Source organism: Alternaria infectoria (assembly GCF_024043175.1).
Source record: "Alternaria infectoria strain BMP 0036 chromosome Unknown scaffold_3, whole genome shotgun sequence".
Classification (NCBI taxonomy): domain Eukaryota; kingdom Fungi; phylum Ascomycota; class Dothideomycetes; order Pleosporales; family Pleosporaceae; genus Alternaria; species Alternaria infectoria.
The window spans coordinates 677,766-747,935 of record NW_026250692.1 but is presented as its reverse complement, the minus strand read 5'-3'; the positions used below and the strand labels follow the sequence as shown (position 1 = coordinate 747,935).

Sequence of the window (70,170 nt, the reverse complement as noted above, 5' to 3'; positions counted from 1 at the left end):
TTCTCTATAGACTTCTTTAGCCTAGACTTAAGTTTCTTTACTATTCTCTATTCTTTATCTACTAATATATTATTCTTAGATATACTTTTAATTTCTAGAAGATATTAGTAGAATACTTAGATTACGCTATAAAGTTACTACGCAGAAAATCTATACTAATTCTATATCTATATATAATTCTTTACTTCTACCTTTTTCTAAAACTTAGACTTTACGTATAATAACTTCTTTTATATTATTACGTTAGAAGCTTTAGAATTCTATTAATAGATAGCTTACTTCTTAGTCTTCTCTTTTCTACACTACTCTTCTTTAATATAGTTATAGACTACTTTCTACTTAGAAGAATTTATAACCTTTTTAATATATACGTTAATCTTCTTTTAGATAGTTAAGAACTAATTTAAGTAAGCTATACTTATATTCTAATAGTCTAGCTCTCTCTACTAGAATCTTACTATTAGATATAGACCTTACTAGATCTTTTAAATTTATTCTAGATATATAGAAAGTAGCACTTTAGTCTTATAAGCTTCTCTATAGTTTTAAGCTCTTTTATCTAAAAGCTTTATATAGTTCTATTAGTTAGCTATATATTCTTTATTATTAATTTTAGAATTAGTAGATTTAACTCTATTAGTTTCTAGTTATTTATTTACTTTAGGTATACTAGTATTATCTATAGTATCTATATCTAAGACTTTTATCTTTCTCTTGCTAGTAGCTACACTTACACTAGTATTATTTACTTTAGAAGTACTAGTATTATCTATAGTATCTATATTTAAAGCTTTTATCTTTCTCTTATCTATAGCTACCTTAGCTTTCTTTATTTTTATAGTATTCTTTATTACACCTACACTACCTCTATAGATAGATAGAAGAAGACTAACTTCTAATATAATATAAAAGCGTATAGTCTAATTATATTTATAATAGTAGATATTAAAGTCTACTTAATATTATATATTATTATAATAATTCTTACTATAATACTAGCTAGTATATAAATAAGTCTTATAGAGTCTTAATTTTAAATAGTTTATAGTAGTATAGTATTTAGAAATAGAAGCTAGTTTCTAAACTACACTATTAGAGAATATAGATATAAGAAAACTATACTATAGTGCTTCTAGACGTAGAATTCTAAACTCTATTTTCTATACGTCTACATTTAGATTACTACTATATACTACTTAATAATAGGTAGGTTTAGACTAGCTACTATATATACAAGAACTATAGCTAGCTTCTATTATTTTATATTATACTTTAGCGCTATTGTACTAGCTTCTATAATATATATTACTCTACCTTTCTTATAATTAATACTAAAGTAGAAGTAGATTTTAAACTTCTCTATACTATAGCTAACGCTATTAGCTAGTTCTTTTATACTACTATATATACTATAAACTACTTTACTCTAGAGTTAGAACGCTATATATATTTTATAATTAACTAGCACTATAATAGCTAGGTTATAGCCTATAACTACTATTACTATTAGTAAATTAGAGAAGCTAGTCTTCTCTCTATTATTACTAAACACTTCTATTAGCTTAGTAATTACTTTTAATTTCTTAGATCTTAACTATACATTAACTAAGAGTAATCTTTAGAACTTATACTATAGTAGCTAGAAATTTAACACTAGATTCTAATAGTTTAACCTAACTAACGTAAGTAGAAGGTTTATTATTAAGATTAAAGTTACTAGCTAGAATATAAAATAGTTCTTCTACGCGTAGATAGTAAAGTAATCTTATTACTAGATAGAGATAGTATTTAGTCTTAACTCTTATAGAGCACACGCGTAGTTTCTTTATAACACTTTAGTAAGTATTAGTATTATCTAAACTTTAACTATTAGTGTATATAAGCTACTTTTAGTATACTTAATAATAAGTAAAGTAAGTATATATATAACTACTACTAGTATATTATCTATAAACTCTAGCGTTAGCTTAGTAGCTATAGCTCTATCTATTTTTAATTCTATAAATATAATAAAGAGAGTTAGTGTATAGTTCTTAGTTACTTTTCTACTTCTATAGATAGATAATAATATAATTAAATTAGTATACTATATTATATTATATCTAAGCTTTTTGCGTAAGAAGAAAAGCAAGAGTAGTAATACTTAGTATAATAAGAATAAGTATTATAGAAAGTAGCGTACTCTAGTGTATAAATAAAGTAGTAGGCGCTAGTAAGAAATAAGATTAGAGAATATATAATATATAAGCGTAAAACGTAGCTACTACTAATAACTTAAGTTTAGGCTTTACTTCTAATTCTACTACTTTTTAATACTTTTTAGGCCTAATTTATAGTTTTTAAATCTCTACGCGCTTTTTATCTAATATTTTAAAGCTACCTATAATATATTTATTACTAATCTCTACTTTTAGAGAAGTTAGAAGCTTTACCTTTACTTTTATCTTTACTATTACTTTACTATTATATTACTCTACTTTAAGAAGTACTAAGCTTAGCCTAGTTCTTAAAGAACTATAAATCTATTCTCTTATATCTATGTCTAATCTTTCTACTCTCTACTACTATTACTATTTTATAATAATAATAAAGATAATAATAAAGTCTTAATTATAAGATACCTAGAAGAATTATAGCACCTTTAGAGAGTTACTAAGAAGCTTACTAGTTATATCTAATAAGTCTATAAGTACTTACTTCTTTTTTTATATTACTATAGAACTTACTAACTTTATAAAGCCTTAGTAGCTAAGGCTACTACTAATACTAGAAAGCTATTAAAATTCTTAGTTAGTAAGTTATACGCGTTCTTATAGCTACGTAATAATTATAGTAATAAAGATAAGTTTTATAGTAAAACTTAATGTTATAGCTAATAGTTAGTTAGTTAAGAATGCGCGCAATCTATTAACTAAGAAGAATATACCTCTTACTATAAAGTATTACTTAAAGCATATAATAAAGCTTACTAAGTAATTCTTTAATAGATCTAATAGTTAACTATAGCTAATAGTATAATTCTATAACTAATTAGTAAGTTTAATTCTTATATTAATACTACTAAAGCTTTTAAGTTGTACTAATATCTTTAAGTATTAACTATATTATTTAAGCCTAATCTCTCTTAACGTTAGTTTTAACACTATATTAATATACTAACGTTATAACTCTCTATCTTAAATATTAAACGCCTTAAGTATTAAATATATACTTTAAGAAAGATATTAGTAGAAGTTATTAAGTAATAGCTAAGGCTATATTATAGTCGCTAACTAATATCTACCTAAGCCTAACCTTCTAGGTAAAGATATACGTTGCTATAGTAGTTACGTATATTAGAGCTTCTTAGGTATAATACTAACGTAATAACTTTATATATAGTAGAATAAATTAGCTATAATAGCGTAAGATAGTATATATATAAGCCTATATACTTATAAGAGACCTAGTAGTTATTATAGTATTTAGAAGTATAATCTATAAGGTAGATTCTCTATATTTAATAGTATTAGTATTTAAGTAGTACTCTATATAAGTATCTTTTGCTTATACTACTAGTGTTATAATCTAACTTATTACTTTCTACTCTTTATTCTTCTTTATATTAGTATATTATACTAGTTATACTTTATTAATATACCTTGTACTAATTATTTAAGAGTGCTACTATACGCTAATAAATAATCTTCTTAGGCACTTTAGAAATCTTCTTATACTTTAACTCTATATTAACTTAGTCTATAATCTAGCGTTATATTTCTTCTAAAGTTTACTACTAACTTTATAGTATATATATAATTTACTACTAAGTAAATAACTATAATAATAAGTTAGTCTATAAAAGCAAGGTTTTTAAAGAAGCGCTAACTAAGAACTACTACTATTTCTACTAATAGTAGCAAGAAGCTACTTAAGCCTAAATCTTAGTCTCTATTTAGTAAAGAGTATTATAGTAGAAAAAGATTAGACTAGAGTAGTAAGTACTATAATAGTAGCTTACTTAGATATTACAAGAGAGCTTTATATAATAAATACTTAGATATTAGTTATTATAGTATAACTATGCTTATCTTTCTAGTTAACCTTCTAGACTAAATAAATAGAATATAAACAAGTCTATACTTTATAATTATAGATTATATATATAAGGCGCTTAAAGTATAGTAGTATATATAAATTCTTATTAATTAATACACTTACGTATATATAATATTAGTATATAATTAGCTTATAGCGTTTACGCGATATTAAACTATAATATATACTATCTTATAGTCTTCTATAAATTACTCTAAATTCTCTAAACTACTAGTAATAACTATAAGATCTATAGCTACGCTATTAGCGCTAGAGTATTACCTATTTAAGTAAGTTCTAGTAGCGCTACTAAATATATTTAGTTCTAGTTAACGTACTATTTAAGTATAGTAGGCCTATTAGGTATACTCTCTAGTATCTAAAGGTTTACTATCTAGTTACCTAAATAATCTATTAGATTTATAAGTGCAGCTAGTAGTAGAAAAGTATTATTAGAGAAACTTAATATTATCTAGTATAATAAGTTTTAAAAGTTACTAAGCCTATACTATAGTAAGCTATATATATAAAAGCTGCTAATATAGTATAAAGTATACTAGTAGTAAAGGTTCTCTCTAGCTTTTATTTAAACTACTAGACTTATAAGTATTAGTAGCGTTTAGTTAAATAGAATAATCTAAGCTAAGTATAGGCTAAGAAAGAACTAAGTAGCTTTTAGTATACTAAATAATATAGAGCCTAATAATAAAGATAGATAAAGAATATATAAGTTCTAGAGAGAATACCTAGATAAAAGTTATAGAAACTACTTCTACTAGCGTATTTTATATTAATTCTAGTTCTTTATAAGCTTAAAGGTCTACTATACTATACTTATAAGTTTTATTTCTTATAATATATTATAGTGTAGTGTAGTCTAGTGTCTAGCTCTAGATTCTAGTTCTAGAATTAGTTTTATATTAGTTTATATTATACGTACACGTATATATATAAATCTAAAGAACGTACTACTTAAAGGTTTACTATAGCTAGCGCTTACTCTAGTTATCTAGCGTTTATATAAAATACTAATCTTTCTATATATTTTATAGTCTCTAATTAAAATATAGTAAAAATTATTCTCTAATATTATAAAGATAAAGACAACCTATAGCTTAGAGCTACTAGTAATATTCTTTATCTCTAAATCTAAGAGCTTATATACTTTATATCTAGATATTATATTTAGCTTATAACTATAAAGACTAGTAAATATAAAGTTACTCTATTTCTTCTCTCTCTACTATATCTACTACCTTAGTTAATACTAATAAAGTTATTTTCTTATCTAAAAAGATCTAAGAGATATACGTATTAGTTAGAAATAATTAATAAAGATCTAGAGAAAGATTTATCTAAGAATAAGTAGATTATACTATATAAGTATATACTAGTTAATTTAAAAAGACGCGTAGTATACGTAGAGTTAGGTAAATTAATATAATTATATATATAGTAGTAAATCTAGTAGTTTTAAGTATCTATTAGACTATATATAGCTATTATAAGAGTTAATATTCTACTCTACGTCTATTCTAAGTATATAAGCTATTACGTTACTATAAGCTATTATATTACTATAATCTAGATTATATTAGAATATATAAGAAGCGTAATTCTGCGTTATAAGAAGAATAGTAATAGAATATATATTATATAAGTACTAGTGCAGATTACTTAGATAGCTACCTAGATAGAGAAGTAGTATAACTAAGTAGATTAGTGTACTATAGCCTCTATCTAGATAGCTTTAATAGTAACTATAATACTATATATAGCCTCTACTAAGTTACCTATATATCTATTACTTATATGTTCTAATATCTTAGCCTAATATCTCTATTCTTATCTAATATTTCTATATTATTATTAGACTAGTTAAACTCTAGTCTATACTTAACTTTGTTGCGCTATATATTAGGTCTAAGATATACACTTCTCTATAACCTATAGACTATATATATATAATCTAGTAGTATATAGAATATCTATAAAGATTTATATATTATTTACTTCTCTAGTTTCTAATACTAACTTTAGTACTCTATTACTACGCGAAGAATCTAGAAAGTAAAAATAAAGATTAAGAAACTATTATACCTAGATTATAGTCTTAGTATATTCTTCTCTACTATATAGAAAGTTATTACTACTACTAATTACTATAAGTACTCTAATTAGACTCTTTCTAGAGTAGTAGAAAGTATTAAAGCTTCTACGTATAGCTAATAGACCTAGTTACCTTTAGCTATAATTAATACTATATACTCTTCTCTAACTAGTATTATATATTCTTTCTTAGCTACTATTATACACTCTTCTCTAACTAATAACTTAGTAACTATATAGAATAGTAACTACCTTTAGTGCCTATTCTATTACTCTAGAGACATAAAAAAATAGATTTTTAAAGAGAAATATATAAGAATCTTACTAATATAGTACTAGAGATTATATTATAAGAATCTATATCTAAGATTCTATCTAGAAGCTAAGAAACTACTTAAGAATTAGAAAAAGCTACTACTAAAAAAAATTATATTTAGCTTATCTACTACTAAAGTCTACGCTATATTAGGTTTTAATTAATTATAGTAGAAAAAATTTAAAGTAAGCTTCTTTTTTTATCTTATCTAATATATATTAACTCTTTTATTTAGAAGAGTGCTTTAAAAGCTTTTAAGAAAACTAAACCTATAAAAAAGTAGTAGTTATAGCTATTAGATATATATAAGAAGAGGTATAAAACTCTTCTATACGTAGAATGTATAGAGGTAGAACTATCTAGAATATAAGATAATGTATTTTACTAGCGTATAAGAAGAGCTTTTATTAATTATATAGATAAAGAAAAGGTATATATTTTAAAAAAAAGAGCACGTAGAGAATTTTTACTCTTACTAGTATAATAGAGTTCTATACCTATATACTTACTATTATTATAGTATTAATATAGTTTATTTCTTTACTAGTTAATGTATTATAGCTAATTATATATTTACTTAATAAAGAATAATTCTATAGACTATATTAAAATAGTCTTATAAGTTACTTTTACTAAAGTTACTTCTTATATAAAAGTAATAGAGATATTTTCTACAACCTTTATTAAACTGCTTATTTACGTAATTATCTATATACTTAGTATAGTAACCTATATTCTCTATCTATATAAAACAGCCTTATATTATATAATATAGACACTAATAAAGCGCTATAATAATACCTTTAGTAGTAATAGAACTATAGATAATGTTTAGACTTTTAACGTGCTATTTAATATACTTATTCTATTCTAGATTACTAGATAGCTATACTATACACTTAATATAGAATCTAGCGTATATTAGTATTATTATCTAGGTAAAGATATTATACTAAATAAGTAGGTATATATAAAGGTTAGTTAAGCTACTTACTATATAGTTATAGGCGCTCTATTAGTAATAAAGATTATTAGCTATAATATAGTTACTTATATAGCTTACTATCTTTTCTATACTATTAATATTATTATAACTAGTGTATAAGGCCTATAAATACCTTTAAGATCTTTTCTATAAATATTTAGTAAGCTTAAGCTTTATAGTAATATTTTTATTCTTTTAAGAATACTTAAGTAAATATATCTTTATTAGAATTCTAAATATTATTAGCTTTATTACAAACACTTTTATAAGCTAGCTTACTATTTTAGCTTAGTATTATACTATAGATAACCTCTAGAAGTATTAGATACTGTGTTTATGTAATATAGCTTATATATAATAGGCTTAGTAGCTCTAATAAAAGAGTATAAAATATTAGAAATTACGTAAAATATAGTATATAAGCTATAAAGATAAGATATAATAATAGACTATATAATATTATATCTTAACTAAATATCTATAATATATAGTAAAGAATAAGGTAACTTAAGAGTTATAGACTTATAAAATATATTTATTATTTAGAGTATAACTTATTTAGCTAGTATTATAAATAATTTTACTTAACTATGTCTAATTAGAATTATTTTAGCGTTAAGGTATTTAGTTATAGTTTTCTATTACTTCTCTTGCTAGGTTATATTTCTAATATCTTAAAGTATAGTTATAAAAGTCTTTCTATAACTTACTTAAACTAAAAGAGCCTATATTATTATATAAAGCACTAATAGTTTTATACTATAGAATAATATTACCTAAGTTCTATTACTAGTTCTTTATAGTACTAGTAACTGCAACTTATCTTACTTATAAATAAGAGGTAGCTACCTAGAGTATTAGTAACTAGGTATTAGTAATACTATATTATTACTATAATTAACGCCTTTAATAACACTATCTATAATAGCTATAGAGAGAAATAAGGTAATAGAGTATATATAGCGTTTTTTAGGCTTATTAGTTAATACTATAGTTTTTCTTAATATAATATTAGCCTTATTAAAATAAATAAACTAGAACTTTATAATTACCTGCTCTACTTCTACGTAGTCTACTTATTAGTATTCTAGCTATCTAGGCATATAATAAGTATAGCTTAAGTAATATTTTTAGACTTAATAAGAAAGAGCTTAGTATTACTATAGTGTAGACCTTCTTTTAGAGTAATATATAGATATAGCTCTAAATAGAATACTAATAGAAGACTAAAAGTAACCTATAGATAATAATAGAGATAATTAAAATTATATATATTATAAGCCTAGATAAAAGTAAATAGGTTATGTAAGTTACTTTTAAGTAGCTTAGGTTTTTATAGCTAGAACTTATAGGTATAGTAAGATACTAGAATATAGAATAGAGATACTAGGTTATTAATAGTATATATTACGTTATAGTAATATATAATCTACTTCTTTTAAAGAGTATATATAGTCTTACACTACGCTATAGTTATATAGTAATATAGTATCTAGTATACTATATATTAACTTAATTTCTAACTTTAGTAATAGTTTTTAGAAGTAAGGCTATAAAACCTAGTCTTTGTATTTTATTATAGTACCTAAATTATAAAGGTATATATAGCTATTACTTATATAATATAAAGATAATAATTATTAAGCTTATCTATTATTAGTTTTATAAAGATTACTAGCTTTTCTAATAATAATATTACGTATAAAAGCGTATTTATATTAATATAGTTAGTTACTATAACGCTAGAGGCTATAATAGAGCCTAAAGAAGTAAGAGTATATAATTAGTTTACGTTAGATTTAAAAGAAAGCTATAAAGATAAAGTAATATATATAATAATACACTATCTAAGAATCTAAATAATCTATACAGTCTTTATAATATATATAAGTCTAGGCCTAAACCTAGTAAATAAGTAAGTTAAGATCTAGAGAGACTAAGAAAACTATACCTCTTTATCTTAATAGTAATTATATATAAGTATCTTCTCTTCTCTTTATACTATAATATAAACTTAAGTTTAAGAAGAAATTATATAATACTTAAAAGCTTATAAGTCTTCTTTACTAAAGAGTATAGACTAATAGATTCTATTCTAGAGGTAGAAGCCTATATAATAGAACTATAGTATATTAATAATAGCTTTAGCTAGTTACATATTAACGTATATAGTAAAAAATAGTATCTATATACTAAATAATTTCTAGAAATCTAAATAGTAGCTTAAATGTCTTTCTCTTACTACTATACTCTATACTTTAGTAATAGTATCTATATATATAGAAGGCTAGTAGCTATAGTTTAGTAGGTACTTTAGTCTACTTAATAATAGAAATAATAGTATTCTATAGTAAGCTTTTAGTATATAGAGAAAAGTAGTCTATATTAAATAGTAGGTTTGTATTAGATTCTACTATAAATATTTCTAGAAAGTTTAGTGCTATAGAATAATTAAACTCTATAGTAGATAGTGTCTATAGAATTAAAACGTATAGTACTTCTACTTAGCTACTATTAAGTAATAGCTTAGAGAATTTAGTAGTAATTACACTAGGCGCGTAGGCTATATACTCTTAGATTAATAATATATACTAAGATATTAATAAAAAAACTATAAACTATAATACTATTTACCTATAGTTTAATTATAGTTAAGTTATAGATCTATATATTATCTAGTGTTTTAATTTCTATATACACGCTAGCTCTAGATAAGCGTAAATATTAACTTAAGAGAAGAAAGAGAACATTTTTTTTATTTAATAGCTAGATAGAGTTAAAAATACTCTAGTATTTATATATAAGCTACTTAATACTACTAAAAGCTTAGCTTAACTATATATTAATAATATAGTCTAAACTATCTATAGGTAAGCTAGCTTACTAGTTATTATTAGCTACTTTTCTTACGCTCTATTATTATAAGAGCTTATAGAACTATACTTAAGAAATAAGTTTTTTATATACTTTACGTAAGCCTAATAATTCTCTACGCTTAGTAGACTATTTATTATAAAGAAAAAGCTATATTTTATATTTTTAATTTTCTACTAGAGGTAGAGCAGCGCACTTTCTACTATATAAGTAGAAGATATAACTTAAGAGTAGAATAGGTTTATTACTTACTAAAGTTATATAGAAAAGATAATAGAGAGTGTATAAAAGTATAGTGTAGCGTAATTTAAGTAATTTATAAACTATACTACTCTATAGTAGCTCTTAGTAAAAGTAATAATTATATATACACTTTACTCTAAAGTTTACTAAAAGGCGCTTTCTACTAATAACGCTTATACTATAAGCGTATTTTCTATTTACTAAAGCCTATATACTAGTATAGAGAATAGTTTTAGAGCTTAAGTTTTAAGTTTTTATATCTAATCTAGAGTTTTTACGCTGTAGCTATATAGGCGCGCTTATAACACTAGAGCTAGTACTTATAATATAAAGTCTTCTTCTACCTTTTAGCTTAGCGCTATAGTCTACTTTCTATAACTCTTAATTCTATCTATAATTACTTAGTTTACTCTATCTATTAAATCTACGTTTAAAGCTATACTAACTAAGGTATTTCTTTACTAGTAGTAGCTAGAAGAAGTATACGTAGCTAGCTACTAGTAAGTAAGCTAATAAGCTTATAATACAATATACTTATTACTACTACTAAGGTATATTCTACCTATAAAGTAGAAATTAAAATATAGTTAACTTAATAATACTAATATAGTATATAGTAGACCTATAAGTATTATTCTAGAAGAAATTCTCTTATATAATATTTAGGTCTTTATAATTATTAAGATATCTATCTATTTAGTATAGCGCTAACTAATCTAAGAAACTATATCTATATATAAAAAGCTTTCTTATAGAATCTTTACGCCTAGTATAAAGTAGAACTATAATAGTGTAGTAAGTGTTAATTTATAGAACTATTAAAGTATAATACTAAGACTAGTTAATAAATTGCAGGCTAATAATAGAATTAATATTAGTGTTTAGATATATAGTAGTAATCTTACTACTATATCTCTTTATCTACTATACTACTTTTATTTCTCTACTTTATATTCTAGAACGCTACTTATAATTACTATATTAATAACTTTCTTTTAAATCTATATTACGTTAGCGTATATATATAATAGAGTAAGAAGTAGTAGATATTAGATTCTAGTACTATTTAGAAAGTTAGATTAACTAAATTATATATATAAAATTACCTATTAATATAAATTACTATATATATCTTAGCTTTAGCTATCTAGTAGAGTTAGCTTACCTTATAAAGTAGAGTTTTAAAATAGCTCTAATAGTGCGTAGCTAGAAGATATATATATAGAACTCTTCTATTCTATAGAGATAGTTAGCTTAATTAGAATACTTAGAAAAAAAAATATAAGTACACTATCTTAAGTATAACTCTATATATATCTTTTATAGTCTAAGTGCTATCTATTATAGCTTTATTATTATCTATTATTACTCTATCTAGTATAGATACTACGTCTTAGTGTTAAGAATATAGATATAGCCTAGATAGAAGTATATCTAATAACTAAATAATACTACGCGCTTATAATTTAAGATACTATTAAAAGAAAGTATTCTAAGAAATAGTATAGTTTAGTTACTTAAGAATACTATATAATTAAAATTCTAGGCGTTAATACTAGGCATCTCTAATAAGAAGCTATTTAGATAACTTAGATATATCTAAGAGCTTATATAGAGAAGAATATTATAAGCTTAAGATTAAATAGGTAGATACCTATTACTTAGTATCTAGTAGAGCTAGAAGAGTTAAGAGTAATAGAGAGCGTAATAGTATAAAAAGTAATAGAGAAGCTAATAGAATTATTAAGAGGCTCTAGAAGGCTTACTTCTAGAGTTTAGTATAGTAATGCGTAGACCTCTTATTAGGTAGAGATATACTTATAGAAGTAAGAAGTAGAGTAATTAGAGTTTATATATTTAGCTAATTTATTAGATATCTTTAATATAGAATAAGCTATCTCTTAATTTTCTATTCTTATTACTAAGGCGCCTATAACTTAATTCTTATTTTTATCTCTATCTAGGCGTTATAATACTACTAACTTTAAGCGCTAGATAAGCTATTCTACTTTATATATTATAACCTACTATACTTATACAAAGTATATTATTAATATTAGTATTAGATAAGTCTTGTAAACTATTAGCTATATTAACTATACTATCTTTAGAATTCTCTAGGCCTTTAGCTACTTTACACTTTTCTATTAACTATTAAGAGCTAAATAGTAGTATACTATATATAGTTTCTACGTAGCTCTAGAAATTAGTTTTAGACTCTAATATACTTTTATAGTATAGATATAAATAAATAGATAGAAGAGCCTCTAGTTATATAAGATACTTTTATATATATATATATAGGTTGTTTACACTATTAAACTATAAGAAGTAATTAAGTAAAGGTATATAACTATTATCTAAGTATAAGAGGTAATGCGCTACTACTATAACTATACTATTAGTTTAGATTAGTCTATAGAAATTACTAAGCTCTAGAAGATACTAAAGTTTAAAATATTAAACCTACTACTAATTAGAGCAGCACTATTTATTATATTTATAATAGTAGTGTATTCTTATTAGCATAGTCTATTTATTAGAGACTTAGTACTAATTAGAGATATAATAAGTAAGCATTTTATAGCTAGTAAAAATAGAATAATAAGTATTCTATAGACACTAGTAAGTGCGTATCTCTTATAGATATTTTATTACGTAAAAAGAGCTTACTCTATAAGTTTTTCTATAAAAGCTATACTTATAATTATTCTAAGTATAATAGTAGACTATAGAGAACTACTCTTCTATATATTACTATATATTCTATATATATTATCTATAGATATAATTTAGTAAATACTTATTTATATAGTCTAGTTTTAATCTATTTTTATTAGTAGTTAAAGGTAATACTTTATACTTTATACGCACCTCTTCTTATTATTATAAAAGTATTTACTATATACGCTATAACTTATATTCTTAGTAGATAAAGTAAAGGTATAATAGTATTATTTCTTATCTACTATAGAAAGATTTACTATTAGCTTAAGTATATTATAGAGTAAGACCTTAGTAGTCTTAGCTACAACATCTAAGTTATTAGTTATTAAGTTATAATTAAAGTATATTAGTCTTATAATAGCCTTACGTTTAGACTTAAATTTCTATAGAGCTTATAGATATTATAATAGAAATTATATAAACTACTAGCTTATACTATATATAGGCGTTAATACTATTATAGAAAAGGTAATATAGTCTTTATTAAAAAAAGCCTTATAGTATTTATAATATATAACTAGTTATAATTAATATTAGATTATAAATTACTAGCTTAGAGTAAGATCTAATAGCGTAACTACTAGAGTAGCTTTATTAGTATCTATAGCTTTTAAAATACTAGTATAATTAGTAAGCTAAGATCTAGAAGATATTAGTGTAAGAAGGTTTTGCTTTAATATTATAGAAGTATTCTTATTAATAAGTTCTATTCTTTAATCTTATCTATAAACTATTAATTAATATTAGAGCTAGAGACAATTAATAATTAGAGATAATTAAGTATATTATAATTAATCTACTACTAAAGAAAATTAGAATAAAATCTCTAGCTATATATCTAAGAGCTAAGTAATTATGTGTCTATAATTAAGTAATTATAACTACTCTCTAACTTTAACATACCCTCTAAAGTAGTAAGAGTATTAATCTACTCTACTAAAACTAATTCTATTAAATCTACTATAATTAGTATACTCTAGTAGAGTCTAGGCTTAAGAATCTAGAGCGTAGTAGTAGATCGCAGCCTAACTAAGCGTTTAATTATACTTAACACTAATAGTAGTAAGCTCTTACTTATTTAAATAAGGCCTAATAGCTTAGAAATTAACTCTATTAGTTTAGAAATTATCTTATAATAGTCTAGAATATAGCTAATAGCTATAGAAATCTAGGTATCTAACTAGTAAGAGATAATTCTAATAGTAAGATCTAGGCTTCTAATCTCTTTTAGGTAAAGTTTATAGCGTAATTAATAGCTTAATAAGCTGCGCTAGCTTTCTATATAGATACGCGCTTAGGCTAGAATTAGAGACTTTATAATAATAAGTTTTCTAATTCTTCTTTTCTCTACTATAATTATCTACTTCTATATTATTAAGACGCTTAAGCTAATAAGCTACCTATCTAATTAACTTATCTACTTAAGATTCTTAGCTCTTAAGCCTTAGCGCTCTTAAGCTCTACGCTTAATTCTCTACTCTACTTAATATACTACTCTACTTACTTCTCTATTCTCTCTATTATTATAGTAAGTACTTACTTTTATACTTAAATTAATAGCTAACTATTATAATTTAGTCTAATAACTTAACTTCTAACTCTAACTCTAGCTATAAGCGCTAGCGCTCTAGCTTCTACTATAATAGCGTTCTACGCTCTAATTATAATACCTCTAGTAGTAGTAATTATAATACGTAAGCTAGTACTTAGTATAATAGCGCTTAGTATAATAGTGCTCTACTTAATAGTACTCTATAGTTAAGCACTTAATCTTTCTACTATACTTAACTTAAAGACGCTGCTACTTAAATTCTATTTTTCTCTTCTAGAATAATAGTAGCTAATAGTCTATTCTCTAGTAGCTTTACCTAAGGTAATTAAGCTTTTAATACTTAACTATCTTAGAGCTTTATAAATTCTAACACTTAACTAGATTAGAGCTTTAAGGTAACTAGTAGCTTTAGTAATAACAACCTCTATAAGAATTATAAGTAATTAGAGTTATACGCTAAGTGTACTTACTTAGGTTATAAGGCCTTTTAGTTTAATAATTTTAATAACTAAGATGTCTAAAAGACTATTAAGCCTATTTTTAAGAGTAGTATCTTTATTACTAATAATACTTTCTAGACTTAGAATTTAGGCCTTTAGTAATCTAACTATATTAAGAACTAAAGCGCTTAAGATTAAGAGAAGTAAGTATCTCTAAGTAATAGTTATAGTTATAGTTACTTTTATAAGAAGTTTAAGAGTAAGGCTTCTACGTCTAAGACTCTTCTAGATTATTTATACCTAACGTATACTAGTTATTAGTATAAGTAAGTTAGAGTATTACCTAACTATAACGCTTTTTAACTTTCTAAGTATAAGTATTATATTTATTAGTAGCTTCTTAATAATATTTAGAAAGCTAATTATTTTAAGTAACTTTATTAAGTTACGTATTATTTATTCTATAACTTTTATAACTACTATACTACTAATTAAAATCTATATAATTACTTTATAAGCTTAGTAGATTACTATAGTTCTAAAGTAAGTTTATAATTCTCTTCTCTTTAGTTCTTTTAATCTTTTACTAACTTAATAATAGCGCTAGAGTACTAAGAACGCTATTAAGTATTATAAGTAGCTCTACTAAGATCTCTACGCTTATAAGAAGTAGAAGAAAGAAGCTAAGAGTAGTTCTAAGACTCTAGCTAAATTATTAAGTAAGACTTCTAAGTTCTTAGATAAGAAGAGCTTAAAGAGTACTACGCCTATAACTCTCTAAGACTCTAATTAATATAGTGCCTATAGTAAGTCTATAATACTAAGTAAAAGAATAAGAAGAATTAATATAAGTAGTAGCTAGATAGCTCTATCTACGCTTTCTACTTAGAGTTATTTACCTATAGCCTTTAATCTAATACTATAATACTTAGAATACTATTATTAGAGCTTATTCTAGTAGCTACTACTACTAACTTTTTAGCTATAAGTTTCTTAATTTAGAAATTAGCTACTATAGAATTAGTAGTAGAATTAGTATAGTTATTATTAGTCTTAGTAGCGTAACTACTAGTCTTAGTAGTGTAATTATTAGTCTTAGCTACATAATAATTATTCTTAGTATTATAATTCTTAGCTACGTAGTTATAGGTCTAATAGCTTTATATCTAGTATTATAAGTAATAGATTCTATTACTATACTTAGCGTTAGCTAGCTAAGGCTAAGCACGTAAAGGCGCTACTGCGTACTAAGTATAATTAGATATAGCTTAAGATTTATATATAGACTTAAGCTACTAAGACTACTTATCTATAAGCTTAGATTAAGAACTTTAAGAATAGCTAGAATAGTAAGCTAGCCTTTAATAAGAATAACTATAAGAGTTATAATTAAAGAGATTAGCGCTATAGTAGTTAGTAAGTAAGTAGCTATATAGATTAGTTTAGTAGAAAAGTTTAGTAATTTATCTACTTTATATTTACGTTAATTCTTAGTAATTACTTTTCTATAACTAGGCGCTAGTTAGAGTAACTAAGATCTAGCTTAGGTATAATTAATCTTTATAGTAGTAGTCTAAATAAAGATCTCTCTACTCTATCTACTTCTTAAAAATTAAATATTATAAATCTTATAAGTAGAGTAGCTATTTAAACTTCTTAAACTATTATTAGGTAAGTAATTTTATTAATCTATCTATAGGTATAATTATAGTTTCTAAATACTTAACCTTAAATAATTCTTTAGTATATTTTTACTATAGCTATATATTCTAGATATTAATATACCTAAGCTAAGTGTTAATACACTTATTCTTTTTAATAACTAGCCTAATTATCTACTAATTATTATACTAAATAGTCTAAAGTTCTCTAAGATTAAGCGCTAGCTTCTTAAAAAAGCGCCTAAGCGCTATAGCTTTCTTAGTAGTATACTTAAGAGTAAGCAGCTCTACTTCTATAGTAGATATAGTAACTATACTTTACTTTATAGCTTTCTAGAAAATTACGCCTTTATATAATATAGTAATATATCTATAAAATAATTAGTAGGTCTCTAGGTTATTAGTAAAGAATACGTTTCTAGTAATTATTAGATTAGGCCTATTATAGTTACTATACTAGATTATATTAAAGTAGGTATAGTAAAGATATATAATTACTTACTTTACAGCCTTCTTATACTTATTACTTAGGTTTATAAAAAAGTATAAGAGCTTTAAGGTAGTATACGCTATATCTAGTTAGAGTATAATTACTATATAAAGTATAGAGCTAACTATTTTCTAGTATCTCTTAATTTTAGGCTTAGTTACTTCTCTAGTATTCTTAATTAGCTTCTCTAACAGTAAAGATGTTAGAGAAAAAGATCTATTTCTAAGCTTAAACTTCTTAAGTATTTTATCTATATATATATTATAAATAAGTATAATTATCTTTAGATATTAGTTTCTAATTATATAAATACTTAAAAACTACTCTATGTTTCTCTAATCTTAGATTTTATACTTACTAGAAATCTTAGCTTATATAGCTATTACTTATTACTTTATATTCTTATAATAGAGTAATAGAATATTATTAATATAGAAGAGAATAAGAATCTTATATTTTTAATTAAAGAAGAGACAGAGCTCTTCTTAAGAAGCTATTATACTAATAGCTCTTAGCGTTCTTAAGAACTTCTTATACTATAATAGTAGAAAGTCTTATAATCTATAGAGCGCGTAGTTAAGCTATATATATAATTCTAGCTTTCTAAAGCTATCTAGTATCTTATAGATTACTAAGTTCTCTACTATAATCTTTATGTTAAGAAACGCTTCTATAATATTAAACTATTTAATCTCTAAATTACTCTAGATAGTAATTACTATTATAGTATAAAAGAACTTTATAGTAAGTATTACTATATAAGTTATATTAATTAAGTTCTTCTTCTAGAGATTACTATAAACTATAATTTAAGCTTTATATTTAAGAAGATAGCTATTCTAATTATACTTATAAGTTTATATCTATTTTAATAGAAGTAGCTAATCTTAGGCTTTTAACCTATAGATTTCTATTTAAGTTCTTTTCTTACTTAGCTAATTAATCTCTCTCTTAGAGGTATCTTTAAAAAGCGTACGCATTAGATACTAGATTAGTTATTTTTATAATCTAGGTAGCTTTTAGAGATTATTATAGTATTAGTAAGTAGCTTTTAGCTTATACTTACTAAGCGTAGTAGCTATAATAATAGAGTTTATAGTCTTATAGCTAGCTTAATTATTCTAGTCTTCTTAAAGACTAGAAAGGTAGGTTTTATAAAAGTTAATCTAAGCTTACTTATTAACTAAGCTTATAATTACTATATTTACACTACTTACGCTATTACTCTCTAGTTAATTACTAAGATAAGTAAGCTATTTACTCTTATCTTTTAGGTATCTTAATAGTTAATAGATATTTATAGAAAGAGAGTACTTAGACTTTTTACTTATAACTCTTCTACTATAGCGCGTTCTAGAGAATTTAGCTATTAGCTAATTCTATAGCTACGTTAATTATTAAAAGAAGGCTACTAATTTAGATAGTCTACCTCTTAGTTTCTTTAGCGCTTACTCTAGTTAAGCTAGTCTTTTATTTATTTTTATAGAACTAGAGTCTATTATAATAAGCTTAATAAATAGAGTTAGATCTTCTAATCTATATATAGAAAGTTCTTTACCTTTAGGCTCTAATAGGTTAGCTCTCTTAAGCGTGTATACTACTCTTTAACTATTAGAAACTCTATAATTACTTTAATTACCTATCTCTAAAATCTTACACTTAGGCGTAAGTTCTAGAGTAGTAAGCCTAGTAAAAAGATACTAATTATTAGAAATTTCTAATAGAATACTAGCCTTATGTTCTATTTCTATTAAATTAATAGAGCTTTAATTATATTTAATAGATAGGCTAACCTTATTACTCTAATTATAGTCTACGTTACTTCTAAAATCTTACTTAGTAGTTAATAGCTCTACTATACTTACTATTTAATTAATAAGAAGAATATCTAACTTCTTTATAGAATTAATAAGCTTGCTATTATTAAGTATTTTAACCTACTTAAGTGCTTAATCTCTAGTTAGCTTCTCTTTACGCTTACCTTAATAGAACTTCTACTTATTAAAAGTAATGTTATAAGTTATAATTACCTAATTAATTACTAGTACTTATATATAATATATATTAGAAGCTTAATAGCTAATAAGATATTCTATATAGCTATAAGGCTTAACTTTAAAGTCTTAATAGTGCTTTCTAGCTATATAATTACTATTAAGTAGATACGCTTAATAGCTATAAGTATAGATTCTACTCTAATCTAGGTAAAGATTAGTAGCCTAGTACCTAATCTTAGGTAGCTAATAATATTAGAAATACTTTCTAAACTATTTATATAATATTTAATCTAGAGATTAATAGCTATAAAGCTATAATAAACTTATTTTATAGAGTTAAGCTGCTATATTTATAATTACTAGCTAGAGCCTAGCTAGAAGATTAGCGCTTATATATATCTTAATTAACTTAGTAATAAGCTCTTAGCTAGCTCTCTCTACTAAGCTATTAGACTTATAAGTATATAGTAGAGGCGTTATAATTATAATCTTCTTCTCTTTAGCCTACTTCTTATATCTTAAGTACTTTCTCTAAGGTAATATTATAGTATTATTATTTTAATAGATTTCTATAATCTTTTACTAATAGCAGCGCTTAACTATAGCTATAAAGCTTATAATAACTTCTATTATAGAGTCTAGCGTCTTATTCTTTAGATTATAATTATATAGCTTACTTAAATAATTCTTCTTAATAATTAGAGCCTATTTATTAAGCGCGTAGCTTATAGAGAAGTTAAATAGATTTTATAATACTCTAAAGAAGAGACGTAGTAATAGCTTATAAAGCTAATAAGAGATTCTTTAAAATATATAGATAGCTACGTAATTATTACATTTACTATACTATATACCTATAATCTTTATATTCTAGATAGCTTTAATAAGAGCCTTAAGAGCTTACTTACCTAAGTAGCTAGATCTTTAGTACTAAAGATTAGCGTTACTAGTACGTAATTATAGAACTTATAAGTAGGTAATAGTATTTATAATAATAGAATTAGAAGAATAGATAGAAGAGTTATATTTAATAAATAAGAGGTTAAATCTATACTTAAGAGTTATAAGAATAATAAACACCTCTAGCGTACCTATTCTAATTATATAATTATAGTCTATATACTATATACTACTATTTCTAAGAAGCTTTTCTAAGATAATATTAGTGTAGAAACTAAAGATAATCTTAATACTAGTAAGTATAAGATTAGCCTTTCTAGGTTCTTTAGAAGTGCTAAGAATAAAATAAAGTACGTAATTACTAATGCTAATTACTAAAAGAATCTAGCTACCTACTTTAACTATTTCTTTATTAGTCTTAATAAAGAAATTAGACTTAATTAAAGCTTTATTATTAACTAAGTAGACTATAGCTCTACTATTAAGAATTATACTAGATAAGAGCGTATAAGGCTTAAAGCCTATACTAAAGATAGAAGGCCTAAACTTAGTAATTAGCTTCTTAGAGTAAATAATTATTAAGACTATATTACTAGAGTACTTTCTAGCTAGAGCGCTTATCTTCTAGCTAGATTACTTAACCTTCTTATATAAGCTACTTTACTTCTCTTTATAATAGCGCTTCTAGATTTTTTACTTATCTTAAGCTAAGAGTTCTATTAGTAAAATATCTAGTAGCTTAGATCTAGTAATTATAGTCTATAATTAGAAATATAAAATAAACTTCTACTTATACTTTATATTAAGTTTATAAAGGTAAGGCTTAGATAGTAAGCTTAACTACTTCTTACCTAACTTAGTAGAAGTAGAGAGTTAACTTATAACTATATTAAAGATTATATTAGCTTTTCTCTTTCTAGTAGTAATTAATATCTTCTAAAGAATAACGCTAAATACTTTACTAAGATTACTAAGGCTTAATATATTTTTTTTAAGAGCTATAGCAAATAATTAATTATATTACTACTAGTAGGCCTACTTAAAGTTAAACTTCTTAACTATAGTAAGAAAGTTAGTAATTATAAAAGGTTTTTTAACCTTTAAGAGCTTAAAGATCTTTACCTTTTAGTAGAGTATTAACTAGTTATTAAACTACTTCTTAGTAGTTTCTTTCTAAATCTTCTTAAGATAAGTATAATACTTTGTATAAACTATATATTACGTAGTCTAATTAGTAAAAGTAAGTATAGTCTTAAGAGTCTTTATAAGAGACTAGACTATTCTTCTATTATTACTTATAGTTATAAGTAATAAGTAATCTAGTATAATAGTATATATAATCTAGGTTTTAACATTATTAATCTTCTTACTCTTTCTTAACTACTACTTAGACTTATAGTTCTAGTAGGCTATAAGCGTAGTACTATTCTTAGTCTTATAATTATAATCTTATAAGAAAGTATTATACTTATAGATAGCTTTATTATACTTATTCTTTTAATTCTTAGTTAGCTTTATAGAGAGAGAAGCTAGAGCTATAGACTTTAGAACTAAAAGGTTAGAGAACTTAGGCTTCTAAGTATCTATATATTTAATATCTAGAAGGTTAGAATTAATTTCTTTCTAAATACTCTTCTTATTATAGTGTTACTTAAGAAGCGTAAACTAGGTGTTTTAGTTAGATTACTTCTTAAGAAGTACACTTATAGCTATAATAGCTATATTATAATTACTTATATCTATAGAGTTAGAGTATAGAATTAATATAAAGATATAAAGAGGTAGATAGTAAGTAAGTAATTACGTAGAAAAAGTTCTAATTACAGAATATTTAGAGAGAGTAGAGTAAAAATAAGATTAACTAATCTTATCTTCTAGTAAGCTTTAATATATAGTAGAAATTAGTTTTATAATTAAGTAGCTAGACTTATAACTATTAGAGCTAGAAATAATTAATAATTAGAGATAATTAAGTATATTATAATTAATCTACTACTAAAGAAAATTAGAATAAAATCTCTAGCTATATATCTAAGAGCTAAGTAATTACGTATCTATAATTAAGCAATTATAACTACTCTCTAACTTTAATAATTAACTATTAATTCTAACTATTCTAGAGATATAGTATAAGAATATATTATTATTAGAATAGTCTATTAGTAATCTTCTCTAAGCTAGCGTTGTAGTTTCTACTAACGTATTAGCTATAAGTAGAGAATTATAGCATATTTTACACTACTTACTTTTAACTACTTTAGTATATACCTAATAAAAGTAATATACACTTAGCCTATCTTTATATCTAGTCTATTATCTAATTTTCTTAAGTATATTATTAAAATAGTTATAGAAGAGAATATTAGTTTTAGAAACTAAGCTAGTATTAGAAATACTTTAAAAAATAAGCCTTTCTTTTATATTAGACTTATAGTAATATTTATAAAATAAACTACCTAGTTATAGCTTTATATTCTTAATATCTTAAAAGATATTATAGTCTTTAAATACTCTATCTACTAGAGCTAGTGCAATAAAATATATAACTAGATATATAGATTATATAGTAGTTTTCTTATATAGAAGTATAATAAGTCTAGTTATTTTAGTAATTAGATTTATAACTTTATAGATACTTTACTTATAAATATTTTTTATTATTATAGTATTCTTTCTAGTTATATAACTATAAGTATAGAAGATAGCCTATGTATATACTATTATAATAATATATAAGATTAATATTACTATATAGTAGTTTTTTATTACTATCTTTTTAAGTAGCTAATTTAATAAACTTACTTAGGTAGCTACTTATAAAAGTTATAAGTATAATAGAGAAGGCTAGCTATAGGCGTACACGTAAGTATAGAAACTAATATTTATTATATAACTATAGAAATTATATTAGATTCTTAGCTACTAGTAATAGAGTAATAGGCTTAGTATAAGTATTAGTTATAATACTTTTACTTAGAATAAGATCTTTTATAACACTCTCTAACTTCTTATTCTCTATTAAGTTATACTAATAACTAGTATATAACTTAATTATCTACTTAATTAATAATAGGTAATTTTATATAGTTATATCTATAATATTCTTATTAAGCTAGCTAGTTCTACTACTTATAAGCTAGTAAAAAAACACCTAAATATAGTATATACTTAGTGCTAGCCTAAATATAGAGTATATAAGTTTCTAGAGAATAGTCTTAGAAAATCTAGTATATTAGCTAAAAATCTTTATTATAGACTAGCTTTAAGCTTACTTTTTCTAGAGCTTAATAAAGTACTTATAGTTCTTAAAGCTTAAAAGAATTAATATCTTCTTAATATCTTTCTTTATAAGTAGAGCTAGTACTTTTTTAAGCTAAATAAAAGAGCGTAAGTATATAATATTAGCTTTATTCTTCTTTTTAGATAGTATAGTAATAAGTCTAAAGAGAGAGCTAAAGAGACTATAGAATATATAACTAAGTAATACGTAACTAGGTAATACACAACTAGATAATATATAACTAAGTAATATATAATAAAGTAATATATAATAAGGTAATATATAAGAGATATATAACATAACTATATAAGAGAGAGAAAAGTAATAAAGAGAGCTTTATAAGCGCTATTTTTATTAAAATACTTAGAATAGTAAGTATATTAAATAAATATAAAATATTATAAGTCTATTAATTATTATTAGTAAAGTTAATATTATAGATATAGTAATAGAGTTGTAAAACTTAATTACTAGATATAGAAAAATTAATAAAGTAGGTACCTACTGCGTAAAAGATAATTAAGCTTTCTATCTACTTAGCTATATATAAGTATTATACTAGTAGATTAGTAGTTAGGTAGGTAACTACTAGCAAATCCCTGCTGTTGTATGTTTTTGCTAGTGTGTAAAGATAACTTTTTTTTGCTTGAACGACGTCTTCAGGTTGAGGACACGCCTGTAACCAAGGAAGGCAAGGATGATGCGTGCGTACAACGACGGAAGCGAGGGCCAGTTGCACGGCATACTAGCGAAACGGTCCGACAAGGGGATATAGGTCGCCTGCATCATTTCGATCTCTCTTTTTGGCACTAGAAGTGGCAGTGCGAAGCTTACGAATCTTGTTCCTGTGATTGATTGCACCCATCGTTCTATCCCTACTATCTGTGCCCAGGAAGCTCGTAGAGCGGTGGCGCGCCCTGCAACTCGGAAGGCGGTGCAAAGACCTCATGCGCTGCATGATAACCAGACTGCTTTTGAGCAGGGGCATTATCGACGCAAGACACGGCGGGCGCTGGCCCAGGTGTTGAAGCAGTCTTATCTTTCCGGCGTTTTCGAAGGCAGAACACCACTCCCACAATGACGAGGATACCCGCGACCACGAGCCCAACCGTCAGTCCGATTAGAGTGTTCTTGCCGATGCCCTTGTCTTCCGTGTCTTTTACTCCATCTGAGGCCACTGTTGCCAGGATATCTGTTGCTGATGTGGTCGACGAGGGACTTGTTGACGATGTTGTTGGTGGCGAAGAAATCGGGTCTAGCATGACTGACGAAGTTGACAATGACAAAGACGAAGACGAAGACGAAGACGAAGTCGAAGACGAAAATGCTTCCGATTCGCTTGCGACACCAGTCCGTTTGATGTACCAGCTAGTGCTCCAAAAGCCGTCTATCCTTTGCTCCTCATCGGTGCCCTGGGCATTGACGACTCTAAAGACGAAGGGGTTGGTCAGGTTGGTCTCTTCCGCGCGTACCTCCCATTGGTACCATTGACTTGCTAGATTGACTAAAGTCTCATTAGTACTTTATGTGATAATGAAGAAGCATGAACCCTTACCAGCGAGCTGCACCGAATTCGCGACCTTGCCTCTTTGGTAGAAGTATAAATTGATGTTTTCGTACGTGGTCGACCATGATATATTGATGCTGGAGCCTTCGCGGAAATCGGTCGGGTACGTTACTGGGAAGATGAATCCGCCGTCGCTCGAGTCCTGGGGTTCTGTCCATATTTTTCCTTCTTCTTCTTCCTGTCTCGGCGAGACATGAGAGGCGAGTAACGTCGAGCTCATGACCCACAGCCTGACGATGAGTCTCCACATAGTTATCTGATACTATGGCAAAAGGGCTGATGGTATGAAATCAGAAACAAGGGGACACTTAGCGGAAGAGTGCTATGCACATACCCCTTTGGTTACACCGAAAGCTTGGAGGCGTGAGCCTTCGCCATGCCGCGCCGGTTAAATGCGCATATCTCTTAGTTTAGATGTTGAATCCCGTGGAGCGGGTGAGCAGTTGGCTGAGATGCATTGTTTGAAGCAAGACGATAATGGTGCAGGTCCCTGTCTGCTTTCGCCTACTCGGTTCCCACCAATCATCATTCTGCCCAAACGCCACTGTCTCTGCTGTGCCACTCACTGCTTACTCTTAATTTCGCAACTTCCTTTTCGTCTGGAAAGCTATTCGGATCGAATGATTTTGGGGGAAGAAAGGCAGCGGTTACTCGTCCGTTGAAACAACGCCAGCATAGTTGTTCTTCTTTGAGAAGGGCACCGGAGATGTGTGTGGGTTGGCTTTCGAGTCTGACGCAGCGGTTGATTACATCGGAATGGAGGACCAGAAGCAGACAAGGATTATCAGCGCTAAGCGCCAGGCGGCAAGCTCATACTGACACGCAGAGCTGCGGATTGAAGGGGTAAACCCCCAATAAAGTCGACTGAGCTTGTTCCTTTCAACCAGCCCCGATTTACTTGAGTTGAGTGAATGACAATGGCTGCAGGTAGGTCCTGGGGCAACTTCCGACGCAGATATCGAACTGCTATTGCCGCCTTACTCATCTGTGGCTTCTTCATACACTCATATCGAAGATCGACACCCAGCGCCAGTATATTAAGCCAGCATCAGACCTCACTGTACTGTCCTCAGAGTCCCATCGCGAAGGAAGTATTGGTCGTCCTTCGCACAGGTGCCACCGAGGTACTCGAGAAGCTGCCGGTCCATCTCACTACCGTGTTGCGATGCATTCCAAACTACGCCATCTATTCCGACTTTGAAGAAGAATTTGGAGGACATCATATTCATGACGTTTTCGACGAGCTCGACCAGGATCTAAAAGACTCGGTGCCAGACTTTAAGCTTTACCACCAGCTGAAAACCAAAGGCCGAGATGGTCTCTCCATGGACGGTATCGAACACGATGGAAGTGGCGCATCGGGGTCGCTAAGCAACCCTGGCTGGAAGCTCGACAAGTTCAAGTTCCTGCCTATGATAGATAAAGCTCTCCGCCAGATGCCGCAAGCAAAGTGGTTCGTCTTCGTTGAACTTGACACGTACCTGATGTGGACCAACCTGCTCGACTATCTGTCCCAGTTCGATGCAGAGTCCTCGCATTACATCGGCAAGCAAATGTACATTGGCGACGTGCTTTTTGCTCACGGCGGCTCGGGATTTGTTTTGTCGGCACCAGCAATGAGGAAGGTGATCCATCATTGGAAATCGCATATGAAAGATCTGAATCAGTATACAATTGAGCAATGGGCCGGAGACATGGTCCTCGGAAAGGCGTTGAAGGATGCTCAAGTATCACTGCTGTGGGCATTTCCTCATTTCCAGGGTGATCCGGTTTCAACGCTCGACCACAACATTACCAAGATCAACAGACAGCCGTGGTGCTATGCCGCGATCACATACCATCATATGCCAGAGAATGAGATGCGGTCTCTGTGGGAATTCGAACAAGAGTTGTATCGTAGGCGTCCAAGGAGCGCTCCTCTGAAGCATGCCGATGTGTTCAAGGGATATATATACCCTAGTCTGAGCAGGGAAAGATCCGAATGGGACAATTATTCCGTCGATAGGGCCTTCAGCAATGATGTTTTGAAGGGCGAGGAGGTGCACAGCTCTTTCGAAGCTTGCAAATCGGCATGCGAAAGGAACACGCGCTGTCTGCAGTTCTCCTACCGCATTTCCAGGTGTCTTGTGTCGAGTGAAGTGCGTCTGGGCCGAGCGTCGACATTACAATGCTCAGAGTATTCTACTGCGGCTTCGAGGTGTGAAAAGATGGAGGAGCCGGCGGCGATCACGGGAGGTGCGGTTCGTTCTGGTTGGATCGTGGACAGGCTGGAAGAGTACATGCGTACTATGGATCAGGCGTGCGATCAGATAGGCTGGATCACTTAGAAGTCACACAAATCGAACGAATGTTGTAGTTGCGTTGATTGCGGTGGTGGAGCGTTGGTGTCTGATGGCTGGCGATCGTCATGCTGCTGGACCCTTGCTTAGGCAGAGGTTAGCTCCAAACGACGTAACCTGCCGCTCCAACAATCACTTGCAGACCACACACGGCTGCCTAGATATTGCAAGTAGCGATCGATACCTACACCCAGTTCAAAGACGCTTTCTCCGTCGATTCCCCACACACTATCCCCTCACGCGCCATGGCTGAGCCAAATCCTGCCCCGCACAGCGAGCGCGACCCCGCGGCGGCGACCGACGCGAACGAAACACGCGACGAAGAGATAGACGACCACAAGCCACGCGACAGCAACGGCTGGGACGGCAAGTTGCGGATAGACAAGATGAGCATTGCCGACGAACCACGCGACCCCCATGCGCAGGTTGTGAGCGACCCAGAAGTATCAGATGACGAGGGCCCGCCTCCCGAGCAGCTGGCTGCAGACGAGGATTTGCTGGACGACACACCGGAAGATGAGGACGACATAGAGATCGTGCACTCCAAAGTCGCGGACATGTCGGCGTTACGGTTGGAGAGGTTCAAGCAGATGAAGGTATGCTGTGCTGTGGGTTGTAGATGAGTTTGCCTAACCTCCCAGCGTCTCTGCCTACGCCAAAACCGCATAGAAAGCATCGCGATACCCGACGAAGTCGCGCCGACCCTCACAGAAGTCGACCTCTACGACAACCTCATAGCGCACATCAAAGGCCTCGATGCCTTCACCGAACTCACCTCACTCGACCTCTCTTTCAACAAGATCAAGCACATCAAACGGCTGAACCACATGACAAAGCTCAAGGATCTGTACTTTGTGCAAAACAAGATCAGCAAGATAGAAAACCTAGACGGGCTTTCCAACCTGCGGCAGATCGAGCTCGGGGCGAACAGGGTACGCGAGATTGAAGGACTGGAAACGCTGACGGGCTTGGAAGAGCTGTGGCTGGGCAAGAACAAGATCACCGAGATCAAGGGCCTAGACACCCTCACCAACCTCAAGATTCTCAGCATCCAGTCGAATCGCCTGCGCTCGATAACGGGTCTGGAGAAGCTCGTCAACCTCGAAGAACTGCACATCTCGCACAACCTCCTCACAGAACTGTCAGGTCTAGAGAACAACGTCAACCTAAACGTCATCGACATCAGCGCGAACCCGATCGAACATCTATCGGGACTGAATGGTCTCAAGCACCTCACGGAGTTCTGGGCAAGTAACTGCAAGTTGAGCGACTTTGGAGAGGTCGAGAAGGAGTTGAGAGACAAGGAGGAGCTGGAGACGGTCTACTTCGAGGGCAACCCTCTTCAACGGGCACAACCGGCGCTATACAGAAACAAGATTCGGTTAGCGTTACCCCAGGTTGTACAGATCGATGCCAGTAAGTCCATATCCCCCAACATCTCAGGACACACATTAACCTTATAACAGCATTCGTGAAGCAAGTATAGGCGACCAAGCGGGAACGAGGATCAAACTGCAGAGGTGAACAAGGCATTTACACGGCGCACTAGGAAGAAGCTGCAGGCGTTCAGGCAAGCATACATCTAGCGTGGCGATATGGTGGTGATACCCTATGAATGCATGGTATTGTTGGCTATAACCGAGACTTGCACTTAAGATGTGAACTAATAAATCTAGTCCATGTCTTGCCGGTCTCGGATCTCAAGCCGTGACCACAGCCAGATAAACATGCGGTCTGCAGCATTCCCATCAACCGTATTCTACCCGCGCCGCACCGTGCCGCCCCCGGTTTCAACGCTAATACTTTATCCGCTGTATAGGAATCCTTCGGTCCTGCATACAGTGGGTCTCTTTTTTCGCGGAGACAATACCCCATCTAGCTCAAGTCCAACGGCTTTCACATCGCCTAGCTTGCTTCGCTCAAGGGTTCATGCCGTGCTTTCGGGATGTTTCGAGAGGCGTGTTGGCTGTGGATGCAACCGAACCGCGGCGAGCGTTGTCCAAGACTTGGCTTGCGCTGCACGAACAAGGTCAGTTGGATGCGAAATATGGGTACCTCTGTCTGGAGATGCAAGTGAATTTCGAGTGGGTGACAGCTCGGTAATCAAGTGGGTGGCAAGCTCCACTCGTACAGTGGCTACTCTATTCATGGAGGTGTACTTGCAATCGATGTTCCTACACACTCTCGATTCGATATACGGATTCTTATCGCGGCTCGATTCCTGGAATCATGGTTTTCTTGGGCGTTGGCGTGCTCTTTGTGGCCTCCGCCGCCGCCAGGTTCGCGCCTCGTTCTGCGGAACCTCCCATGCGTCTTGCCGATCGGCAGTCAGGCAACGTTGCGAACATCAAGCAAACAGCTGATGGAGTAATTCCCCGTTTCGAATGGGAACAGTCATTCTTGACGGATGCGACCCTCGAGGAAGCATTGACCTCGGTATCAGCCGACGCAAGGTCGCTTTTCCAGTTTGCTTCGCACAATATTGCCAGCGACTCCGTCCCTGAGACAGAGAGTACTCTCAACGGCCGCGAATGCAAGGTCTTCCCTGGCGATGAAGATTGGCCGGCGGACGCGAGCTGGTCGTCGCTCAACGATATCACCAACGGTGCTCTACTGAAGCCTCTCCCCCAAGCACATGTTTGCTACAACACTAGCCTGGCTGCTGCAGACCAGAGCGCTTGCGATGCCATGACCAAGTCGTGGACCGATCCGTTTTCCCAGTATGTAGCCTTTGCAAATTACCTCCACATAGCCATCGACTAACGTACATGAACAGGCTCGACGACCCACTTGAGATGCTAAGTCCTATGTACCAGGGTTGTACATGCCAACCACCTCAGCTCTACGATAGTAAAGAGTGCACCCAAGGAGGATACTCTCTCTACGTTGTAAATGCCTCAACTACCGCTCAGATCCAGTTGGCGCTTAACTTCGCGCGGAACACAGGCGTTCGCTTTGTAGTCCGAAATACCGGTCACGATTTTGCTGCAAGTGCTTCATCCGTACCCAATCTTCCAATCGCTGATAGCTGTTAGGGAAAGAGCGGTGGTGCTGGCTCTCTTAGTGTATGGACTCATGGATTGAAAGACATCACATTCATCGAGAACTACGAGTCTGAAGACTACACTGGACCGGCTATGAAGGCTGGCTCAGGTGCGCAAGGCTTTGAGCTTTACGCTGCTGCGAGAGACTTCGGCGGCACAGTCCTTGGCGGTGAATGTCAGTACCTACTATCTAGACATGTTTTGGGATAGATGCTGACTTTTCTTGTGATACAGGCCCTACTGTTGGCGCAATGGGCGGGTGGATCCAAGGTGGCGGCCACTCACCTTTGTCCGGCCACCTAGGCTTAGGCGCTGACCATGTGCTTTCCATGGAGGTCGTCTTAGCAGACGGTCGCTACGTGACTGCTGACGAGAACAATAACCCCGAGCTGTTCTGGTCACTACGCGGTGGTGGCGGTCTGACTTTCGGTGTCGTAACCTCAGTCACCGTCAAGGTACATCCGGACCAACCCGTTGCTTCCGCCAACTGGGTTGTCACTACAGGCAAGAACGTCAGCACCGAAGCCTTCAAGCAAGGACTCAAAGCCTACATGAAATACTTCCCACAGAACGCCGATAACAACACTTACGCCTACTGGAAAGTTTTCCCGGGGCCCGATTCCATTATGATGGATATGTCGCCTTTCTTCGCTCCCGGCAAGACCGTCGAAGAAGCCGAAGCTCTGGTCGACCCATGGGTAAAAGACATGGCCGCACTTGGGATCACTCTCGAACCCGAATGGACGCAGTACAACGGCTTCTACGACGCGTACAACGGCTCTTTCCCCGTGGAGGCCGTTAATAGTAATGGTGTAGCCACTACCTCACGCATGATCCCCCGTTCCAACTGGGCCAACGAATCGATCTTCAACGAGACTTTCGAAGCCCTCTGGCAAGCCGTCGACGAAGGTATGGCGCTGATCGGCTACAACATGGCGCCATCATGGGAGAAAGGCGGACGCCCTGACAACTCTGTCAATCCAGCTTGGAGAAACATGCTCGGTTTCATCATCACTGGGACTGTGCTGAACATGTCGAATCCAGCTGCGGAGATTGTCGAGGAGCGCCTTAACATGACTTATGGCGTTATGCAGAAGTGGCGCAATCTCACACCTGGCTCCGGTTCGTACCTCTCCGAGGGAGACCGCCTTGAGCCCAACTTTCAGTGGTCGTTTTGGGGTAGCTTCTACCCGCGTCTTTTGGAGGCGAAGCGCAAGTTTGATCCGTTCAATCTCTTCTGGGCTGCTGGGGCAGTGGGCAGTGAGTTCTTCAATGTGCGTAGCATTGACGGTTTGCCGAATGAGAACGGGAGGCTTTGTGTTAATCCGAAGCCGACGCTCTACCAGGCTGAGGGTCCTGACTGGGTTCCACAGTAAATGGATGGTGTCATGGCGACCAAACGTGTATAGATCCGAGATCAAGGGGTTCTCAGTTTATGCTGATAGGAACTACCATCAAGGCGGATGAGCCAAAGTGCGTTCAAAGGAGTTGGACACATTGAAGGCTTTGCTTTTTTTCTTGGCAACGAAGTAGATTACTAGCGTCAATGAGGTGGAAGGTATCGTCTTGATAATGATGGTCTACATTGAGAGCATCGTCTCTTATACTGTCTAGGTATCATATGCACATGCCACGTCAACCTCGTCCAGGGCCAGCAAATGCTTCTCCCATAACTACATAACCTTCCTGTTGTTTCCATCCTGTCCCAACTCCAAAATCAGACCTTTCAAGTTCAAGCGTTGAATATTTCCGTTGTGTTTGTCGCGGCGTCTTGCTTAGCATCATCATTCATGAACAGCCGAGGGGCTGCACTCAGAAGCTTGGGTTGCCGTTGATCTTAAGGCCGCTCACACCGTTGGCAATGCCTTCCGCATCAAGTCCATTCGTCGCGCCACTTTGGTAGTCGCGAGTGATCTCGTCGAGCATACCAGCGCTAGCAGCGACGAAACCCAGGTAGGGTCTGCTCGGGTCCAGGACGCGGGACAGATATTCCGGGTGGAACTGGACACCAACGAACCAGGGATGGTCCTTGATTTCGATAACCTCCATACGTACACCAGCTTCATCTTTGCCGACAAAGCTCAGACCGCCCTTCTCAAGCGTCTCAATGTAGTCAGGGTTGACCTCATATCGGTGACGGTGGCGCTCTAGAATTTCCTCCTTGCCAGCGTACAAAGCGCGGAGACGAGACCACTCGCTGCCTGGTTGGAAGAGTGTGGGACGGAGACCGAGACGCATGGATGCGCCCATGGTGCTCTTATCTACCTCTGGCATGAACATGATGAGCTTGTTCTGCGCCTCGCCGTTGAACTCCTCGGAGGTTGCGTCCTTGATGCCGCAAACGTTACGAGCGTACTCAATAACGGCAATCTGCATGCCGAGGCAGATACCAAGATATGGCTTCTTATGCTCACGCGCCCAGGTGGCCGCTGAGATCATACCTTCTGTGGCACGTTGACCGAAGCCACCCGGTACCAGGATACCTGATGCCTTGACGACCTCGTGCCAAGCGTTGTGGTACTTTGCAGGGTCTGTCTTCTGACACTTGGGCTCCAGATGGTCCGAGTCGACCCAGCGAATGTCCAGCTTCCTCTTGCACCGCATTGTAGCGTGTTCCAACGACTTGATGACTGACAGGTATGAGTCCTGGAGCTCCACGTACTTTCCGACAAGTGCGATCGTGACCGGGTCGTGGAAACGAGTGTCGTGGCCAGTGAGCGACTGCCATTGCGCCCAGGTATGGTTGCCCTTTTGCAGCATTGACGCTGAGACTGAAACTTGCTCGAGAGCAAGGAATTGGCGTACCATCGGAATCAGTCTTTGTTGTTCGAGAAGCATCGGTACTTGGTAGATGGATGGCATGTCACGGACAACAAGGACTTGTTCGTTCTCGACCTGGCAAAAGTGGGCGATCTTCTCGACAGCGGAGGCTTCAAGTTCGCGCTCGCAGCGGCAGGCAATCTAGTACTGTCAGTCATCCAAAGTAATGGCTAACCTGAAAGGCTCGACATACCAAATCTGGGATCAGACCGTTACTCCTCACCGCCTTGATAGCCTGCTGCGTAGGCTTCGTCTTCTGCTCGCCGTGGATGACCGGGACATACGAGACGTGAATCTGCATGAAGTTGTTCTTGCCCGCACGCCTCCTCAGCTGGCTCATAGCCTCAATGAAGGGCATGCTCTCGATGTCGCCCACGGTTCCTCCCAGCTCGATTATGCAGACGTCCGGCTCCTCGCCTGAGTCATCGACGGGTATCCGCGAGACCTTCTCGATCCAATCTTGAATCGCATCGGTGATGTGTGGGACGACTTGTACGGTTTTACCCAGGTAGTCGCCCTTGCGCTCGCGTTCGATAACGTGCTGGTAGATCTTGCCAGTGGTGATGTTGTTGTCGCGGGTGAGGGTGATGTTGAGGTAGCGCTCGTAGTTGCCAAGATCGAGGTCGACTTCGCCGCCGTCGGAGAGGACGAATACTTCGCCATGCCTGGTTTTTTTTAGTCTATATTCACGGTACGGTTGGTGAAGCCTACTCCTTCGGGTTCATAGTTCCCGCATCGACATTGAGGTACGGGTCGACCTTGATCGACGAGACGTGCTGAGACGTCAGTATGTTTGGTAAAACGCGTCAGTCCATTGCACTTATCTTGAGGCCGATTGTCTTGAGGAGAAGTCCTGTAGAGGAGGCTGCGACGCGTCAATCAGCTACAGCACGCAAAATGAGATCCTGACGTAGAAGATGATGTACAGTGGTGCACTTCGGCTACACACTGATAGCGATGGTCTCATAGAGGCTGGTATGCTCTCATGAAAGTCAAACTTCGCGTGGAGCGTCATGGACGCGCGACAATTCTGGCCCATGTCAAATAGCTTACCTATGATACCCTGTGTGTACGCGTTAGTGGTGATCAAAGGCGCGGCAACCTGCAGCTTACCTTCCCCACGCCGCTGATGACGCCGCCAGACACAAGCACGTACTTCATGATGCTGTTTGGTGCCTCAATCGGTTATGGGGAAGGGGAGGGAAGGAAGAAAAGTCGAGATTTCGCACGCGTTAACTTTGAAAGAAAATCGGCGCATGGACCCTCTAGCGGGGCAGATCCGCCCGCACTAGCGCCCTCTCGAGGCTTGAGGCTTGCGACCATGATCCTGCAGCGAATCTTAATCCGAAGCTTCATTTCCTGAGAAAAACTGTCTCAAGCCTAGTGTCTTCTTATATTAACTTCAAATACGAGCTATCAAATGGTATCGTGCTCCCGTCCGTCGAATATCAAATGCATTACAATGTGACCGCCTCACCGAGTCTTTAGACCCCTCCTGTGTTGTATAAACGCTATAGCGGCCTTAAGCCCTAGTTTGTGTCACACTTTATAGAGATTAAATTTTGTTTCTATCTAAATTAATTACTAATAAATGCTACTAAAGCCTAACTAATTATTCTAATAAGTTAACTAGCCTAATAACGCTAATTTTACAATATATAGTCTATCTATTTTTATAATAGCAACAGTAATAGTAATAGTAATAGTAGAGCTATAATTACTATCTTTAATAGCTATTTATAATACTACGCTAGACCTATATAACTATTCTTCTAACTTTTATAGCGTTAGACTATATAATAATAACTACTAGTATTTCTATCTATATTAGACGCTATATATAAGCGCTAGTATATTTTTTATCTATAAAATACTTTCTCTATACTAAATATAAGCTATAAAGTTCTTCTTTATATTATTAAAGTTCTTTTTAGTCTTTCTTACTATCTTCTATAATACCTTAATCTATAATTCTACTAACTCTCTTTTTTATTTATTAAGCTTACTATTTTTTAGGTATACTTAAAGAATAATAGCTATAAGAGTATAAAAGTTAATTTTTATAATAGATATTTATATTTTTCTATTTATATTACTAGTTAAAAATATCTTTCTAAAATCTTTAAGGCACGCGTTTTATTAGTAATAGTAAAGTTAAATATTACTAAAGTAGTTAAAGACCTAATATAAAAAAGAATTCTAGTAAAAAAAGTTAGAGAACTATTTTATAAGACTAGCCTTAAAGTTAAAGTTAATAAGAGTAAGCTTTAATAGAGAAAGCGCTTATAGCGTCTAAAAAATAAAGTAAGAGTCTTTGCTATTATATAGAAAAAAAATAATACTATTAGTAGTTTATTTATAAGTTATCTTATAGTAAAGTCTATTAAGTAGTAGAAGTTTATAAAAAATTCTAATATAGTATAAGTATAAAGAGAATACTAGCTTTAGAAGAATATAAGAAGATATACTAACTTATATATAAGAATATATAGTATATTTACTTTATAATCTATTCTAATAGTTCTTTAACTAATAAGCTATAGTTATATTACTATTCTATTTAAATTTTAAGAGAAATAATAAAGTAATTATATTACTTATATAGTAATTTTTTTTAAGATAAGCTACTTACTAGAGTATTAGTAGCTAAGCTAAAAAGACTTAGCGCGCTTTTGCGTACACTTTAGATAGAGTATATATTAAACTTTATTTTACGCCTTTATAAGATACCTAGTAGAGAGTAGTTACCTATTTAAGACTTTATTTTTTAGATTTAAGATACTCTATTACGCTGTTAACAATAAAACGTATAAACGCCATGCAAACGTTCTCAACGCTGGCAACTTTGGAACTAAAATAAAACGTCCGAGGGGAATAGGGTTCGTTCATCATGTCGTCAAGATGCAAATCGGTATCTGCAAAAGATGCTCCAGATAACCCAAATAATAACCCACATCGCCCGCTGTAGATGATGCTCATGAAAATGTAGATGCCTGAGAGGTGTGGCGAGGTTGTCATTCTCTACGCCGTCGCTTCAGCTCGTCGTCTTCCGTATTGTCGTGTTCTTGGCTCGCGGTGAGTCGTTTGCGTGCCAGTGCCTTCTCGTTGCCCTTCTTCACTTGGATATTGCATCCTTGTAACTTCAATGCCCGGGTGAGCGCGCTGCTTGGCCGCATACCCGGAAAGTCTTTGGCTGTGTAGACTGTGAAGACATCGCTCAAGACCTCGGTGAGTATGGGCGAGAACCCTCCCACGTGGAGGTTCATAGGATCGATGCGCATAAGGACGAACCGGAGTCGGTACTTGCCATGGGTACGGCAAGAGAGGTCTGGAAAGCAGAAAAAGCAACCCTCGGCGTCATGCTCATCCTTTGCTACAGACGGAGAAGCTACGAGCTGGCCCATTAGTCGTCGCGTTGTTCGTCGGTCAGGCTGTATGAGTGCCGTCTCTTCGTTCGTTCCTTCTGCGTTCCAGAGCGTGCAATGAACCACGTTGAGCGAGTAACGAAGCTCTTCTTGTTCAGCAGCACCGGTCTTCGGATCCGTTACTAGTAGCTGGATGATTGGCGGAGGGTCAATCACCCTGCGGTCGCGTTCTCCGAACCCACATGCTCGCGCAGCGATGGGTTGTTGTCGCACACGAAGCTCGTAGTTTAGATTCCTATCTGTGTCAGTCAACGTTGACCTACCCAGGCGGGAGATGTTCCTACAGTTGTTCGTTGTACACAGGCTGTGGTATCGAACCCGGCAACGGAATTGCTCGATGCTGTTTCTGGGGCGGAGGGGCTGTCGCAGGGGTCTCTGAATATGAAATAGATCCCAATGGCGCCGCTAGAGAGCCGCGATGTGATTGTGAGTGCTGATGGGAACCGACGGACCCGCGGAATGGAGTGCTACTTGATGCATAGCTTGGTGTGTACCCAGGCGAGGGCAGTGGAGGGTAGGCTCTTTGCTGCGAGGCTTCTACTGGTGAAGTGAGAGATGAGTAGGGCTGCTCGTGGTGTTGGCTGTGGGGTTGGTTGGGGTGATAGTGGCGGGGCTCCTCGTACGGATACCGGTGTTCAGTTAGTCTTCGCGGCCCTCTGCTGTCAAACTCGGAACGTGGTGAGATGGGGGGACCATATTGCTGGGGAGAATATGGTGGGTCTGATCTAGGTGGGGTGTAAGGATTCGAGTGCTGCAGTAGCTTCTCGACGGGGGCTGCTGCTCTATGTAACGAGGACGGCTGAGGGTAGTCGTGTCGTGGGGGCAGTCCAGCATGGATCGAGGGCAGTTGATTGATGGGGGAGCGGAACTGGTGATCCGGGCGTGGTGGTACAGCGTCTGGCGGGATCTCCAGCGGGGGCAGTCGGCGATGGGAGTAGTCGAGAAAGCCAGGGGGCGAAAAGATGGGAAGTTTCTGGGTCTCGGTCATATCTGGAGCAGGACGAGAAGATGTTGTCAGAGGGAGCGACGGCGGCGGAGGTGGAGGTGGTTGGGACATGCGTGTATTATTATTTGGCCGGGCCAGGACACGATGCACGAAGCCGCATTGGGATGAGGGTTGTGTTCAGTTCGGAGGCTCTTTTCAAATTGGGAGCAACGGGTCGTGGTGCAGTGTTGGACAAGACGTCAGGAGTGGGAGCACTGCCTCGAGTGTGGCGGCGTGAGTAGTTTATAGTTGACGGTTCCCTGTAGTCAACCCTGTAGGTATCTGGATCGCCAGCAGCCAGATCGACGGTCGGATGCTTGGATTCAGCAATGGCGACGTTGAAGTGGAGGCGCTCAGACGCCTTAAAACAACGGGCGCCCGGGAAGGGGAAAGGATGCAGACGGGGGTGGGCCCGCAGCACCCTGTTCACTCGCAAGCCTCACGCCAACCGTCAAGAGTAGCCGGCTCGGAGCATAAATTTCAACAAGGACAGCGATAAGTGCAGCGATGGGAGGGCGGATCCGAGCTTGGCGGTGCGGTGCTAGTCCCCAGGTTTCTGACGTGGGCTGGGTGCAAGCGATATGAAGGCCGGGAGATGGGCACTGCTCGCAGGTGACGGAGTGGGGACATGTCATGGCCGACTGGCATGATCAAATGATGGTGATGGCGTCTGGCTGGTGCATGTGGCCTCAGCGGGCGCCATGCAGCAGGAAACTTTGGGAAGTCTAGCTCAGTGAACTGGCTTCGCAGTATTTTCGTGGGGCGTCCGTTGCAGGCTGGCGGCCGGGTAAAAGGTCGACAAACAACGGCGTCCCGGTTTCGCAGGCACGTCTGTTTCGAATCAAGGCGGGCCAGGGTGTTGCACACTGTAACCCGGCGGCAGCCAATATGGAGCAATATGCCAGATATCACGTAACTCGGTCGGTGGGCGCTGGCGGGCGACGCTTTCGGCGAGGGTCCAGATGGAGGTCAGGAGTGGCTGCAGCGCGAACCTGGGAACGGCCTGGAGGCCCATCTGTCAGCGGGCGCGGCGAATGGCGAGGCTGCAGCGGTGCGGCTAAAAGCGATCTGCCCTGCGACGCCTTTCTTGTCCGTCTCCGCGCACCCACTTGGGCTGGTGAACCCAGTCAGGACGGCTACCGGGCTTTTGGAAGACGGCTGCCGTCGCATGCGCCCATCCAGCAGTGACATGAGACAAAGCCTCCGCACCTGGCTATCGGACTCGATGGGCAACGGGCACGGCCGCTTATGTTGGTCGGTGGCTTGCGCTTGACCGCCGTGGGCGACCGTTGTCGTTAACAGCAGACAATTAAGACACGCAGTATGCTGCCAGTATCGCTGCCATGGCGGCGACACGAATCACGGCCCTTCGCTTGCGGCGCACCTGGACAACCTCTCCAGGGCTGGAGAGAGTGGCAGCATATTGCAGTCATGGGATTTGTCCACGGGTGCCTTCCAGTTGGACATGGGACGGCAGTTGTCGTCTATCTGTCTATCTGTCTACCACTCTACCACTACCAGACTACCACTACCACTCTATCGCTGTCTCGCGTGGTCTACTCCACATCAGACGGCAGTTGACCATTTAGAGTAGCAGCTGGATTGTCAGAGTAACAGCTGGATTGCCCGAGTAACAGCGTTACAGCGGTCCTAGCGCCTCTCTTATTGCCTCGCTGCTCAGTCTGATATTGCGCCCGCACGGCGTACCTGCGTGTGTGCGCGCGCCCTAGGCTAGCCGCCTCCGCCGTGTGCTACCTCAGGCGGACGCATGTCTACTTTGACACACTCGTCCTCTGCTACCCCTCACCACCCATCGCGACGACGCTGCCCTCGGTGAGCGAGTCCGCCAATTGCTCTCCCTGGCACGTGTCGCAGCCAATCGTCCGCCCGGGCACCTGCCGTCTCTGCCCTCTACTCTACGCGACCACCCAACCGCCGCCCACGCCTCCCTCACCGCCCCGTCGTCTCCCACAGCTGCAACACTACTCTGCGCTGAATCACGTCGCCACTCCAGGGCTCGATCGACACGCTGCCCGCATGGCTGCTCACTTCGGCAACTACGTGGGTACGTGCGAGGCCACCTCACCCAGACGGGCTGTGGGCGTTCTGACGTGCCCTCTACCGTGGCTCAAAGCGGCCTCTGCTCGGCAATTGCTGCCCTGCCTCGATTCGTGCTGACGGCCTGCAGACTATAGTGGGGCCAAGCCTCCTGCCTCAGCGACTCACGTTCGCGACCCACGTCTGCACATCCTGGCGGCGACGATTCCGGAGATCTTCGCCAACAAGCACATTCTCGACATCGGCTGCAATGCTGGCAGCGTTTCGATCCAACTAGGTAAGTCCAGGAAGGATACCCCTGCCACTTGCTGCAACCGACTATTACCACCATCGACTCGATATTGATCAACTGCAGCCCTCGATTTCCACGCGGCTGCCGTCACTGGCGTCGATATCGATCCCAAGCTGATTGCCCAGGCCGAGAAGCTCCTGGCCTTGCGCGCTTCCCGTGCAACACCCCCCACGAGTTGCGACCCACCCGTCGTCGACTACTTTCCCATGTCGGCCGTGCTCACTCATGGCTACCGGATTGAACCGCACCGCAAGCCTGTCCACACGTCTTCCGCTGCGTCAGCTGCCTGGCCGCGTGTAACCTTCTTTTCTGCAGATTGGGTCCTGCCCTCTGACCAAGATGCTACCGACTCGTACCATGTCATCCTGGCATTATCCGTCATTAAATGGATCCACCTCGAACATCGAGACGCTGGTCTGACGACGTTTTTCGCAAAGTGCTCATCGTCTTTGAAACCGGGCGGCTACCTAGTCATCGAGCTCCAGACCTGGGACTCATATCAAAAGGCCATTCGCCCCAATCATGCTCCGCATTTCCACGAGACCCTCAAGGAGCTGCAACTACGGCCAGAGACATCGTTTGACAGTCTCCTTGCCAATCACGGTCTGCACCTCTGCGCTTCGTCGGACGCACTCCCTCGTCGCATCAATGTCTATCAAAAGGCCTAAGAGCGGTTGGTAGACATATTGGTAGGGATTGACACTCTTCCACTAGCATCACGTTTCATGGCGTTCGGGTCCCAGTCTCTAGTATCGGGATTTACCATCTCGTCTCGCTCGGGAGACGTTGCAAGTCATCCATGGCATTATTCACGTTGACTAATCTCTACACTCGTGCCGCTGCAGCATCTACCGTATCTGGCTCTCCCATTCTATTAATCAAGGTACATATGTTAGATTGAACTCGCTATCCAGGCAGGTAGAAAAGTATCCCAATCCGCGGCTAGTTACTACAAACGGCTGGTCTGCGCTCCACTTTCTTGGTCTTCTTTCCGAGGCTGTTCCCTGTCCGCCGATCTTTGGCCCTCACCATCCCAGGTTCTATCAAGCCATGCATCGTACGATTGCGGCAGCTATGCAAGTAAAGATCGGCCGAATAACAGGCTTTTCAAACTTCCGGCCTCGATGTCCGCCTCAGTAGTGAGGCATGCAGCTACAACCTAATTGTGATTGCAGCCATGGCTCCGCAAACGTCTCTGGCGGGCCACGGTAGAGTAGTGAGGTTGCGACATTTGCATTAGCCGCGTTACTACACAACCCGCCACGCTAGCCAATGGCGGCTCGGAAGCTTTTCGGCTTATGCCGGGTACCCATCCTCTGGTTCTCCAGACATTAGATCACATGTCGTCCACTAATGCAAACCTTATTCCACTCCGGATCTCGTGCAGGCCGAGGTTTTCTGCTTATGCTGTTCAATAGTATATCTACTACCAGCCGTGCTATCCTCCTCGTAACGTCATCTCAGATGGCCGGCTCTAGATGTTTCGACAATTGATGATCGCTCACCGGTCCGTACATTGTGACAAAGTCTAGATGACAGGAGCGTAGGTTCGCCGACTCCATGGCAACATGGTTTAACCTAGCCGCCACTGACCGCTTATGAGCTGTCACAGAACGTGAAATTGCCAAACTCTCGTTGACAATATGACTGCTGATGCTGTGAAAGATGAGATATGACGTTGCATTTCCGTCAGAGAGCACCAATTCCCCGTCTGTACCATCTCAAACAGGTAAATCCCTCGAATTTCACGCTTTGGTCCCTGAAGCCTTGAGGACGGCGCAAAGGTTCGAGCGCTTGGTTTCCCTCATCAGCCGTAGATTCACCTTAGCTCGCACCTTGCGAACCACGTCGACTGTTGAGGAGCTCTCTGGGAGATTATGCCACACCAAGTACAAAGCTTGATGGAGTGGCTGAGTTACCTCTGGACCGGTGCTGCACGATGCCTTGCCCGCTGGATGCCATCTCATCAACATCTCGTTCGAGAACCAGGGACAGGCCGTATGCTTTGAAAATTGAGTTACTGGGTCCCGGTTGATGCGAGCTGGCGACTCGGTTGTCGATCCGTCAGAGCGGTAGGCTCATTCGACATAGTCTACAGATCTTGAGAGGTGCTCAATCTCGCAGGTGAAGTCGGCCCTCACGAAAACCCAATGCACTAGCTGGAACACAGCCAAGTCGTTATTCTGTTTTTACCGCATCTACATGGCTGCACAGCTTCGGTAGCTTGGTTTCTCTGAAAGCCGTGCCATGGAACGCCAGTGCAGTATCTGGCCAGTGTACCGTCCACTGCGGCGATTCAAGCAGACATGATCTTGTCGTTGGTGTGGGAACAAGTCCGATGATGCGCTCCCCTGCAGACCAGGCAGACTTGCGACTACTGTTGTCAGCAAGCATACGCCTATCGGGATGCAGCATCACTGCCTGCTTGGTCGCACGACAGCCAATACACTCACCGATGGATGCATCGGCAGTTTGTCTCTAGCCGAGAGGGTGAATCACAGTATATACTGTCATGTCGTGCGTGAAAGCGTCGACTCTGCTAGCCAATGACGATGCGATGCTGCCATCGTGAACGGTGTCGAGATTTGCGATCAACAGTTCGTCCAATATCTACAGCGTCAAAACGATATGCAGTTGCGCATGGAAGATTGACCACTAACGGGAACGCCCTGCGTAGGTATACAAGGAGGAAGACCGAGGGATGTCGACTAAACGGGGCGGCCATTGATGGACAACGCATCCACGGATAGCTGCTTCGTGGACACACCACATGCCGCACAGCAGCGCATTGCACAAGTGATGCTGCCCAAGAACATGTCGTGAGCTGGCTCGAGTGACAACAAAGCTCCTGCACCCTGCGCTTATCTCCTCGATGCGATCCGCCGACAACGATATGGAGTTGCAGGACATCGATGACGTTGAAGAGTCGCCATTGAGGTGCAGCATGTCGAGTAAGGCGTACTGCCGTCAGTCGTCATCACAACTTCTCATGTCGTTTCAATTTCCACGCCCGTTGCTGTTGTCATGTGTCACCGTGCGCTCTTGCCGTCTTCGGAGCACGTCTCGCAGCTGCCTCGATTACGTAGGCCAGACAAGCCCAATGACAGCGAGGGTTCGTGCAGTTACCAGGGGCCATGCAGAACATAGTTCCTGTCGTGGAACCCTCCAGCACATCGCTCTTGCCTTGCCACGAACACTTGCATTCTGCCCCCGATACACGAAATCCACGTCGGCTAGTATTCTGGAGGAATGCGCTGCAGGGAGCTCGAAACGACCGTTGCCCGCGTCGCGTCGACGTGTTCAGACGAGAGCTTTTCGATGCTCCAGGTCGGCGGTGCGCGGGCTTGAGAAATAGCTTTTGGCCACCTCACCTTGCCGCATCGGAGACTTTTGTACCTTCAACAAATGCTCTTTCTCTCCTCCCCTGGGCCTCGCAGGGACCGACGCAAGACGATGCTAGCGACAGGTTGATCCCGGCCTCTGGAATGCGATGGCAATGATGTGTAGCTGCTGGAGCGTCTGCAGTGGCGGCACCTCTCAGCTTGGATGGACGTCCACTTGCAACTAGGCGGGAAGCCAAGCACTGCACCAGTCGGGCTATATAACCATCAAGCAGCGTCGAGGTACGTCTCACGCGAGACCTGTCGTCACTCCTGACCTGTGTACCGGCCCATGATTCAAGCAGCATAGCTTGCGCCGGAACTCCAGGCTGAGCCGAACAAAAACAACCATCTTCTTCCCTCAGCAGCGCCAGCGAGGTAAGCTCCAGAACCGCGCGTAGCATCAATGCGTCAGCACGTGTCCTGTTCACACCACAGCTGGGGGAGGCGTAAACGAGCGGGCGTCGTATACGGCGCTTAGGGGCATGAAACGGTTTGGTGCTGACCGTGCGATAGGCTTCCTTGACGAGTCTCGCGCGGGCGCTTCTCACGATCCCTCATGCAGATCTCTGGCTATTTGACATCCTGCCGAAGTCAGACGTAAGCTGGATCCTTGCTTTTGCCAAAGCGAATGACCATCCGAGCTTGGTCACACAGAGCTAGACAACACTCAACACGATTCGGCATCTTGCCGGAGCTACGGGATCCACCACCTATACATACGCCATCAAAACCACTCGTAGAACAGAGCAGAGCCACGCCGAGCGCTCATCTCCGCCGACCGACCGCGAGCGCATCGAGCGCATCACCGACGATATGCCACCCGCGAGCGACTCTTTCATGCCCCTCAACATTGAAGACGACGTCGTGCCAGAATGGCTGGATTCCTTTACTCTGGTTGCGCCCCCAAACACCGATCTATGGAGAAGGCCATCTTCGGGCGACATCTCAACCGCTCCCATGCTCTACACTGCCTTGAGCAATCCCTTCATCGTAGCAGAAGTCACGGTCAAGGGAGACTGGCAGCTTGAATGGGATCAAGGAGGGCTGGTCATATTCGCAGGCGCACCGCCGGGACAGACAGCGACGGCATCAACAACCGCAAGGCCGACATTAGAGGTCCCAAATGTTGCAAACATCCGGTTGGACGACAGCGCGACGCCGAGCTCCGCCATCTCTCTCTCGCAAACCTCAAGTAATGAGAATGTTGAAAGCTGCGGCACGACAGCCTCACACAGCCCAACAGACGAGTCAGGACCCAGCCCCCAACTAGAACGTGGGCCGCCACCACCGTACGACGCTCCTGCGCCAGCACCCAAGTGGGTGAAAGTCGGGCTTGAGTTCTGCGGCAACGTATGCCACGCTACAGCTGTAGCCGCCAATAGTGAAGGTGCCGATTGGTCTTTGAGTTCGCTTCCTCCGCTTCAACAACGGCTCAAGGAACTGCGCGTCAAGATGGAGCGCATCGGCTACGCGCTGTGGGTGTCGTACGAGGAAGAACCGGGGATTTGGAGGAAATTGAGAGAAGTCACTTGGTTCTTCTGGGGTGTAGAAGACAAGGCCGTACGCGTTGGCGTCTACGCGAGTCGACCTGCAAACTTTGGCATCACCATGTGGGATCACAGACACCGTGTGGGACTCAGCAACGAACAGCGAAATTTATACGTCGAATTTGAAGATCTGGAGATCCACTAACCAGGCACGTCGCCCTGTTTATTTCTGTCGGTCTATCATTGCATGCAGCGGCTGTTCGTGCAGCCCAGGATCACGAGCAGATGCTCTCTTTGCTTCACACATCCCTAGCATGTCTACATCTCTAATCGTCTTTTCGGCCCCCTACTTCGTAATCAGTTTTGAGTTTCGGTTCTATGTACCTATTCGCTTTTCGCCGTTCGCGGCGTTGCCTCGGCGCTTGCCACCATCTTCAGCTCATCGCAGCGTCGCATCCATCTGTGGCGACAATACCTGCACTACAACTTCTCGCATACATATAGGGCTCATTTTACTGTAATCGCCTCTTTTCCTCACGGATGACGGATCATGTTGAGCGCAGATCTGTAATCTCGTTCTCAGCTCCGTCATCACAATCCAGTTTCGCTTGCCTTCTAGGATATATCTATTTATATAATAACACAAGTATTTGGTACCTATGTCTACACGCTGCAATGTAGGATTCTCAGTCCTACCTAGACCTCGCGTAAGAATGTGAGTCGGATGCGCCTTGCATGTGGAATGGTGGTGATCGGTACCCATGCGGAGCTGGCGCGTTTGGTGTCGCGTCTTCACGCCGCCCCGGTGCCCTTCACAGACGGTGTAAACTCAGCACACTAAAGTACCAACACAGGGGAGGGATCACAGTCTCGATCGATCCAAGTACTTGAATGGCAGGCCCGAATGATGCATGCAAACGACAAAGCTGATGTTGAATCTCACAACTTTGAGAGACATGCTACTTCCACGACGAGTACCAGGGACTTACGGATACGATTCATGGCCAATCCCCACTGAGTGTTCACGGAGAATAAACCTAAGTTTTCTGGTCGCTTTGAGGAGCTACCTACTCGATCCTTCCCGGCTGATTGGTCTACCACCCAGAACTCCGTAGGGAACAACGATGTTGCTTGTCTATATTCTGTTGGGTCTTGTGTACCATACAGCTTGTGGATACGGCCATACCATGAAGGGTCGTCAGGCCGAGTACACTATGACTAAGGACGCTCACGGGAGCTACACCACAGCTCCGTTGGTAGAAAGAACGACTTCCTTCCCTACATCATCATCCAATGCAGCCAGCACTCAGATATCTAGCCTTCAGCCATCTCAGCCCGTACTACCGGCCAGCGTGCCCCCCACAGTTGCCTGCTGGGCGACACCATATTGCCATTCTATCCTCGTGGACTTTGCGCACTGCTACAACATCTCTGGAACGCTGAAAAGTCCCAATGGCGACGATGGACGAAGCGAAGTTTACCAGCGTTGTCTCTGCAACGACCGAGGAACTGTGTACAAAGAGTAAGCGTCCCTCAAGTCACATCCCTCTCCGGCCTCCTCTAACCGACCAACAGCATCCTCACGAACTACCAAGCGCAAAACACAGACAACGTAACGCAGTGCTACGCATGCATGAAGCAAGCCGGCATCGAAGTAGACAAGAACAGCGAACCCAGCCTACAAATGAGGTACAAGATCCATAACTTCTGCAACACCGCAGTCCCGAACCTATACGATTTACTCGCTCTATTCCTCGTGTGGCTCAAGTCGACCGACGAGCCCGTGGACAATAACACCGAGCTGGGCAGCATACCCTCGATATCTACTCTAGCCGATCGCTTCACAAAGACAGATGTAAATCAAGCTACTACAACGGTAGCTAGCTCGGCTCGGAACACGGAGACATCGTGGCTGGGGAGTACGCTTACTGCTGGCGACGTGATACCGACGCAGTACTTACAGCAACTACCGAAGAACTGGCCGTATACAAGCTACGGCGCGGCAAGAAAGGCAGGCCAGACTACCTCGTTCGCGTTGACAGACCCCAATTCGACTAGTCAAACGGTGGCATGGCTATTCCATGAGATGCTGTGGAATCCACGACCGCTTTTCACTTCGCCGTCAGCGAGAGGAGAGGAGTATGAACCAGGGCTTGCGGACTGGACACCAGCGTTCAGGAACGGTGCTGCCCTGACTGCTATTCCTTCTACTTCCGCCGCACCCGACATCTCAACGACAAACGTCGAGTCGAGCACATCGGATCCTACGGCGACGGCAGCATCAGAAGGGACGATGACGCTGGGTACTTCCACGACGTCGACAACGCTGTCTTCATCTACGAAGACCGCTGTTCTTACAACGTCCGTCGTCGTGTCCACGTCCATGTTGATAGCCTCCTCTGTTGCGATTCTAACAACAACGACAACAACTTTACCGCCAACCTCTTCGTCTTCTCCACCTCCACCTCCTTCTTCCTCACTTACCTCACAAGCGCTCGTTCCTAATCGTCCAGAGTACACACAATACCCTGTTCTGAGTAAACCACACGATGCGAGAGACGTCACGACTGCGTCATCTCGAAAGGCACTTGTAGATGCCATGGCTGGGCCTAGGCAGGAAACTGGGGACGAGGAGTCAATTGAGCAATTGTGGGGTGAGATAAGAAGGGTGAAGAAAGAGATGAATCGCTGATGTTCGATCGCGAGAATGCAAGAGAGGGGAAGATGTAACAAACAAACCAATATAAAGGCTATTCGTGTCATAATTACGTATTAACTATCTGTTCTACTTATGATACCACCTCCCATAATGAAGGGGTTTTTCTAGACACGCTTTATACCGAAAACGCCAACCCATGCCCCTATATACAAGTCCTGTAATGAGACTCCATGAAGCGTATATACATAATGCCATCTACTTCTTCTTTCTTGGGCTTCGGCTTCACTACCGCTTCACCTCCGCAACAAGGTACGGGCCAATGACGCAAATAGCGGTCCAGACCACCATCGCACTCTCAACAACAATCGTGTACGGCGTCTTCCAGATAGGCACCTCCTGCAACCTGACGTAAATCGCGTAAAACGCAACGTAGAAGAAGTGGTAGACAAGCATCCAAGGGCGCGTGATCAGTCCCGCAAGCATACCACAGGGTTCACTGACGCTCTTTCCGCCGCGCAGGAAGTACTTGAAGCAGCCCTTCTTGATCAGCTCGAGGTACTGGTTGTTGGCGGCGAAAAGGCTGTACAGCGCCATGGCCAGGATGTTGATGACGGATGAACCGTCTTTGCGCTGCCAGTGGAAGGTCGACATGGCGGCGAGGACGGCAGAGGTGTCTTCTAGTGTGGGTACGTTGGCGGGGGAGAGGAGGTTGGAGAGTAGGACGACGTCGTTGAACGCGACTGTCATGCCGCCGCCGGTCAGGGGATGACGCATGTTCATTGAATCGCCGAGGAAGATGAGGCCGGCTTGCTTCTGCGTCGTAGGGGGTAGGAAGCTGTTGGGCATGGAGCGTAGTTTACCCGCTTCGATTGCTTTGCGGAACGCGGGCTGGACGCAGGCGGGAAGTTGGGGCAGCGCGACATTGAGCATGTGGTTCTTGACACCCCCGTTCTTGGGGCTCGCCGACGGCAGGTGTTCGGGTATGTCGACAAGAATGCGCGTCTCGTGTGTGCCGATTTGGTAGATGAGGATGGGGGGTGCGTCGGCGAGGATGACGTGGCCGTGGTTGGGCATGGGCAGCTCGGCGTCGATCATTTCGAGGCCCCAGAATTTACTGCGCACTTGAGGTTGGTTAGGGATGTATTCTTTGCGGAACTTGGAGGCGTAGCCGTCGGCTACGAGGGTCACGGCGCCAAAGTAGTAGTCTTGCTCCCCGGCGGTTTGACATGATACGCCGACGACTTGGCCGGTGTAGTCGCTCTTGACGACGGATGTGACGGTGGTCTCGACGACGGTGACGTTGGGTGTGGACTGGGCCTTTGCGCGCAGTTTGGAGATGAAGCGGCCGTGGTGGAAGGAGCGTCCTTCGGGTGCTCTCGAGGGCCCGGAGGTGATGAGGTTATCGGGGTAGGGGATGTGGACCTCCTCTTTGCCGTAGAAGATCTGGTAGCCGTGGCAGGGTATCGCATCGATGTCGTCGAGGCAATCTGGGGCTTGCTGTCAGCGTTTCACCCTAGACGTATCCTAGGAGTGATTCAACGTACCCCTCATGCCCAGCTTCTCCAGAGCATTGACACCACCGGGCTGTAGCAGCTCTCCTACAATCCTGTCCGGCTCCTTCAAGCTCTTCTCCAGCAGTATGACGCTTCTGCCCTGCTTGCCGAATGCGACAGCAGCTGCGCACCCCACGATGCCTGCGCCAATGATGACGACATCGGCTTCATGGTGCACGCGCCGCCTCTCTTCGCGGGAATCGCATGTGTGTGTGGCTTCGATGGTAGGGACGGATTGGGTCGACGTGCCTCTGTGTCGCAGCTGGGGGGACGGCGAGGCAGAAACTCCAGGCGGGAGCTCTGCAAGCTTGGAACCGGAGTACATTGTGAGCATGGTTGCGGTTGCTGGGGTCTGTGGAAAGACCCTGTTGAGTGAAAGGTAAAGTTGATTGCGCAGAGGAAGGTGCGTTCCAAACTCAGTGGGGCGGGTGAGGCGCCGCGATAAATACTGGGCGATGTGCAGCGTGGAGAAGGAGTGTGTGTGGAGAGAGTCAATCAGCCTCGTCGAAACGTCACACGGGCGGCGCGAGGGTAGAAATAAACTTCGCGGAACGTCAGGTCTCGTGCAGATCAAGGGTCCGGCATGCAACCGCGTCGTCGAGAGAACGAATCCGAGTGGCGACCTCACGATCTTAAGCCGCGAGATTGATTGCAGGGATCGCGCTCACCGCCATGGCCCTTTCTGCCAGGGGTATCACTCCCGCCTGGGCGATGTGGTGCGAAGATCATCTGATCTTGTCGGAATCCGATCGTGCTCGGCTTTTCCTCGAACCATGGCTGGTCTTCGGGCGGGTCTTCGGTCTGCGGAAGGTGTATGTGTTGTTCGTGAAGGGTGATTGTAGGGTGGGTCGGCAAAGACATGCACCTGCATAACATTCACGTGTTGGCTACCAGGCACCCGCATCAAACTTAGAATCGTCGCAGGCACACCACAGCGACAAGTAGTCGATGCAAATCTCCTCTCTATGTGGTATATACGTTTCGCACAAACTCTATACATTGGGAATGCAGAAAGCAACTCTGCCGAGCTGAGTATATGCAAAGCGCTGCACAAATGGCGCCGCGTACGCTACGGTAGTTAATAGAAATTACAAATAAAGCCAGTACATGGTGTGATGTAGGTATATAGTGGTAATGAAGCAAGCATGCGTCTCGTCGTGGTGAACCTTCCGCCTTTTTGCTTTGGCCCACACAAGTCCGATTAATCCCCGAATCGTCCAAGCCATTGTGTGGTCAATGTGTGCCAGATAATCCGCCCAAACGAAGAAAAGATAGGAACGAAGAGCCCCAAAGAATGTGCCAGTACGCCTCCAAGGCCCAAGGAAACGTCTCGCCAATAAGGGGCCTCCGCAATGCGTAAGAATTGGAAGGAACGACCAGTGGAAGTTGTATGTACATATGTACGAATATACACAAGATCATGAGTACGTCTTGATGTGTTGCTGAAGCTTGGCGGTATTGCTATCCAAGGCGTCTAGAAGGCAGAGCCGGGGCGCTGGCTCGAGGGGGGGAACATCGGCGATGCCATCGGGGTATCGACTTCCATGATGGTGGATTGCCGGTCAGCGAATTGTGTCTTGCCGTCGGAAGGCTGGGCTGGGCCAAGGTGCGAGTTGCGGTAGTATGCCTCGTAAAACTCGCTGAGTCGAGCATCCTGCCCCTGTTGACCCGGTGCAAGCAGGTTGCTTGACTGGGGACGGCGCTCCGTCTCGTCGTCAGTAGACGCAAGGATCGATGTGTGGCCGGATTCGACTGTTGAGGCGGCAGAGGCTGAGCGGCCCGGCTTTTGCTTTTGCAAAACCTGAGTATGCGAGTCCTTCTTTTGCGCTGCCTCCTGATATGCTTGGTATGCTTGGAAAGTGCTTAGCCGGTTGCCACTGCTGTAGATGCTGCTCGCGTCGCTTCCGTCTCGTTCATGGTGTGGCGAGTAGGTTCGTGCCTGTAGTTGGGGTTGGAGAGCGGGTGACGAAGGTTCAGAGTCTTGGAAGAAAGTTAGGGATGGCCCGATATATATCTACTAAATGCTAAAAGTACAACAGACAACGCACCAGGAAATCGCGTTACCTACTCGGCTCGTGGACCTGCACGCGAGGGTAGTCGTACTCGGGCGATGGAGAGCGGGACTCCTTCCGCAAAGCATGGCCAGGGATGGATGGCAACTTGGCTGTGGGTGGGTTGTGGGGCGAAAGCGGTGTTGGTGATTGACCAGGCGAGTTGTGGTAGGATCCTTGCTGTGACTTGATGGCGTTCGCATCTCCGGAGTGGTGCGATACCATGAGAGCTGGCGCGTATTGCTGACGGTTCAAATCGGCTGGTGACATGGACCGAGGAGATGTGAAACCGTCGCTGTCGCTGTCGGAGCCAGCAAAGTCAGGAGAGGTGGTACCACGCGGGTGACCGGGCGAAGGAGGAACTTGAAGAGACATGTCGACAGCGCCGTTGTGGTTGCGTCTTCCACTGAGCTCGGCCTCAGATGGGCGGAGCTTCATGGTAGGCGGTGAAGCTCGTCGTGTGGAGGGTTCTTTGGTGGCGTTGAGGTTCAGGCTGAGCATGCTGTTGTTGTTGGACTGTCCCTTCATGAGCGGCGAGTTGACGCTTCCTCCGACCAAGGTGCTGGTGCTCATTGTTGGGTTATCGCCCATGACAGATCCTGCTCTTGAGGTAGGTCGCGACTGAGCGACTCCGGCGTAGAATCCGGCCTCGATGGCGCGAATACCAAACAGATCACCCTCATCCTTCTCGCGTTGGTTCAGTTCAACAGTGTCCTCCTTGGGTCCAGCCTCTAGCTCGGTTTGCTTCGCTTTCTTCAACCTTGCTATCGTTAGTTCCCGTCAAGATGGTGTCAATATGGGTACTTACTTCTGACGGTTGTACAACACCTTGATGAATCCACCGAGGATAGTAATGACCAACAGTGACAAGAAGACAACACTGTGCAGTGTCAGTCGTTGAACAACTCTATATCGTCCTAATGACTTACATGTACTTGTATGCCAACTGCAAGTCGCCAAACCAGTTCGACATTATGATTAATACCTCGCGATGGCGGATAGTGCTCTTGGATTATGAATGTATTTTGCTAATATCCTCGTAGGCGGTACACTGGATGTATAGGCTAAACCGATTACTGTCGATCCAAGTAGTGTTTATCGTCGCATAGGTAGCGAAATGAGTGTCGGGTAAAAGCCGTGGGAATCCAAATACGGAAGGCGCAGTGCAGGACGATGCTCGGAACGAGAGGACGTGTATACAAGATACACAAGAAAGAGTGACTGGGGTTGCAAGTCCTTGGAAGAGCGATGCAAAGACGAGCAGAGCTACGGGGGGATAAAGAGTAAAAGAGCGTAGCTTCAGAGGCGCGCGCTGACTGCCTCAGTAGTTTGGCGCTATCTACACGACGTCGGCACGCATGGTTGAGATCTAAAAGCGGAGGCGACAGCCTAGGTCCTCATGCCCGCTCGTGAAGCGAGCGTCGAGGCCAATCAAAGCAAGCACGGTGCCCTAAACGGAAAGCGATTCAGGTGCGCTAACGGATTTAGTTGAGGGTTTGTTTGAAGGCGTTGTGACCCGGCATGTCCATGCAGAGCCAGCCCTGCCCTTGTGTCAGTGCCCTCCGAAGATTCGGAAAAGCTCTTAAGCTCTTGTTCGATGTCAGTCTGGGCGCTCGTACAGCGTAATGACGAGTGTCTCTCCACTGGCATTGATCCATCCGGTGGTGTTCTGTGTGCAAAGGAGAGGGCGCGGCGCTGATGATGCCATGGCAATAGGAGCGGCAGTGACGGCAACCGAGCAGTCAGAGCCTGTGATGGCACAGCTGTGGCGCATCAGGCGTGGAGCCATGTCGTGTTGACGGTTCACCTAAGCATGATTCGCTTCTCGTCCCGTCGTGCCCCTGACGGCAAGTTGGGATAGCGAGAGGAACAGGCATGGCGGCTGTTCAGGCGGCCTATTCGGTCCCACTTGGATGAGCTTGGCAGGGGAACAGGACTCCAAGTTGGACCTGGCGCCTGCGGAACTGGCCACTGCAGATGCTTTTTTCAGCACAACGTGCCCGACACCCACGCAGGGCATCCTTTTCTCGCGTTCTCGCCATGCGATGCCCATCTCCCGGAGTGCCTCCGCTTACTGCAATTTCCCGGGAACTCGGCAACAACTGTAGCATCGATTATCGATCTCGAACCTCCACTTCGAGTCGATCAGCATGTTCAGTGTAACGGTCACAGTCAAGACCTCAAACACCAAGGCGCGTGTTAAGAACGCAAGCGATGCAGCAAGTGCAGGGCGCAGCTGCAGTCGATCGCACGCTTGCTCTGAAAGATGCGTGACAGGAGTAAGACCTGTCGCACCAGGATGCAATGGGCCAACATCCGTTGAAACGAAACGTTGGCTATCCGCTTCTGACTCCTCCAGCGGCGCGGTAGCTTCTGTCACGACCGATGCATGCAGAGGAACAGAACCCTGTCCCGCGGTGTATAGCGAGTACGATGTGCCTTAGCACGCGCTTGCCGACTTCCGGACAGCGCGCTGCCTTCGGCTTCCGATGGCAGTAGACAACGACCAACAAATAGAGCACATGCGTGAGAATGAGCAGACTGACAATGCCATTATTCTCCGGCGTCAGAGGAATGAGATGCCCTCAGCATTGCCTGGAAATACGGCGACCGTTAGCGGAAAGAGGGTCAGGCATTCGCTTGGCGGGACCTGGAGTTGAGCGGTTCCACTATTGCCAGTCCACCTCGTACTTTTTTTTCGCGCCGGCGGCGCCGCCTATGCCTATAGTATGAGCCTCAGGGACAAAACCTCATCTCACCCTGTTATGCGAAAAGGAGTAGGATGCCAAGCTGGAAATTGCATCCTCTGCACATGTCGCCAGTGGGTTCGACATGACCAATCGTGGGTGCCTGGCAAAGGCTCCGTCGCACTATCGATTGTAACTTCGAGTCCGGGGCGCCATCACTCGGACAGCCAAGTGTGGTGGTGTCATAGAGAACTTAGGTCCCACGGACGGGACGTAGGTCATCACCCAAGGTTCCGCTCCGTCTTGTTGTAAACAGTGCCAAGAGCCTACACTTGCCTCCGTCCCCTGAACCGCACGATGACTTCTTTTGCGTCGCGTGTCCTCAGTGTTGAGGCCTGGAGAATGCGCCTCCAATGTGACCCCCAGAATCGCGCGAGCGCCGAGTTTCGGCTCGTGTATGTAGTGAGGCAGAGACTGTCTACTCTAATACTTCAATCTCAACACCCAGTGGCCGCGCAATATCTTCGCGGGGAATGTCCAATAGACCGTTATGAGGAAAGTCACAGGCACAGCATCTCAAGCACGGCCGACGGCGCATAGCAATTAGTTTCAAATGGTAGGAGCGACTCAAATCTTGGGGGATGTCATGCGCACAGCTATTGAGTATTTGAGGTGGGAGGTCTTGGCACCTCGCGATGTATGGCGTCATACGCGCCCTGTCTAGTGGCTACCCTTGTCAAGGGCGCCCCTCACACACTTTCCATCCTACTTAGCACGAGTCCGCCGGCTAAGTTGGATTGCACAACAACCTACAGCTACGATGGTCTCGTCTCTTCAGACTTCTGATAATTCCAAAGTCGTTAAGACTGAGCCACTTGACAACAAAGACGCCAAGTGGGCGACACTCAAAAAGTAAGTATTCGGCGGTTTTGGACGCCTCAAGCCATTCTCAAATGTCACCAATACATCTCAGTCTATGGCACTCACAACGAAATCACGCCGGGGCCTCGCCGGGTCTCTGCATCACCCATTAGCCAACACTTTGCTGACAATTTCAAGAATCACCTACACTGACCCAAAAGGTGTTGAGCGCACATGGGAATCCGGAGAACGTCTCACCCGACCACCGGGATCTGACATTGATGGCGTAGGCGTTGCAGCCATCCTCCAGGACCCAGCGAAACCCAATGATGAGCCTCGAATTCTGCTGCAAAAGCAATGGCGTGCGCCCGTTGATGCGACCGTCATAGAAGTTCCGGCTGGCTTGATGGATCCGGATGAGACTGCAGAGTCCTGCGCCATCCGTGAGCTCAAGGAGGAAACGGGCTATGTCGGAGAACTCGTCCCAGATAAGACTGTAAGAAATCCATTCATCTGCCATGCAAGCATGCGCTGATAACATCTCTCTCATTCTAGTTTCGGGTTACTCCAATCATGTTTAATGGTAAGTAGTGCTCGGAAATGGCGCTTGCGACGTCATCAGTATGCCGCTCCTGAATCTTTTCTTTTGCATCCGGAAAGCTTCTTCGTAATGATGCCACGCAGGCAACGGGCGTGCACATTCGACATGAGAGCGCCACACATACATTTCATAATACGCACACTAATCTCCATCCAGATCCCGGCTTCTGCAACACCAACCTCAGGATGATTCACGTCACAGTGGACATGTCTCGCCCGGAGAACCAGAACCCACAGCCGGAGCTTGAAGAGAACGAGTTCATCGAAACCTTCTCTGTCCCGCTGAAAGATCTATGGGATGAATGTATCAAGTTCGCGGAACAAGGATATGTTATTGACGCAAGAGTCGGCTCACTGGCGGAGGGCATAGAATTCGCTAAGCGATGGAAGTTGGCATGACTAGCCGACAAGCCTGCGAGGCACTCTCGTTTATGAGGTACCACTTCATAGGCATCTATCAAAGAGCTGCTAGACTGCTACAGAATCTGCCGCGTATTCCTCGTGTACCAAAATGTTCTCACCACATAGGCCACAGACGACATCTGTCGAAACCCCATCAATCAAAATCAGTGTTGGTTGCAGCACCCTCCCACTCGTCCAACAGCTTCAAGGTGCTCTCGCACTTCTCCCTAATCACTTGATGCGCATCCTCTCCTAATACCACTCTTATCGGTATCTCTTTTCCTTCAGCACACCCACTCATAGTCAACACATCGACTATAACCCGACAAGCTTTCGCAGTGTCCCCTCTCTGGGTGCCATGTTTCCCTTCCAGCCATTTCCTCAGCTCTCCCACGTCGCCATCCTCATACACATCGATATGCTTCTCGCTCTGCACTTGCACTCCCTCTGCAAGAACAGCGGTACGATAGTAGCCTGGCTCAATGACGGTAACAGGGATACCCAGTGGAGCCAGCTCTGCGCGCAGACCTTCCGTGATGCCAGATACAGCCCATTTCGTGCCCGCGTATAGAGCGTATCCTGCGCCGCCCTGCCAAGATACCACCGATCCAAAGTTTGAAATGGTTCGATGGCCAGATGTGGCACGTAGATGGGGTAGGAAGGCTTTGACGACGTTGAGGGTACCGAGCACGTTCGTAGTAAAGATTTTAAGATCTTGTTCCGGGCTAAATGCTGTCAGTAGGTCTACTAGCCTGGAGGTCAAGCTCGACGAAACACGTACGAGGTTTCCTCCACAGCGCCTACGAGCACGTAGCCTGCAACATTGGCAAGATGGGTGATGTATCCATATTTGTCGTTGGCTTCCTTTGCTACCCTCTCAAGCTCCTCCAACGGGGATGTGACATCCAAAACCACGGTGTCTGCGCCTGCGTCTTTGAGTTCGGCGATGCGCGAGAGACTTCTAGCGCTGGCAATGACCTTGTGGCCTCTCGCCAGGGCTTCGAGGGCCATGCATTTACCGAAGCCGCTTGAAGCTGCTGTGATGAACCAGACTGGGGTTGGAACGCTCATGTTGGAGTAATTCGCTCTTGCGACAGTGTGGAAAGAACTGGCCGAGAGGCGTCAAAGTGAATGAGAAGTACGCTGTTCAGTGCAGGTTCGACGGACGGCCTTTAAACAGCCTCATGGTTCGGCAGCCCCTGCACATGAAAGCTGTCATCGGTAAGAGCGATGCACACATTCTCGTCCAAGATTACGCATCATGCCCGCGGAGCGCCATCATCCATAGCACAGCCTTCCATGTGCCCACCAGCGGTTCATTAGATGCTTGCAGGCGGTTGGGTAGAGTTCGCGTGGGTGCTTGCCTTGCATGTGCACAGCTGACGGAAGCAAACGGAATACCAATCTAGGAAGCTGGAAAGCCGAACGAGTAAGAGGAAAACCGATTTTGTCAGCGATTGGTTGGCTCATAGAACGGTGGCGCGCATCCCTGTACCAATGCAGCCTTGTAATGAACACGGATCTATCATAAGACTGAATCTGACAACACCGCTCGTGGATGCGATAGCCAGGTTTCCCATGGAGAGCCCAGATACCCTTCGATTAGGGTAAAGATATAACGTCCAGCATTGCCGACTTGCCATAAATGTCTGCCGAAGTGTAGTAAGATGGCGTAGTAAGCAAGCACTACCAAGGCTACAGGCTGCTTCGCATCCAAGAGTCTGTTGAATCTTGGGGGAACCAGCATGGTCCACTCGCAGATCATTTGATACCGACTGATTGGCGAATCCTCGTCGCTTTGCACGGCATCGAGCCCGACTTGAAGGTAGCGCACTGCAGTTCGGCATGCGTGCTTTTCCTCTTCGCTCAAGTCGTCAGTGTGGTCGATGAGGTTGCTAATAGACGAACAATCATCGCCCTTTGGGAGCTGAGAAGTGAAGGTCCTACTCAATGAAAGTATCGGTTCGAGCTCCGACTTCATGAGTAGCGGCCACGCGGATGTAGCAATGGTATAGATACCTCTGTGCATATCTATACACTGCACGTAGTGTGTGATGAATCCATCGATACCGGTCGAAGGAGGTAAGGCAAGGGTGTCTGCCAGTAGGTGCTGACCCAGCATTGAAGAGAAAAGCAGTATCGGTACACAGTTGGATTGGTCCACATCTACTCTGGCAGAATTGAATAGCGAAACAGCGCGTGTCTGTAAAGCCACAGATTGGTGACGAAGGTAGGCTGAGCGTTCTGGATTGACATGTGCCAGATGGCAGGCGGAGAAAGCGAGGATCTGATGCATGAGGTATGGCGCCTGCAGAGCCGTCTCGAAACCGAGAGCGATACCAGAACGATGGAACTTCTCAAAGCCGACTGCAAGATTGTACATTTGTTCATCCAGCATAGCGTGCAGGAGGAGCTCCATGTGACCAAAGTTGACGTGATCTTCACAGTACGCTTGGCTACCATTTGTCGATGGAGTATCTGCTGTGCGACCGTCACAGAGCGCAGAACTTATCGGAGAGTTATCGTTGGGTGTAACTGAAGCATTGAAGTCAAACTGATACCCTGGGCTTACGGATCGAGGGTGTGCATCTGGGGCTGAGATGGATGTGAAGCTGCACGCGCGCTCAGAAACGGTACATAGCCGACAGCGAGGGCGGTTTTCATCGCACTAATAAGTATCAGGTTACCAATAACTTCAAGAGAGCTTTGAATCCAAAGCTTACCTTGATATGCCGTCGTTTACTACACGGACGTGTTAGTTGAACGAGAGGAGAGGAAGGACATTGTGAGACCAGGGGGATAAGGGACGCACCATTCCAGGCACCCGCCTTTGGACTTCCTGTGACTGCGCCGAAGCATGTTGGCTTCATGACTGTGAGAGATCAGGTAACACGCGTATTACATACGTGCAGACATTGGAAGCATGGACGAGCAACGGCGCTTGGCGGAGAAGGGGGCCTGATCTCTCGGGTAAGGCCTCCTGACTAGCGCCACCCTTCGCTGACGTAACACGCGTGTAAACCTGTTTGGGTCAAGCGCCAGCCCTCTTCTTATCCATTCCACCAACCCATCGATGATACCCTGCGCTTCAACGAACTGTTTTAGTACATTCTCATTACAACAAAGACTTGCGCGGATGTAAAGATAGCAGCAACTCGCAAGCTCTACTCATTTCGGTCGGCCACTTCATTCCATGCCATGCGGCTACACATCGATCGCTGCACTGTTTTGCCCTGTGGGTATCTCATCATTATGGCTAGCAGAAGGCAGACTCTTGGCGCTTTGCAAGGCAGGAGCAAGACAATATGCGGGTGATCTTCTGGGTGCACGTAAACTTTCCCTACAAGTAGTCTCCAACTGCTTTGCTTGTGCTACTTGCGTACTCACAATTCCTCTTCCATCCCGAAACAAATTTTTGTTGCCTGTCTCTGCAGCGCCATCGTTTGAAGCATATTGCTTACTACCTTTGCACACTCTCGCCCGATACGTCGTTGAGAATGCCAGTGCTTGAAACCTACAAAGGCGCCTACCTTTGGAAATACGTGCCCAACTTCGCAGCAGCCATTACGTTTGGGGTTCTATTCCTCGTCTTGACTCTAGCGCATACCTATAAAGCGTACAAACATCGGACATGGTGCGCTATACCATTCATTACCGGTGGCTTCTGTACGTATTCCTTGACTCTGGTCTGACTTGCATGCGTACGTTGGTAGACTAACATATCCAGCTGAGCCCATGGGTTATGCGTGTCGCGCAATAGCAACCCATCATACAGGCGCTCTAGTCCCCTTCCTTCTACAAGCGATCTTCCTCCTTCTTCCACCGTGTCTGTTTGCAGGCACACTGTACATGGTTTACTCGCGCGTAGTGCGAGCCACGCATGGCGAACGCTTCTCCTATGTGTCACCTCGATGGTGCACTCGAATCTTCATCGCAGGCGACCTACTTTGTCTCAACATCCAATCAACTGGGGCGGGGTTCCTTCCCAAGCCGAAATTGGTAAACGCTGGAAACGGTGTCATCGTCACAGGCTTGGGGTTACAAGTTCTTATCTTTGCCGGATTCATGTGGTGCTGCGTTCTTTTCCACCGCAAGTTCTCACTCCACCTCCGCAACACTGGCCAAACTGTCGATGTACCTTGGGAAAGTGTGCTCTGGATGCTATATGGGACTTCCGTTCTCATCTCAATACGAAACATCTTCCGCCTAGTCGAATTCATTGCTGGACACGACGGCTACCTTAACTCGAACGAGTGGCCAGTATACGTATTCGATGGCGTCTTGATGCTCCTCGTTATGATCAGCTTTTACATTTGGTACCCGCCACAGCTACAGCTCGAGGAGATTGGCACAGAGAGTATGATTGAGCTCACGAGCGAAGATAACAATCTGCCACAAAACGAGCCGTCCAGGAAGTAGCTTGGAGGATGCGATACCAACATTCGACGACCTTGTAGCCATACTGTAGTTCTCTACACTACAGTCTCTTTCAGATCAAACATAACGGGTCTTGTTTCCGCAAACTCCTTCCTCTGATCCAGTTCCTCAAACCACTTCGCCAACCCTTCGTACTTGCTTTTCCATCCAGGGCTCATGCTTCCGAAATCGATAAACCCTAGCGTACACACGACCGCAATATCAGCAATCGTCATCTCGTCACCAACGAGATATGCCTTCTCTTGCTCTCTTATACTCCGGACCATCTCATCGAAAGCCTGCATTGCGCCACTGATTTTCCGCTTCTGTCGATCGAGCCAAAGCTGCGACTGCTTGTCTTTCTCTCGGCGAGCTTCAAACCGGGCTATCACGATGGCGTCCATGCAACCCACGCTCAAGACAACGATTTGTCGGATTTGTAGATCCAAGTCCATGTCGCCAGCGATTAGCTTCGGGCCTCTGTCTGCATACTTGCGCACAATGTATTCTTGGATGTGCGCGCTATCGTAGACTGGCGGTCGACCGTCAGGGAGAAGCAAAATGGGCAGTTTCTCCAATGGGTTGTATTTGGGTGTTTCTGTTGCGCTTTGCCATGGTATCTCATTCCTGAGCTCGAAGGGTATGCCTTTTAGAGTGAGCGCGATGCGGTTCATGCGTGCGAATGGCGATGGTGTTGCTGATATGAGGGTCAGTGGCGACGTTTCTGCGGTGGAGCTGGACATCGTCGCTGGGCTTGATTTCGTAATTCTATGTTTTCAAAGGTTGCAGAGCATGCGGGCTGATGTTGATGTATGAACGCGGATTACGGGGTCGTGATGGGGTATGTATAATGTACTTGTCTAGGCGGAGATAAGCCCGCGTCCCTACGTCATTGCTTCGCAGTGATATTTGAAATAGTTCAGTTCCTCTTATCCGAAGGATCGTCGTTCGTGAACATGATGGCAGTTATCTTCAAAGACTTCAGCTTACCCATTGGTCAACCGCTTTACAACCTTCATGCCCCATCCCGTTATTCCGCCTTCACCGTCTCTCCCACTATCTCCAATATCTCTCCCATCCATACGTCTGGCTCTCTGCACACTATCCACCAGGGCTCTAATAACATCTTCTACCTCCCCGCACTCATTGGAACTAATCTCGAAATGCCGGAAACCCTGACTTGCAGCCCATTGTTCCGCCATGTCCTTTTTCACCTGCCTCTTTGATGCATCCTCATCGACCATGTCCTTTTTATTCCCCACTACTACACAACCGAACCTCTTCTTCACTCCTTGCATCCTCCCTTCTGTGCCGTCTTTGGTAAATATGGTGTTGCGACAGTGGTAGATGTGTGGATACGTGTATTTGATGAGTTCATCCCAAGACCATTGGGCAGTGATGTCGTATATCAGAACGACGCCATCAGCACCCCCAATGTATTGATTCAAGACACGGCGATATGAGGGAGATATGGAGCCCTGGAGATCTATATCCATGAAAGAAAAGCTCCAGTTGTCATCAGCGTGCGAAATGGTCCTTGAAAGTAGTTCGGAGTCGACAGCGCTGTGGCGAATAAAGTGTTTCCCTTCGAGGAACTAGAGCCAGTGTCAATACTGATGCTACTGGAGGAGAAACGACAATGGGTAATGTTGACAGGACGGTCGCATACCATGTCAATGAAGCATGTTTTGCCTGATTGGGCCTCACCTAAGACGACCACCTTGAGCGGGTTTGGTTCTTTGGAAAACAACATGATGAGACCTGAAGCAAAAAAGGAACATGCGATGTTGCCCAAGTGTGTTGGACTGATATCGCGCTGATTGTTAAGGCGTGAATCCTTCGCGACTGCCTGGTCAGGTAGCGCTAAGCTTCGAAAGGATACAAGCGGCACGTATGCCCAGAACCACGGCGCACCACCTGCATCGAAATGGGCGCGCTTTCAACGCAGCGACTGCTCTATTTCACTGCCTAGATGCTTTGCCACGAAATGGGATGCAGACACGCGTGGATTACACGTGTGTAGCTAAAGTAGCGGCCCACGCTCCCGCCAAGTCCGCGTGCCGGCAGTCCGGGATCGACGCTGGGGTCAGCCAGCAAGGCTAGATGGGCTCGACAAACGCGAAACAGCAGCGGCGTTCTTATGGAGGCTCCTCGCCCGCCTGATCATGCCTCGATGACTTCCTGGCACCCTCTACTGTATAATTGCCCCGACCCTGCCTCTAGAATTCTCGACCGCCACGACAGGAAGGACCTGCGCAAGAAACACCAAGCGCAAATGACCGCTCGGCCATAATAAAAAGGACTGGCATAACGCTGTCACTGCTTTCGCATTCTACGTCGTCGTATACAGTGCCTGTTTTCCTCGCTGTGAAGACTATCTTGAGACACGACGGCAGTGCGAGATTTTCCCCTTCGACCAAAACATCGCGATGACGTCGTACCGTGATCACCCCTATGCGCATGCGCAAAACCGCCCGCGACCCCTCATCGAGCAGATACCAGACTACCGCGACGACCTTGACGTATCCGACGAAGAAGAAGGCTTCTACGCACGCGACGACGATTTCCTGATTCCGCCAAAGTTCCAGGCGGCGATCGCACGCACAACCGACCGAATCCCCCGGCGGATAAAGCGCCACAGTGTCACGTATCTCGTAATTGCGGTTCTCTTTTTGATAAGTTGGTGGACATACTTTGGGCCTAGACACACAGCATACAGAACGGAGTTGCATCTCATGGACAACGCACCGACGATGAGCTACGGCAGCAATGTGCGGCCAGAGTTCAAGGGCATGATCCAGGTCAGCGACATGGACGAGCAGCATCTGCCTAAGAAGCACAGCAGACTCGTCTTTGTCGGCGATGTCCATGGCTGCAGAAAGGAACTAGAGCATCTCCTCAAGAAGATCGACTTCAACCACAAGCACGACCACCTCGTCATGACCGGCGACATGATAGCCAAGGGCCCGGACTCGCCAGGCGTCATCAAGCTCGCCCAAAAGCTCGGCGCTTCCTGCGTGCGCGGAAACTGGGAAGACAAGCTCCTGCTCTCCATCGCCGACGCACAAGATCGTCACGTCCTCAAATTCACTCCCGACGACTCCCCCGACGCAAACATCGACTTTGTAGACGAAGTCAGCCAATCGCACGGCGACTACAAGCTGCGCAAGCTAGCGAAACAATTCGCCAAAAAAGAAATCGAATACCTCCGACAATGCCCCGTCATCCTCCGCGTCGGCAGCGTCCCGACGTTGGGCAACCTCGTAACCGTACACGCCGGCCTCGTCCCCGACACCCCACTCGAACACCAAGACCCCTTCCACGTTATGAACATGCGGACTATCGATCTTAAGACGAGAATACCGAGTAGCAAACATTCGGGCACGCCTTGGGAGAAGTTCTGGAATCATCGCCAGGAGAAGCTGAAGCATGAGGATAGGGCGACGGTGGTTTACGGACACAACAGGAAGAAGGGTCTCAATATACATGAGTATTCTTATGGTCTGGATACGGGGTGTGTTAGTGGGGGCAAGCTGACGGCGCTTGTTGTTGATGGAGACGGCAAGACGGAGTTGGTGCATGTCAAATGCGGCAAGGAGGGCGGGTATGCTAGTGATTAAGGGACTATGGTCTCTAGGGTTGGATATGTGGGCGTTTGGGAACTATAGAATATCCGTTGGGCATTTTGGGAGTTGGTGGCGGATGCACCGTTGCCTATACATACTTCTGTCGGCTTAGCGTTAGCATAGCATTGTTGTAATATCACGTTAGATTGTTCTCTTTTCTCAATAAAGTCTTACGAAATATCAGAGTCACGGGTTGGAGAACACTCAAAGCAGCCGAGTACATTGGTACATGCATCATACGATTCACTGCGAACGAAGTTCCCGTCAAGCCAGCGAGTGGAGACGTTTATTATTAGAAAAGAATTGTACATGCTGTTGCCCGTGGTAGATGAGCGCATTGCTAGTCCAGACAGCGTGACTGGAACACCACATCCACGAAGCTCAGGCTCGTGGCAGTAACGCCGATACGTGCAGATCTGACGGCACGGAGCTGAACACCCTGAAGTGTGACCATCAGAACGTTTCTCTCGCCCAAAGTACACCTCAACGCCTCTTACAGGGCGGAAACGAAGCACCAGTGTCTCAGTAGCTAGAACTGAAGTCCTACTCCTCCATTTCCACATCCTCAACCTTCACCATCGGAGCGCCCATTTCATCACTCCCGCCCTGTATATGTTGCAGAACAGGAACATACGAAGTCATGTCGTCACCCATCCCATATACAGCGAACTGTGTAGGTTGAGTCGTAGCCGCATCAATTCTCTGGAAGTCCGGAAACGCCTCACGCTCGCCGCTATCGTAAGTGGGCCGGCGACCTTGCATGCCGGGGTGATGAGTTGGGAACTGGTATTGCTGCATGCGGTTTCGCGACTCGTTTGGCACAGTGGGTTCTCGGACTGCTTCCAGACGGTCCATGAACGCGTTGCGCTGGACAGTTGGGCCACGTTGGATGCCGGGATGGAGGTTTGCAGTTGAATGACCAACGAAGGGGAAGGCATGAACACCACGACCAGTAACCTGTGGATGACTGCTCTGCATCGATGCATTGTTGCGCTTCATCATATTACCGAGCATCTGGTTCTGCCTAGCCAACTCCGTCTTCTGGCGCTGGTTCTCGGATGTCAAGGTGTTGACTTGACTGCCCAACTCCATCATCTTACTCTCAACAATGCGGTTCCAGTTCGCAATGGTGCCGGCGTTCTGGAAGATCGGGGTCTCGCCGTCAACAATGTCGATATTGTCTTCCGAAATTTGTGAGCCAGTTGGCGATAGCGGAGTTTCGATCCCCCTGCGACCATTATCGATCATGGTTGCGAGGCGGGACTTGGCTTTCATGATCATGATGGTGTCCATGTCTCGGAGTTTGATGTCGGGACGCTCAGGATCATAAACATCGCTGAAGGTCATGTTGTAGTCGATCTTGATGTAACGATCTCGCACGTCATCGTCCGGGCCGCCTAGGGCGTATTGGTATATGAAAACCCAGTCTATGCCGTACTGCTTGCCTCGCTGTTGACAATAGTACTCTAGTCGAGGGCCGAACTTCTGCGACGCGCGGATCGTGAGGATGGAGAAGATGGGAGTGCCATTGATGTCGTATGTATTGCTATGAATACGGAGCGTCATTACGGGATCGTTCTCGTCTCCTACGGGTAGAGCAGAGCGTTGCAAAGCAATCTAAACTTGTCAGTGACTAGACTTTAGAGCAGGGAAACATTCCGACTTACTGGCTGTGTGAGCTCCCGAGTTACCGGCCCCTTCTTAGTCGGTGCAGCCGTATTCATTCCTTGAAGCTGCCCTTGTGTCGGCAAGTTCAAGTCGGCAGCTGGTTGGGCCGACGTCTGACGAGAAGGCATGCGAGATCCAGGCGCGCTTGCAAGGAACTCGTTGGGCCGGATGTTACGACGAGCAGCTTCCTCATACACCTTGAAGTTGGCGGATTGGATGGGTCGGAAGCGCGTCAAACGAGACTCAGGGGAATGCACATGGTTGAACTGGGTGCGATGTTCGTCCGATGCCTGTGGCGCTGGACGAGTCGGTATAGGCACACGCACTCCGTTGTTGTGTCGAGTTGCCATGGCTGCGATACGTCTCTGTTGTGCATTCAACTTCTTGAGCAACTCATCACCATCTATCGCAGATTGATTCAAGACCTCTCCATTCCGCCCCACAATATATGTCATAAGACCAGAACTATTGTGGATGTGTGGCCAGCGAGCCAGAGCTTGCTGCGGAGTCATGACATCGCGACCATTGTATTGTTGGCCGGGTATCAAGGGTGGTATGGGAACCTGCTGCTGCGGAACTGGGTGTCCTCGGGCTTGATCTCGCTGGACGTGCTGGGACATGAGTGTCGACTGCGGGTGTAGTGTAGTTGGAACGTGATCGCGCGATTGTAGGTGCGTCGAGGATCTCAAGCCGCCAACTGGAATTGTGGTCATTAGCAGTCATTCAAGATAAGGAGTTTTTGGAGGACACGTACTGTTCTCTTCGATGGCCATATGATACTGGGGCGACCTCTCAAGGTCAGACTGCGACGCAAACGGAGGATGCAAACGGCCAGCTTCCTGACTTGGTCCAGTGGCTGTAGTCGTCTCTTTCTTGGCAACAGCAGTTGCACGCTTGGCGACCGGCTTGGACTTTGGACTCGCACCTGGTGAGTCGGTGGCCTTACGCTTGCCTTTGTCGTCCTTGGCAACTGTGCCAGCGCGACTAGATCTAGGAGCTAATTTGTACGGCTGTGTGGGTGTATCTGTGAGCAACTCTGGGTTGCAGTCGGACACTTGTTGTTTGTGCTTGGTACATGCAAGTCCCTGCTGCAGGCAATGTTTACAGGCGTCGTCGGTATAATAGGCATCACAAGTCGACTTGTGGCCCTTGCAACATTCGTCGCAAATCTTCCAGCATGAGTCTTTGATGTGCCGCTGATTCACAATTAGCGATGTTTATCTGAAGGATATGGACGGACGACAAACCTCTATAGAGTACTTCTTGGACATCTGGGCATCGCACCGTGGACAGGTAAAGACGCTGTCACTCATGCTACCCCCGAGGCGCCTCTTTGCACATTTGGATCTGGTATCCCTTGTATGGCGCTATAGTTAGGTCAGTACGTGAAGATGAAACGTGGGCTTCTGATACGTACTTTGAGCTTCGCTTCGCTGACATATGTCTTGCCACAATACTGGCATGCGTATGGCTTCTTGGTGTCGGAACTTTCGTCCGTAGACTCTTCGCCGTCATCATTTTTGAGCGCTTCGACGCGTCCATCGTTACCTCGCATCGCGCTGCTCACTTCTAGAGAGGGAGTTTCGGGAAGTTCTGATAAAGGCGAGCTTTCTGCCGTTGGGGACATGCTAGATGGCTGAGTCTGCGCCGCACTATATATTGTAAGCATTGACTTCGAAAGGTTCGCTCGTGAATACATACTCGCACTGATATGGATCGCTATCCTGACTCCGCTCCATCGTGAATTGGTCTCAGGGCAGAGTATGAGTCGAAAGAGTGAGAGAAACCGTTCAAGCCAGAGGAGACGATATGCTCTTTATAGCAGCAGAGATATGAAGGACGTGCAGCGAAAGTAGAAGAATCGAATCATCTGACTCAGGCGCAGAGGAGTGAAGAAGTTCAGCAGGCGCGTGTGATCGACGAAAGACTTCCGTTATAGGCACTGGTGAGCAGTGAGGGCTGATGAAAAGCCTGCAACAAGACCCTGAAAGAAATTTGCAAACGCTCACCACTCCTACCAACGTTGCCTGGAGCAGTCAAAGACCGTCCAGAACCGTCAGTGCGCTCAGTCAGTGAGAGCTTTCCTTGAAGCGATGACGCAACTTGTGGTCCGCGCGTCAAAATAGGGATAATGGGGTGTTCTGATCAGAACCACCTTATAGATTTTGTGACATATTCACGAGACAAAGACCGTACAGTCATGTTGCCGGTCACTGTCTACTGACCCTAGTCAACAGGGATATCTGTCACGATCGATATGCGGACTGTGGAGATGCGTCGTGGATGCGAGATATCATTTGTATCGGTAGGAAGATGAGGCGCGTTTTGACAGGATTCTGACAGCTGTGATATAAAACTGCTCAATCCCACTGGAACACATACGAGTACACACCGGGCTCTGAAAAGCATCAGCGAAGGTGGGATAGTCTGGCACAGAGGGCTGGGATAGGTGACAAATATTGAGCCAAAGGGTTCTGGGGTTGCTGAAAATAGCCCTGAACATATTGTAGCTCATCGGCTTGGTCTTCTTGTTTGTGAAAATGATGAATGAGATGACGGTCGACATGAACTGCCATGGCGAAACAAAAGAGGTGAATTGAGATGGAAATTGACTATCAGATCAACACAAGCGCGTCGATGGTTTTGTCCTGTAGGATGCGTCCATATCGTGTACAACTTGGTGGTGAGGTGAGGTGAAGAGGGCACACTCCCCGAGGTCTGGTTGACGCGAGAGATGACGCGCCATGGACCCACTCTTGGCAGCGTTCCTACGCCCACACGGAGCAGCCATGCCTGAGCTTCTAATAACTCCACGAGACTGCTGTCGTGAACAGCGCAAGTGTTGTACGTTACATTTTTCTATATCACCACCTAGGCATGCAGGCCATGGGATGTTTCCTGGCTCTGTTTGATCAGCCCGCTATTGGCTGATCGGGCAGCTCATCACGCAGCAGCTACCGTACACGTGATTCATTCGTGGACACTCTTTCGCTACACTCATCTTGTTTGGAAGATCTACAAATCTTCTCCCTGGCTCGATCGAGATGGAGGCTTCAGGTAAATTGATGAATCATCACGACTGAATAATCACCTGACTTACCTAGGTACATACCTAGGTAGTATCTCAACGCCCCAACAACCGCGAGATCCGCGTCTTGGACCTGCTACCTGGCTGTCCCGACGAAACAATTGAGTGCCATATCCGAAACGTTAGTGTCGATGGAGATGCGCAATACGAAGCGCTATCATATGTTTGGGGTGACGCTATCGAGAAAAGAAGTCTTCAAGTGTCAGGAAGCCCCATCAACATCTCGCCAAACCTCCACGACGCCCTTCGACGTCTACGCTATCCAAACCAAGTTCGCACACTATGGGTTGACCAGATATGCATCAACCAGTGGGATATGGAAGAGAAGGCCAGCCAGGTTGTCTTGATGCGAGAAATCTACAGTAAATGCGCACATTGCATCCTATGGCTGGGTGAGATCCAATATGCCGAACATGGCATAAATGAGGCGGACACACACGCAGTATTTGATTTCTTCGAAGCTGTGGCCAACAGATCAGCAATTCGAAACGCATCAGCAGGAGAGGCCCACGACTTGTCTAGTAAAGGCGTTGACCCCGAGGATGGCCTCCCCACGCTCTTCCAAGAAGGTGCCGCAGGCGTGACGGCTCGGAAGGCCTTTGCAGCCTTTGCTATGTATGGGAATACCTGGTGGGAGCGCATCTGGACAATTCAAGAGTCAATACTGCCCCGCTCAGCTGAGTTCAGATGGGGTCCACTCTCAGTGTCACGGCGCGACATACTCCTAGTGGTACAGCATCTGCGTGGCGACAATCTTCGCTCTTTCCCACCCAGGTTTCGATATCAGCGCATTATGCATACCCCGCTTCTCCGTAGTCTTCTGTATCCTATCAATGGATTTCTACATTCGACTGATGGCGAGTCGGGGTTAGACTTGTTCATGCGCTGGCGCCATCGGAAAGCTACCGATCCACGCGATAAGATATATGGATTACTAGGCTTGCTTGATGCGCGTCAGATTTCACAGACTCTTCCACACGCTCAAGCGCGTAGCTACTCACTACCGGCATCTTTATTATTTGCAATGGTTACGAGCGATCTACTGCTATTCGGAGAAGGTCTTAGGCCTCTGATTGCATCTAGCGAGATGCCGCATGTCACCCCCAATCTACCGAGTTGGTCGATCGACTTCGCATGCTCCAACCGTGTAGGCAAGCGTCAGCTGAAGTGGTGGAATCACTCGCATCGATACAGGGAGTTTTCAGCAGGAGGTAGAATCGAGCGCGAACAAGAGCTCGAAAAGGGAGGCTCAGTACCGAAGGTATCAAGTGATTGGACATGTCTATCCTTGCCAGGTCTTCTAGTTGACAAGGTCGAGCAAGTCAACAGCGTATACGAAGTTTCTGATGAGGAGGACCTTGACTATCGGAAGATACGGGACATAATGTCGGACGCAAGGCAACTGGCGGAAGGACGAGATAGCTATAAACGTGATCCGGCACAGTGGTGCGAAGCCCTGTGGCGGACCATGATCGGTGATCTCGTCATGGCTGAGTATCCTATCGAAC

The 70,170-nt window shown here is 42.4% G+C and overlaps 16 protein-coding genes across 16 annotated transcripts in view; 9 read left to right on the top strand and 7 right to left on the bottom strand.

Moving 5' to 3' along the window:
- Positions 1-25,924: 25,924 nt before the first annotated feature.
- J4E92_002498 (uncharacterized protein) lies at positions 25,925-27,545 on the top strand (the record flags this gene model as incomplete). The annotated part of the gene is made up of 2 exons (XM_051493901.1): positions 25,925-25,930; positions 26,292-27,545. 2 exons carry the CDS (start codon positions 25,925-25,927, stop codon positions 27,543-27,545), a joined length of 1,260 nt encoding a protein of 419 aa, XP_051355580.1.
- A 257-nt stretch (positions 27,546-27,802) lies between these two features.
- SDS22 (Protein phosphatase 1 regulatory subunit sds22) lies at positions 27,803-29,020 on the top strand (the record flags this gene model as incomplete). The annotated part of the gene is made up of 2 exons (XM_051493900.1): positions 27,803-28,153; positions 28,199-29,020. 2 exons carry the CDS (start codon positions 27,803-27,805, stop codon positions 29,018-29,020), a joined length of 1,173 nt encoding a protein of 390 aa, XP_051355579.1.
- Positions 29,021-29,786: 766 nt separating this feature from the next.
- Positions 29,787-31,977, top strand: J4E92_002496 (uncharacterized protein; the record flags this gene model as incomplete). Its single annotated transcript, XM_051493899.1, has 4 exons — positions 29,787-30,277; positions 30,334-30,544; positions 30,593-30,776; positions 30,836-31,977. 4 exons carry the CDS (start codon positions 29,787-29,789, stop codon positions 31,975-31,977), a joined length of 2,028 nt encoding a protein of 675 aa, XP_051355578.1.
- Positions 31,978-32,413: 436 nt separating this feature from the next.
- PYR7 (CTP synthase) lies at positions 32,414-34,582 on the bottom strand (the record flags this gene model as incomplete). The annotated part of the gene is made up of 6 exons (XM_051493898.1): positions 32,414-33,562; positions 33,615-34,086; positions 34,133-34,197; positions 34,332-34,362; positions 34,420-34,484; positions 34,535-34,582. The coding sequence occupies 6 exons, from the start codon at positions 34,580-34,582 to the stop codon at positions 32,414-32,416; spliced, it is 1,830 nt and encodes a 609-aa protein (XP_051355577.1).
- A 1,853-nt stretch (positions 34,583-36,435) lies between these two features.
- Positions 36,436-37,326, bottom strand: J4E92_002494 (uncharacterized protein; the record flags this gene model as incomplete). The annotated part of the gene is made up of 3 exons (XM_051493897.1): positions 36,436-37,081; positions 37,131-37,251; positions 37,299-37,326. 3 exons carry the CDS (start codon positions 37,324-37,326, stop codon positions 36,436-36,438), a joined length of 795 nt encoding a protein of 264 aa, XP_051355576.1.
- Positions 37,327-44,377: 7,051 nt separating this feature from the next.
- On the top strand, positions 44,378-45,256 carry J4E92_002493 (uncharacterized protein; the record flags this gene model as incomplete). The annotated part of the gene is made up of 1 exon (XM_051493896.1): positions 44,378-45,256. One exon carries the CDS (start codon positions 44,378-44,380, stop codon positions 45,254-45,256), a length of 879 nt encoding a protein of 292 aa, XP_051355575.1.
- Positions 45,257-46,684: 1,428 nt separating this feature from the next.
- On the top strand, positions 46,685-47,109 carry J4E92_002492 (uncharacterized protein; the record flags this gene model as incomplete). Its single annotated transcript, XM_051493895.1, has 2 exons — positions 46,685-46,906; positions 46,936-47,109. 2 exons carry the CDS (start codon positions 46,685-46,687, stop codon positions 47,107-47,109), a joined length of 396 nt encoding a protein of 131 aa, XP_051355574.1.
- An 886-nt stretch (positions 47,110-47,995) lies between these two features.
- On the bottom strand, positions 47,996-49,597 carry J4E92_002491 (uncharacterized protein; the record flags this gene model as incomplete). Its single annotated transcript, XM_051493894.1, has 2 exons — positions 47,996-49,197; positions 49,255-49,597. 2 exons carry the CDS (start codon positions 49,595-49,597, stop codon positions 47,996-47,998), a joined length of 1,545 nt encoding a protein of 514 aa, XP_051355573.1.
- Positions 49,598-50,737: 1,140 nt separating this feature from the next.
- J4E92_002490 (uncharacterized protein) lies at positions 50,738-52,287 on the bottom strand (the record flags this gene model as incomplete). Its single annotated transcript, XM_051493893.1, has 4 exons — positions 50,738-51,243; positions 51,332-52,074; positions 52,123-52,194; positions 52,244-52,287. 4 exons carry the CDS (start codon positions 52,285-52,287, stop codon positions 50,738-50,740), a joined length of 1,365 nt encoding a protein of 454 aa, XP_051355572.1.
- A 2,534-nt stretch (positions 52,288-54,821) lies between these two features.
- Positions 54,822-55,861, top strand: J4E92_002489 (uncharacterized protein; the record flags this gene model as incomplete). Its single annotated transcript, XM_051493892.1, has 4 exons — positions 54,822-54,913; positions 55,061-55,358; positions 55,418-55,445; positions 55,620-55,861. 4 exons carry the CDS (start codon positions 54,822-54,824, stop codon positions 55,859-55,861), a joined length of 660 nt encoding a protein of 219 aa, XP_051355571.1.
- Positions 55,862-56,018: 157 nt separating this feature from the next.
- Positions 56,019-56,935, bottom strand: J4E92_002488 (uncharacterized protein; the record flags this gene model as incomplete). The annotated part of the gene is made up of 2 exons (XM_051493891.1): positions 56,019-56,589; positions 56,646-56,935. 2 exons carry the CDS (start codon positions 56,933-56,935, stop codon positions 56,019-56,021), a joined length of 861 nt encoding a protein of 286 aa, XP_051355570.1.
- A 2,426-nt stretch (positions 56,936-59,361) lies between these two features.
- Positions 59,362-60,283, top strand: J4E92_002487 (uncharacterized protein; the record flags this gene model as incomplete). Its single annotated transcript, XM_051493890.1, has 2 exons — positions 59,362-59,530; positions 59,592-60,283. 2 exons carry the CDS (start codon positions 59,362-59,364, stop codon positions 60,281-60,283), a joined length of 861 nt encoding a protein of 286 aa, XP_051355569.1.
- Positions 60,284-60,336: 53 nt separating this feature from the next.
- J4E92_002486 (uncharacterized protein) lies at positions 60,337-61,023 on the bottom strand (the record flags this gene model as incomplete). Its single annotated transcript, XM_051493889.1, has 1 exon — positions 60,337-61,023. The coding sequence occupies one exon, from the start codon at positions 61,021-61,023 to the stop codon at positions 60,337-60,339; it is 687 nt and encodes a 228-aa protein (XP_051355568.1).
- A 1,686-nt stretch (positions 61,024-62,709) lies between these two features.
- Positions 62,710-63,900, top strand: J4E92_002485 (uncharacterized protein; the record flags this gene model as incomplete). The annotated part of the gene is made up of 1 exon (XM_051493888.1): positions 62,710-63,900. The coding sequence occupies one exon, from the start codon at positions 62,710-62,712 to the stop codon at positions 63,898-63,900; it is 1,191 nt and encodes a 396-aa protein (XP_051355567.1).
- A 549-nt stretch (positions 63,901-64,449) lies between these two features.
- Positions 64,450-67,313, bottom strand: J4E92_002484 (uncharacterized protein; the record flags this gene model as incomplete). Its single annotated transcript, XM_051493887.1, has 5 exons — positions 64,450-65,523; positions 65,574-65,977; positions 66,329-66,662; positions 66,992-67,226; positions 67,276-67,313. 5 exons carry the CDS (start codon positions 67,311-67,313, stop codon positions 64,450-64,452), a joined length of 2,085 nt encoding a protein of 694 aa, XP_051355566.1.
- Positions 67,314-69,749: 2,436 nt separating this feature from the next.
- Positions 69,750-70,170, top strand: part of J4E92_002483 (uncharacterized protein) — a gene marked incomplete at both ends in the record, with an annotated part of 810 nt that continues 389 nt past the window's right edge. Inside the window, one exon of the mRNA XM_051493886.1 lies at positions 69,750-70,170. This exon is cut by the window's right edge and continues 389 nt beyond it. Within this exon, the coding sequence (XP_051355565.1) occupies positions 69,750-70,170 (421 nt within the window).